At 36.6% G+C, this 72,089-nt stretch overlaps 2 protein-coding genes and 1 non-coding gene across 5 annotated transcripts; 1 reads left to right on the forward strand and 2 right to left on the reverse strand.

Moving 5' to 3' along the window:
* Positions 1 to 10,531: 10,531 nt before the first annotated feature.
* Positions 10,532 to 10,638, reverse strand: LOC140869874 (small nucleolar RNA R71). Its single transcript, XR_012146865.1, has one exon. It is a non-coding gene; the product is annotated as a small nucleolar RNA R71 (small nucleolar RNA).
* A 2,375-nt stretch (positions 10,639 to 13,013) lies between these two features.
* On the forward strand, positions 13,014 to 52,086 carry LOC140894656 (DNA-directed RNA polymerase III subunit 1). 3 transcript variants are annotated; one of them, XR_012153883.1, is made up of 30 exons: positions 13,014 to 13,206; positions 13,305 to 13,372; positions 13,877 to 13,953; positions 14,771 to 14,900; positions 16,243 to 16,395; positions 17,502 to 17,679; positions 22,139 to 22,314; positions 22,476 to 22,588; positions 28,944 to 29,043; positions 29,630 to 29,842; positions 29,922 to 30,070; positions 30,145 to 30,286; positions 30,369 to 30,509; positions 36,525 to 36,713; positions 42,066 to 42,261; positions 42,839 to 42,932; positions 43,861 to 44,095; positions 44,655 to 44,846; positions 45,400 to 45,498; positions 46,548 to 46,751; positions 46,874 to 47,179; positions 48,220 to 48,367; positions 48,452 to 48,603; positions 49,207 to 49,362; positions 49,442 to 49,555; positions 49,624 to 49,703; positions 49,869 to 50,073; positions 50,945 to 51,147; positions 51,367 to 51,591; positions 51,674 to 52,086. XR_012153883.1 is itself a non-coding variant. In XM_073303222.1 (29 exons), exons 2-29 carry the CDS (start codon positions 13,361 to 13,363, stop codon positions 51,413 to 51,415), a joined length of 4,206 nt encoding a protein of 1,401 aa, XP_073159323.1. In that variant the 5' UTR covers positions 13,014 to 13,206; positions 13,305 to 13,360; the 3' UTR covers positions 51,416 to 52,086. The 3 variants fall into 3 exon arrangements, 1 of the variants encoding a protein (XP_073159323.1); XR_012153884.1 differs by having other exon boundaries at positions 51,367 to 51,585; XM_073303222.1 differs by having other exon boundaries at positions 51,367 to 52,086.
* Positions 52,087 to 53,018: 932 nt separating this feature from the next.
* LOC140861649 (cyclase-like protein 2) lies at positions 53,019 to 56,845 on the reverse strand. Its single transcript, XM_073264672.1, has 5 exons — positions 56,509 to 56,845; positions 55,688 to 55,732; positions 55,070 to 55,142; positions 54,161 to 54,262; positions 53,019 to 53,082 (listed from the first exon to the last, which is right to left on the reverse strand). The coding sequence occupies exons 1-5, from the start codon at positions 56,843 to 56,845 to the stop codon at positions 53,019 to 53,021; spliced, it is 621 nt and encodes a 206-aa protein (XP_073120773.1).
* Positions 56,846 to 72,089: the final 15,244 nt, after the last annotated feature.

A 72,089-nucleotide genomic window follows, 5' to 3' on the forward strand; every position in this document is an offset into this window, starting at 1 on the left:
TCGTCCGACTTCATGGAGTGCCTGTGAGCATTGTCAGCGATCGGGACCCCAGGTTTACTTCTAGGTTCTGGGGGAGTGTTCAGCGTGCGATGGGTACTACTCTCAGTTTGAGTACAGCCTATCATCCGGAGACTGATGGTCAGTCAGAGCGCACTATTCGTACGTTAGAAGATATGCTTAGAGCGTGCGTCTTGGATTTTGGTTCAGCCTGGCAGGATCATTTGCCGTTGATCGAGTTCGCTTACAACAACAGCTATCACACTAGTATTGGGATGGCACCTTTTGAGGCGTTGTATGGGCGACGTTGTCGTACTCCACTCTTCTGGGAAGAAGTGGGGGAGAGACAGGCTGAAGGACCGGAGTTTATCCAGCAGGCGATAGATATTGTTGATCAAATCAAGAAACGGATTAAGACTGCCCAGGATCGTCAGGCCAGTTATGCTAATATCAAGCGTAGGCCCTTGCAGTTCGAGGTCGGGGAGAAAGTGTTTCTGAGAGTGTCACCTTTTTGCAAGATTCTCATATTTGGCCTTAAGGGCAAGTTGTCTCCCAGATTTATCGGTCCGTTTGAGATCTTAGAGAGCATTGGCGATTTGGCTTATCGACTAGCTTTGCCACCGCATCTATCCAGTATTCACGACGTGTTCCACGTATCTCTGTTGCGACGGTATGTGGCGGATGAGTCCCACATTCTGCAGCGGTCTGATGTTCAGGTGGATAAGGATTTGACTTATGTTGAGAAACCTCTTCGTATCCTGGATTATAAGGATAAGGTTTTACGGAACAAAGTCATTCCTTTGGTTTTAGTTCAGTGGCAGCGCCGAGGCACTGAGGAAGCTACTTGGGAGCTTGAGGACAGGATGCGTAAAGACCATCCTGAGTTGTTTTGATTTCATTCTTTAAGTTGTATTCAGTTGCAAACTCTGTAAACGTTTGATTGAATAAAGAATGTTTCTGATTTCTGTATTTTCATTCGGTACTTAAGATCTGATTTTGAGGACGAAATATCTTAAGTGGGGGAGAATGTAGTAGCCCGTGCCCTAATTGAGTAATTAAAGGATTAATGCTAATTAAATAAATTGGGGATTGGACGGATCGGAAGCTCCGAAGGGACGATCGGAAGCTCCGATCGGGATCGGAAGCTCTGATGAGGATCGGAGGCACCGATGATATTACGTCATCCATGACGTGTGGCTGGATCGGAAGCTCCGATCAGGACCGGAGGCTCCGATCACCCCTATCCGGAGTTAACAAGTGATATTTTGACACGTGGCAGATCAGGATCTTCGGAAGCTTCGATGGCAGGATCGGACGTTCCGATCCAGGTTCGGACGTTCCGATCGAGGATCGGAGGCTCCGATCGTTGTCTATAAATAGAAGGCCGAGACTTCATTTCTCCTTGCCAATTCCGGATTTCCTCTCTATTTCTAGTCATATTCGAGTTGTTCTAGCCTTCCTAGGCTTGAACCGGGAGTCGTCTAGACGTTCGGTAGTCGTAGCGGATTTGTGCCCAAGTTCTGGAGGCATCGACATCAAAGGGCTAACGACGAACGAAGGTATAGCTTTTGCTTCCTATAAATATTTAGGAGTATGCAATAGCTTAGTAAAGGCTTTTAGAGCACTTTAATGATAGTAGTATCATTTGGCAGTGTAGAGCAGACTATAGGCGTGGACCTAGAGTTGGTAGAGCTTGCATTGTATTGAGGTACGAAAGTACTGTTCGAGATATCCTGACTGAGTATGCATGTATTATATGACTGCATGATTTATATGCCATGATATTATGCTGCATTCATTTGCATCTTGCTGTATCTCCTTCGAGATGTCTGTAGTAGGGTTGTACCATATCCTGTTAGTCGATGGACTTCCATCGATTTGGGTCCGGCGTATCCACAGTTATCTCGGTATGGGAGCCACCTCCTGAAGCGACGGCACAGCGTGCTACATACCAGGGCCCGGTCTGTCTCTGTTATCTGATCCTTGACCTCGAGTCTATAGGGAGTTCACTTTGCATGCATGTATACTCATACTCTCGCACTGAGCGTTTTATGCTCACGTCTCGTACTCTGTATTTTCTGGACACCCTATTCCATGGGGCAGGTTTGCGATTGGACGAGGAGGGTGGATCCAGGAGGGGCTAGTCAGTGGTTGGCCAGCTGGAGCTTCGTCTAGGTTTTATTACTGTTGTTTGGGTTTATACAGCTATTCGATTTGGTTGTATAATATTGGATAATTACAGATTCCTTTATTTGGGATTGTATAATGTTATTGGTTTCCGCAGTTTTATTCTGATATCTATTTTATTAAGTTAATTGCATGCCTAAGTTCTGTTTAGTAGGTGATCCGGGTAAGGGTCACTACAGGGCCGAACAAATTTATGTAGAAAACTTGGATGTTTGTTTGGGATTTTTTAGAGTTGAATTGAGTTTATTGATTATCAGATTTATCTTTGCCTTACAAATTTCTTGGCCAGTTATTTGTTTGCTTGTTAATCGATTCCAATTTGTACAGAGGAGGTTTCGATTTTGATCACTCTGATAATTAACATATTGTAAAACCGACTAGAAATAGAATTCGGTTTCAGTGTGCGGTTTAGGTGTAAACTAAATTTTCACAAATATTTAATGCATTCAAATTTGATTAGAATTACGAAAGATTAGTTCATCAATATTTGAATAGGTTTGATTGTTCTAGAAATAGACCTTTGAACAAATTAGGAAAATTCCCGTGAATTAAAATTAAATCTGAGTCCTGAATCGACTACATGTTACGTGATTTGTTCGGTACCTACGTGTGTCTTGGTTGTCTTTGTCTTGATTATTTTTATCTTCAGTTATTTTTATTCTTATTTCTTAATCAGTTTTTATTTTATATTCTTATTTTATTTAATTCAAAATCCTTCTATTATTTTGTCTAGATTAAGTAAAATAATTAATTCTTGAGAATTGACTGCAGTCTCTGTGGGATCGATACTTGGACTCTCAGTTCACTTTACTATTACTTGACCTGGTGCGCTTGCCAGTAGATTTTTATCAAACCGATTTAGCCGGTCAAGTTTTTGGCGCCGTTGCCGGGGACTGTTTAGTTGATATTAGGATAGATTGTTTGCTTGAGGCTAGACATTTTTTTTTATTTCTATCTTTTCGTTCTTTCGTTTTTTTTTTTTAATTTTAATTTTGATTTTTTTTTCTTTTCTTTTGCTTGTGAGGTACTTGGAGATGGATCATCATCAGGTGTTCACAAGATTTGGCCAGCAATACTTGGAGTCATTCTATGCTGTTTGGGGGAGATTCAATGATTTGGCGAACAGATTTCGATGCCATAAATTTTCGAGCTATACCCTCACTCAATTTTTTTATGGTGGTTTGGATGAGATTACAAGAAGTTGGGTGGATTATGGAGCGTTGGCCACTGGCAGTCAATTCTTTAGAAGAGATGAAGACAGTGCGATGCACTTGTTAAATGATATGGCAGATTTTGACTACCATTGGCATTGTGATCCTTCATTGCAGGGTTGGAGTCACCAATATCCTCCAGATATCAACTCTAAAAATTTTGCGAACCAGCCACCGGAGCATCAAGAAGAGTGCATAGGGCGTTCTGAAGATTATGTGGCTCAGTTGAAAAATCTTGTGCGACAGCAGACAGAGTCAAATCAATTTTTAGAAAGCCGCATAAGTCTTTTGGATGAACAGATTGCGCTTATTAGAGAACCAATTTTGGATATCTGCCAATTGAGTGAAGTAACTGAGCCAGAGCATGAAGAAATCATTTATGAGGAATCTTCTTGTGAGGATGAGCCAAACATGATAGTGGAGGAGGAATAACCATACAAGGAGAGAGATTTTACCTCGTCAGTGGTCGTTTTATGTACACCGTTAGAAGATATTTTTTTGCCATTGACGCCACCTCCACAGTATTACATCCTCTTTGAGCTTCAGCCTAGAATCAGAGTCTCTTTCTAAAGGAAAAATTTCATGCCAAGTACTGTTGGACCGACAAGCTTAAACTGCAAATATCACGCCAAGCTTGAGGGCGAAGAAATTCAAAACCCATACGTAGAATCGTATGATTCTTACTATGGGCGGCAGCCGCTCTTTGATGGTGGCTTCTGCATAGTCGGGCTATAGACTATAATTTTAGCGCTGACTGGGAGGCAACCCAGTGTTTTTGCTTTTGTTTTTATTTTGTTTTTATTTGATTTTGTTTTCTTTCCCATGCCAGTTGGTCATGCCTGCCGATATATCTAGACTGATGCTACTGTCCCAGCTGATGCCGTCAAGAAGGAAGAGAATGAAACGAAAACCAGGGGAGTGTTATTTCTATTTTCATTATGTTTTTGTTCGTTTTGAATTCTGTTCATTGTCTGAAGCATTGAGGGCAATGCTTTGGATAAGTATGGGGGGGTAGACTAGTTTATTTCATTATGTTTTGTGTTTGTGTTGCATAAAGTTCGTTTCATATCTGTTTGCATATAGTGTGTTTTTGTTGTTGTTTGTGTTGTCCTGCATGGGTAGGATAAGTCATGGTAGCCTATGATGATGAAGTTTGAAAAAAATGGATTTTTGAAAATTTTTTGCTCTTGACTGGACATGAGAAACTTTAGGTTGAACCGTGAATATTTTTAAGCACTAATGTTAGACCAGTGAATTGTAGCGAAAGATTTGATGAAGTTTCTGTCTGTTTGACCATTGCACGGCAATAGGTGGTTTGTGGATCTTGATTGTGTTCTATGAATTTTGATGAGGCTCTAGTTTATATTTATGATCTTGGGCGCACCTAGAAAAATTTATATACAATTCCATCCGGGCCTTGAAAGGATTAAAATCCTAAAAAAAAAAAAATCAAATTTAAGGCTAAGTATGCGGATTCAATGGGATTGATGCTCCATCCGGGCTATAGACGAGGGGATTAGAAAGAAAAAATAGAATGATTTTTCGTATCCTAGCCAGTTATAGCTAAGTCAGCGGGTAATTATTGGGGCTAATGCAATACCGGGTGCAAAATCCGGAGGTGTGTAATTCATTATCTCAAGGGAGGTGGGTTTAGTCTAGAGGTCGTTGGAAGGAATGAGCACTTGAAGAGTGAAACTTGCACTGATTTGTCATAGGTCGCTAAGCAGATTTGAGACGAATTCGGTCTAAGTTGTATGAAACTGGAATGACATTTCACACATACACGTTCACGTTCAACCGAAGGTGTATTATGAAAAGTTGAGAGCATGTCTGTGTTTTATGTTTTGTGATTAAACTTCTCGGAGGCTGTGCACTCTCATGAATCATCCTTACTTATGTTTTTGTTTGCATTTTGTTTTTTCATGTCTTGCTCGAGGGCGAGCAAGGTTTAAGTATGGGGGTGTTGATAAGTGCATTTTGTATGCATTATTTCATGTTATTTTTATGTTTATTTTGTGTGCATTCATATTATTTTTATGTGTTTTTATGTGTTTTAGTGCATGTGTGTGTATTTCACTCCTTGGGTTAATTTTGTAGGAAAATGGAATTTTGAAGAGTGAATTACGGAGCAGCATTTATCGAAAAATCATATTTAATTATAGAGACATTGTAATCCAATCTCTACCATTCAGATTAAAGTTAAAGATGTTTTGAAGCTGCTGTCCAAATTTCAGCTCAATCCGACGGCTAGATCTCGAGATATGAATTTTTGAAAATTATCGCTCGGCGCAGATTTTTTGTACTGCGCGCGCGCGAGAATCAAGCTCGCGCGCGCGCGAGTCCGACGTACAGGCCTCTGTTTTTATGTGCTGCGCGCGCGCGTGTTCGGGGGTCATATGTGTTCCGAAAAATCCTTGTTTTGGGAGGAAAATAACTGATAGGCGTTCCGGACCATATATATACAAGATATAACATATTTTTGAGGGTTTCGGAAACTCCAGAGCGCAGACAACGCAAGAGGAGGCGGCTACAAGGCTTGGGAGAGAAGATTTCTTCTTTCTTTTCTTCTTTTTATTTTTATTTTTGAATTATTATTTTTAATTATTGAGTAGTTTATTTTCAACCAAGACGGCGTGATTGGGCCGAACAAATTTATGTAGAAAACTTGGATGTTTGTTTGGGATTTTTTAGAGTTGAATTGAGTTTATTGATTATCAGATTTATCTTTGCCTTACAAATTTCTTGGCCAGTTATTTGTTTGCTTGTTAATCGATTCCAATTTGTACAGAGGAGGTTTCGATTTTGATCACTCTGATAATTAACATATTGTAAAACCGACTAGAAATAGAATTCGGTTTCAGTGTGCGGTTTAGGTGTAAACTAAATTTTCACAAATATTTAATGCATTCAAATTTGATTAGAATTACGAAAGATTAGTTCATCAATATTTGAATAGGTTTGATTGTTCTAGAAATAGACCTTTGAACAAATTAGAAAAATTTCCGTGAATTAAAATTAAATCTGAGTCCTGAATCGACTACATGTTACGTGATTTGTTCGGTACCTACGTGTGTCTTGGTTGTCTTTGTCTTGATTATTTTTATCTTCAGTTATTTTTATTCTTATTTCTTAATCAGTTTTTATTTTATATTCTTATTTTATTTAATTCAAAATCCTTCTATTATTTTGTCTAGATTAAGTAAAATAATTAATTCTTGAGAATTGACTGCAGTCTCTGTGGGATCGATACTTGGACTCTCAGTCCACTTTACTATTACTTGACCTGGTGCGCTTGCCAGTAGATTTTTATCAAACCGATTTAGCCGGTCAAGTTTTTGGCGCCGTTGCCGGGGACTGTTTAGTTGATATTAGGATAGATTGTTTGCTTGAGGCTAGACATTTTTTTTTATTTCTATCTTTTCGTTCTTTCGTTTTTTTTATTTATTTATTTTAATTTTGATTTTTTTTTCTTTTCTTTTGCTTGTGAGGTACTTGGAGATGGATCATCATCAGGTGTTCACAAGATTTGGCCAGCAATACTTGGAGCCATTCTATGCTGTTTGGGGGAGATTCAATGATTTGGCGAACAGATTTCGATGCCATAAATTTTCGAGCTATACCCTCACTCAATTTTTTTATGGTGGTTTGGATGAGATTACAAGAAGTTGGGTGGATTATGGAGCGTTGGCCACTGGCAGTCAATTGTTTAGAAGAGATGAAGACAGTGCGATGCACTTGTTAAATGATATGGCAGATTTTGACTACCATTGGCATTGTGATCCTTCACTGCAGGGTTGGAGTCACCAATATCCTCCAGATATCAACTCTAAAAATTTTGCGAACCAGCCACCGGAGCATCAAGAAGAGTGCATAGGGCGTTCTGAAGATTATGTGGCTCAGTTGGAAAATCTTGTGCGACAGCAGACAGAGTCAAATCAATTTTTAGAAAGCTGCATAAGTCTTTTGGTTGAACAGATTGCGCTTATTAGAGAACCAATTTTGGATATCTGCCAATTGAGTGAAGTAACTGAGCCAGAGCATGAAGAAATCATTTATGAGGAATCTTCTTGTGAGGATGAGCCAAACATGATAGTGGAGGAGGAAGAACCATACAAGGAGAGAGATTTTACCTCGTCAGTGGTCGTTTTATGTACACCGTTAGAAGATATTTTTTTGTCATTGACGCCACCTCCACAGTATTACATCCTCTTTGAGCTTCAGCCTAGAATCAGAGTCTCTTTCCAAAGGAAAAATTTCATGCCAAGTACTGTTGGACCGACAAGCTTAAACTGCAAATATCACGCCAAGCTTGAGGGCGAAGAAATTCAAAACCCATACGTAGAATCGTATGATTCTTACTATGGGCGGCAGCCGCTCTTTGATGGTGGCTTCTGCATAGTCGGGCTATAGACTATAATTTTAGCGCTGACTGGGAGGCAACCCAGTGTTTTTGCTTTTGTTTTTATTTTGTTTTTATTTGATTTTGTTTTCTTTCCCATGCCAGTTGGTCATGCCTGCCGATATATCTAGACTGATGCTACTGTCCCAGCTGATGCCGTCAAGAAGGAAGAGAATGAAACGAAAACCAGGGGAGTGTTATTTCTGTTTTCATTGTGTTTTTGTTCGTTTTGAATTCTGTTCATTGTCTGAAGTATTGAGGGCAATGCTTTGGATAAGTATGGGGGGGTAGACTAGTTTATTTCATTATGTTTTGTGTTTGTGTTGCATAAAGTTCGTTTCATATCTGTTTGCATATAGTGTGTTTTTGTTGTTGTTTGTGTTGTCCTGCATGGGTAGGATAAGTCATGGTAGCCTATGATGATGAAGTTTGAAAAAAATGGATTTTTGAAAATTTTTTGCTCTTGACTGGACATGAGAAACTTTAGGTTGAACCGTGAATATTTTTAAGCACTAATGTTAGACCAGTGAATTGTAGCGAAAGATTTGATGAAGTTTCTGTCTGTTTGACCATTGCACGGCAATAGGTGGTTTGTGGATCTTGATTGTGTTCTATGAACTTTGATGAGGCTCTAGTTTATACTTATGATCTTGGGCGCACCTAGAAAAATTTATATACAATTCCATCCGGGCCTTGAAAGGATTAAAATCCTAAAAAAAAAAAAATCAAATTTAAGGCTAAGTATGCGGATTCAATGGGATTGATGCTCCATCCGGGCTATAGACGAGGGGATTAGAAAGAAAAAATAGAATGATTTTTCGTATCCTAGCCAGTTATAGCTAAGTCAGCGGGTAATTATTGGGACTAATGCAATACCGGGTGCAAAATTCGGAGGTGTGTAATTCATTATCTCAAGGGAGGTGGGTTTAGTCTAGAGGTCGTTGAAAGGAATGAGCACTTGAAGAGTGAAACTTGCACTGATTTGTCATAGGTCGCTAAGCAGATTTGAGACGAATTCGGTCTAAGTTGTATGAAACTGGAATGACATTTCACACACACACGTTCACGTTCAACCGAAGGTGTATTATGAAAAGTTGAGAGCATGTCTGTGTTTTATGTTTTGTGATTAAACTTCTCGGAGGTTGTGCACTCTCATGAATCATCCTTACTTATGTTTTTGTTTGCATTTTGTTTTTTCATGTCTTGCTCGAGGGCGAGCAAGGTTTAAGTATGGGGGTGTTGATAAGTACATTTTGTATGCATTATTTCATGTTATTTTTATGTTTATTTTGTGTGCATTCATATTATTTTTATGTGTTTTTATGTATTTTAGTGCATGTGTGTATTTCACTCCTTGGGTTAATTTTGTAGGAAAATGGAATTTTGAAGAGTGAATTACGGAGCAGCCTTGATCGAAAAATCATATTTAATTTTAGAGACATTGAAATCCAATCTTCACCGTTCAGATTAAAGTTAAAGATGTTTTGAAGCTGTTGTCCAAATTTCAGCTCAATCCGACGGCTAGATCTTGAGATATGAATTTTTTAGAATTGTCGCTTGGCGCAGATTTTTTGTACTGCGCGCGCGCGAGAATCAAGCTCGCGCGCGCGCGAGTCCGACGTACAGGCCTCTGTTTTTATGTGTTGCGCGCGCGCGAGGCCTATGCCGCGCGCGCGCGCGTGTTCGGGGGTCATATGTGTTCCGAAAAATCCTTGTTTTGGGAGGAAATTAACTGATAGGCGTTTCGGACCATATATATACAAGATATAACATATTTTTGAGGGTTTCGGAAACTCCAGAGCGCAGACAACGCAAGAGGAGGCGGCTACAAGGCTTGGGAGAGAAGATTTCTTCTTTCTTTTCTTCTTTTTATTTTTATTTTTGAATTATTGTTTTTAATTATTGAGTAGTTTATTTTCAACCAAGACGGCGTGATTGGGCCGAACAAATTTATGTAGAAAACTTGGATGTTTGTTTGGGATTTTTTAGAGTTGAATTGAGTTTATTGATTATCAGATTTATCTTTGCCTTACAAATTTCTTGGCCAGTTATTTGTTTGCTTGTTAATCGATTCCAATTTGTACAGAGGAGGTTTCGATTTTGATCACTCTGATAATTAACATATTGTAAAACCGACTAGAAATAGAATTCGGTTTCAGTGTGCGGTTTAGGTGTAAACTAAATTTTCACAAATATTTAATGCATTCAAATTTGATTAGAATTACGAAAGATTAATTCATCAATATTTGAATAGGTTTGATTGTTCTAGAAATAGACCTTTGAACAAATTAGGAAAATTCCCGTGAATTAAAATTAAATCTGAGTCCTGAATCGACTACATGTTACGTGATTTGTTCGGTACCTACGTGTGTCTTGGTTGTCTTTGTCTTGATTATTTTTATCTTCAGTTATTTTTATTCTTATTTCTTAATCAGTTTTTATTTTATATTCTTATTTTATTTAATTCAAAATCCTTCTATTATTTTGTCTAGATTAAGTAAAATAATTAATTCTTGAGAATTGACTGCAGTCTCTGTGGGATCGATACTTGGACTCTCAGTCCACTTTACTATTACTTGACCTGGTGCGCTTGCCAGTAGATTTTTATCAAACCGATTTAGCCGGTCAGTGGTAAAGCTAAAGTTTGGTTTAATTCAATGCATGAAGGGTCAATAACAACCTGTGAGATGATGACAAAAGCTTTTCTATCCAAATTTTTCCTCCTTCTAAGACTACAAAAATGCGAAACGATATTACCAACTTTGTGCAAAATTATACTGAGACTTGATATGAGGCATGAGAGCGTTTCAAGGATTTGTTGATTACATGCCCACACAATGGCTTGTCTATCTGGATTCAAGTACATACATTTTATGATGGTTTTTTTTTGCTACTCGTTCAACAACTGATGCAGCTGCAGGAGGTACTATCACGAGAAAAACATCGGAAGAGGCATATGAATTACTGGAATATATAGCATCACACACCTATCAGTGGCAGTTAGATAGGAATATTCCAAGAAATGAGCTGGAGTTATTCAAATCGATGAGTTCATGGCTATAACTGCACAACTAAAAGCTCTGGACAAGAAAATAGATAGTATGAGTGTGAAAACAATGCAGGCTCAGAAGATCACATGCAATGTGTGTGGGGGGAATCATCATAGCATTGAGTGTCAAGTTTGGAATCCTTTTCAGCCAGCTGAGAATGCAAATTATGTTTGAAATAGGCCAACAGACAACCCTTACTACCTATAATCCGGGATGGAAGAATCTCACCCAAATAAAAGGAATGAAGCACACTGTCTATCGCTTTGTCTCTAAGTACCTTGTGTGTCAACAAGTCAATGCAGAGTATCTATGACCCATAAGTTTAGTTTATAGTTTGGAGATTCCTGAATGGAAATGGGAATACATGAAGATGTATTTTTTCACCCACTTTTCGATGTATTCCAGGAACAATGACGCGATATGGGTTGTGGTGGACTGGTTGTCCAAGTATGCTCATTTCTTTCCATATAATCGATACTTCATCTGACACAGGGTACAGTGATGCTTCTGTTTCGTTCAGCGGTGTCAGTATTGCACGAAAAACTTTGTCCATTCGTTGTGGTAGACCGATGACTTCAGTTGCAGCTTTGGTTCAACTAATCAGTTTTCCTAACTGATTAGTTTAGGTAGTTGTCCAGTCTTAATACTTCAGTTATGCTCTGTACGACTGAATTTAGTTATTTTTGCTAGTCCAATCGTGATTTTATCTCTGATACTGGTTAGATATCTTTAGTTGACTTGTCCATATGATATCTTCAATTTCAGTCATGAACAAAGTTAGTTGCCTGATGATTTTGCTATGTGGTTTGTCAGCACCGAAACTATGAATGTTCCAACACTAGAGGAGACAGTGGAACAATATTGGAGAGTAGAATCTGATCTACTCAGATTCCTTGGATTCAGATGCAATTGTGATCAGTTTCCTTTTGGTGTGCTTAGTTCTCACAAACTCAGTCTGTTTTTGCTAAACAGGTGGTTTCTTGATCGGTCTGGTCTACTTAGACTGATCCGCTTCTTCTGTGCAGGTCTCATTCGTGGTAGAGATTAGTTGTTTGGTCAGGGATGCAACAATGGACCTTTCATTCAAAGTCTTGTGCACATGCAATGCAGATGATTGCCCCAGACTGATGTTAAGCTCGTTGATCAGATAACTTATTTGGACCATGTAACCTTGAGACTGAATTGAGGGAATAGTAATCATAGAAGTGAATATCTTGAAAAGCACCGCCAACCAGTTTTTTTTTTTAAAAAAATTAATTAAGAGGTGCAATTAACAACTACTCATTTTCAATATGCAACATAATTGCAAAGTTGTCAGCTGGGAAATCAATGACATTTGCGGTCTTTAGTTCAATGTTTTATTTTTATTTTTAGAGTACAATTACAATTTGGAATAAGAGTCCAACGAAAATAAGGAAACTGCGCGCACAACTGATGAAACTTGAGCATGAACTTGAGACTTTCTTATCTCGAACAAAGTAATTACAAATAAACTACTAAATCTACCTAAATAAATTAACAAATCTACCCGCAAGCCAACCAGTTGATCCCTTGCAATGTTCGTGTTAATTATATTTTATTTGGCATTAATTAGTGATAGTTATTTTAAATTGAGAAATTTAAAAATAATTAAGCCAAATAGTTTAATCATGTGTTTAAAAATATGTATTACAAAATATCGGACTTATGACGATATTAAAATACATATTTGAATTTAACATCATATGAACGTTGAAAATAAATCAACACGGTCCAGTTTTAACCAAATACTGGAAAACGCTGGCAACTCCAACCACTCTATGAATCTGGATTTTCAAATGCTAGCTATGAATTTTCTATCCACCTGCTGCCTTTTAGTTTCTTGAATAACCACAATATCCGGTTTCTTTTTACGTATAATTGCTCGTATCAATCCACTTTGTCTGCTCGATCCCTCCTCTAAGATAGTATTTTTACAACTTTTAAAAATAAATAATTATAAAATTATTTATTATCATCATAATTTATTTTTAAAAATTACAAAGTTTCTCTTATATTACATGATATAATATTAATTGAACAACTCCATAGCCCGATAATGAGCCCATCTTGTTTTTCCTCTGAAAAAAAAAGAAGCCCATCTTGTCATGAGAATTATCATTTGTCAAACTAACGGATTTTCGGAAAGACCTAGGAGATGCTTTGCTAAACTCACTCTGCCCACCTTCAACCGAGAAACACAATCATTATTTAAAACCCAAACATAAGCCTTCAACATCTTCCCTCGGCGTCACCCTTATCATTCTTCCTAATCAAGGATTCCGGCTTATCATTCGTCATTGAGATAACTTCGTCTCTAACAGCCCCCAGTGATTAATATATTGTATGTATAGAGGATATTATAAAAATATAAATACTAAAAAAATATTAGTTTCCTTTTTTTTCCCTCTAATTATTCTCTGTTAATTGGGATTTATGTAGGGAATATTTCTTCTGCAATTCACCTCTTTTGGGGAAAATTCGATATTATTCGTGCTATGGGCTCAAAGGTACAGTCTTTAGCTTTTACTATACGTATATACACATATGTAGATGTTTTCAAGTGAGATGGAGATTCATTTACATGTTACCTTGGTTACCCTTTAGTTTCAAACTGATTCAGTTTTCACTTCTGATACGGTGGCAAATTATTGGTTGCGCTATTGCTGAATTATGGAGTTAGCTATTGGAATTGGATCATAACTTCACTTGCTTTTGTATGGACTTGAACCTTTGGAGTCTGTTGGTGCTGAAACTTTAGACTATGAGAAAGCTCAAGACAAGACATTTAACTTTCGGGGATAAAATTTTTCTTTGGAGATAACTTTCGGGATTTTTGTATCTTTGCTTTTAACTCTTGTAAAAAGAAAGGAAGGAAATGTGGACTAATTTATTTTTCATGCATGTACATACATATCAGAGTGTATTATTAATATTATTATTATATCACACGTGAATTTCTGTGTGTGTGTGTGGATTTTACATCACGTGCAACTGATTAATGTTGGTTACAGAAAGAGACGAGGAAGGAAGAAGTAACTATAAAATTCACCAAGCAGCCTTACATTGAAGATGTTGGCCCTCGAAGAATGTATGCACATTTATTTCTTGCATTTCATTAACTTTAAAACCAATTGAGCCTTTTATTGCTGCAAGTTATTTCCAAATTATTTGCTGTCGATAACCTATTGTACAGTGTTGTTGAATTAATGATCTCTTTCCCAATCTTGTGGAAGTGTGGGTATTCTTGCCATGTCAAATTTAGTTTTAGTGAGGATGTTTTCTTCAACAATTGGGAGTCCATGGAGGAACCCCCTTCCCTAGTTCCCTTTATTTAAAAAATGATGTAGAAAGTGTTGAGATGCTTGCTATTTGATAATTGACACATACCCTGTGAGGGTAGACAATTCTCGGTGCTTGAGTTGTCCTATAAATAAATTCTTAGTATGATTAATGTGTGAAATTCCTAGATTGCCATAAACCAATGACTTTTAACTCCCCATGCCTTCAACTCTCGAGCAAACATACCACTGAAAACATGTATGTCCAAGTGCATGCGTGCTCAATATTTGAGAACGTGGGGATCCGCGTGCTCAAAATTTAAAAAACACGAGGGGTTCATGAATTATTTTTTTGCATGGGGGTTAGCAATCTCGGGATATATCAGGGTAATCTATGCTATTAACCCCCCTTAGTAACTGAATTTGAAGCATTGATGTAATGACGTGGTTTAATGTGGGCCAGAAATCATGTACTTCTTTCTCTTAAGAACAATCTGTGGAAAATGAACTAGTTATGTATTTATGACTTGAATGACAATCTTATCTTACAGCAAGACATCTGAAATTTATTCGAGTTTGTGATTGTTCAGTTACTTAAGCTGTAGTTGTCATTCTTATTTCTTCCAGAGAAAGCATTCAGTTTTCTACGTTCTCTGGTACTGAAATCTTAAAAGCTGCTGAAGTTGAAGTTTCTCTTGGCGTCTATTATGACCCTACTCGGAAGCCTATTGCCAGTGGCTTGTTAGATCCTCGCATGGTAATTACCCAATCCTTTTCTTGTTAAACTGTTCGGTTGTTTTGTTATTTATGTTTCAAGTTTATTTCCTTTTTGCCTATTTGCCAAATCTAAATATTTGCTCAAAATGAAAATATGAAGTTTAGGTGGTTGATCTATGTTCCGTTTGGACATGTACTTTTAAAACGTTTTTAGTGTTTTATAAGTGAAAAAAAAACTTAAAATATGTGTTTGGACAAGATTTTTATAAAATGTTTTGGAAAATATTTTGTACAAAGTGTTCTTCAAGTATAGTTTTTATAGATCAATTGAGACGTGATTTTAGATGTTTTTAGAATGGACTATGGAAGACAACGATGAATAAGATTACTTTTGATATGTTAAAATACTTTTATAGAATAGTTGTCCAAAAACATACTTATTCTTAATACAACTTTTAAAACATTTTGTAAATTTTTTTTAAAAACACTTGTATATAAATGTTTTGTAACTACTTGTCCAAACAGAGCCTTACTTTCTTTATATTATGACCAAAATGGCGTTTGAAATTCAGATTTTTTTTATTTTATTTTTTGAAACTTGTTTCTGAATGTTGAATTTCACGCACTTTGGTTGAACCTCTTATGCTATTTCCTTTCTTGTTGGTACCTGGGCAGTGTTTGGTTTCCAATCTTTCAATTGCTGACTTTTTGTTCTACTCCTTCCTTAATGTTCCATTGTGGTCCTATGATAGTTGTTTGCTTTCCTTTATTTTTATTTTTTTAAAATTTACTTTGGATGTATTCCACAATATGATCGGAATTTTACATCAAATAAAGTAGTTACTTTATCATATAGAAAATGCTCTTATTATGAAAGAGAGTTGCATTTCATCATCTGATCGACAATGTTCTGTGATTGATGTCGTTTCTTATGAAATAATCTGTGGCATATGTTACTCTGTTCCCAATGAGGATGAAAAAATGTATAAAAGAATCACTTTCCTATCCGTACAGAATATGAATGAACAGTTCATTGTACTTCTTCAAAACTTTGATAACTGAAACTGGAAAGAAAGACATAATTTTAACTTTGACAATGATTGGATAATTGAACTTTTGACTTGGCCGTACTCAGTTTTATATGCTGTATATGAATGTCAAGGTGATGGCAACTAGCTTACGTGTTAATTTAAGTTATACTACATGAGTTTTAATGTTTACTGAAAATTCAAGTGTAGCCTTTTCTTTTGAAAATAAAAAAGATCCGTAACCCTTCACAACCTAAAAACTAAGAAGTTAGTGCTTATTTTAACATGATAATTGGGTTGATAACGGTGTGACAATGTTTGTTTCGTTTTACTTAGCACCATTTTGTGTTTCAGGGGCCTGCAAACAAGGGTAATGGCGACTGTGTAACTTGCAATGGGAAATTTGAGAATTGTCCTGGGCACTGTGGGTACCTGGCTTTAGCACTTCCTGTGTATAATGTTGGATATTTGAGTACAATAGTAGATATCCTGAAGTGTATCTGCAAGGTACCAAACTCATACTGTTTTTCCTTGTTTACTAAATTTAGATTTGGAATGACAATTTTATCTTCAATTTTATGCTTATGAAATCTGGGTAAGTAGAGAATTGTGACATAACGAAACACACGCAAAAACTTAAACTTGTATTGAGAACACTGCAATTTCTTTTGACAAGCTTACAAAGTTTCTCCTTGGCATAGCAATTGAAGTCCCTCAAAAGGTTATGCAAATGTTACAAGTAACATTACATTTGTTAAAGGAAAATCATATTTATGTTCTGGTTCAGTTACTTGACCACACTTGGGTCAGATCTATAAGTCCTGGAAACACTCTTGTTAGGCATATGAGGACACAGTTGAACATCTCCATTACAAGATTCTTATTTTTGGATGTGTCATGTGGTATGTTACCAACTCATCAGACAAGTGAATGTGGGCTTCTGGCACCCATATATAATTTCAAATTCAAGTTAAAGGGACTTCGGACTGTAATGTGTAGTATTGTGTTCCAAAACAACGAAGATAGGACAGTTTAGAATGACGAGGAGAAAAAGGGAAATGAACAGAGTTATTATCTAAAGATTAATTAAGTTTCAAAACAACGGAATAGGAAAAAGTTAAGAATGATGAGGAGAAAAAGGAAAATGGACGGAGTTATTTTCGGAGATTTGGTACCATAGGATGAGATTCTTTACATTATGTGCTTAGTGAATTATATCCAGTATAGTTTCTATTGTATTCTACATTTTAATTGCATAGTAACTTATGCTTGTAGCACACTTGGCCATTCTCAAAACAGTTCCACGTCTGTATACTTAATTTTGTTAACCTTTAACATTTTTTTTTGAAGGATGTTAACCTTTAACGTTGTGTCTGGATTTTTGTATCTTTCACAAATAACCTCAAAATACTTCAATGTTTTTACTTTGATGTTGGACTCTGAAATTTTGATTTGATGATAGATTTGTTTTTACAATATTGTTATGTTTTGTCGACTCTCTTTCCCCTACACCATTTTTATCAGTATTTTTTTAAACCTAGGATTAATTTGTGTCCAAGGTACTCATTGACTGTTGAGAGTTATCATCTTGTTCACATCTTCTCTATTAACAGAAATGTTCCAGAATACTTCTTGAGGAAAGAGGTCGTCAAGAATTTCTGAGGAAAATGAGAAATCCGAAGTTTGATCTGTTGAAAAAGAATGAGGTACTGAAACAAGTAGTAAAGAAATGCAACGCTCTGGCAGGGAGTAAGAAGGCTCATAAGTGCTCCAGATGTGGACATATAAATGGTTAGGCACCTTATCAATGGCAAAATATTTCTGAATTCATAAATTGGATGATATTTGTCTATGCCTTTGAATATGTATGTGGTAAATGACTTTTTCTTTTGATAAGTAACAAAATTTATTCATTAAGAAATAAAAGGTAATAATAATCACAAAAAAGTGAACGAGAGGCCCACAGAAATAAGGTTAAAACCTGAGTAAACTTAGCATGATATAACACTCGAATCCCTATGCAAATCTGAAACTGAAAAGTCTGTGAACTCCATCGTCTTTGAAATCCAAAATGGAACAGTGAATTTTATCTTATCCCAGCATCCACCAACCGGTTCTTCTCCAGTATCGAAAATTCTCTTGTTTCTCTCCAACCAAACCATCCAACAAATACAATGAACTAACCCGATCCAAAATATTCTACCCCTCCTTCCCAGATTTCCACCAAGATTTGCCTAAAATAAATCCCTAACTGATCTTGGGGATACCCATACCAAGCCCAACTCCTCCAAAGCTCTGAACTCTAGAATACTTGTAAAAGGGCAACGAATGAGCAAATGATCCCGAGTCTCCACCTCTCGCCTACACAACACACACTAACTCAGGCCGAGGCTCAGTGAACCAGAGGGGTACCTCTTTTGCATCAGCTTACAACTTGGGAATTTTCCACGCACAACAGTCCACGAGAAAACTTGCACCTTAGACGGGATTGACGATTTCAAATAATAGGATGAAGAGAAAAATACGGAAAAGTACTGTCCAGAAATAAGGATGGTAAAAAAGATTTTACCGAGAAAAGTCCTGAAGAATTATCCACACCCTCAATCAACCTAATTCTGTGTAAAAACTCCAACAACGCACTCAACTCCAACAACTCAACATCCCTCAAATCCTGCCGAAAGTACAATTTCCAAGAATGGTTTGAGAGTTGTGAGATGGGCTTGACTGAAAAACGTAAGATCGACTGATTATGAACCAAATAAATCTGGAATAAGGATAGTTAAGTGGTGAATGACTAAATGCTTAGAGATCCAGGGAAACTAAATAATGCCGGGAACAAGAGAATGGTGTAAAAACTGTATTATTATTTGGTACAGCAGGGTAGTGAGGGTTAGGGAGTTAATGGAGTGGAGTGGGGACCTATTGGTGTGGAGTCAAATGCAGAGCTTGAGAAGCCCTTTACTGAGGAGGAGATTAAGAGGCTGTTTTTTGAGAGCGAGGGAGATAAAATCTCCGGGTCCAAACCGCTTCACATTGGTAGTTTATCAAGAATGTTGGGATATTATGAAAGGGGATTTGATGAAGGTTTTCCGAGAATTCTTTCAGGGGGCATTATCAATGGTATAACCAACGAAACTTACATTGCTTGATTCCTCAATAGCATGAGTCTTTTATTAAGGATTTCTGGCCTATCAGCTTGGTCACTAGTCTTTACAAGATAGTAGCCAAAGTCTTGGCTTTGAGATTGAAGAAGGTGATTTTATGGACAATTGCAGACACAGAGTGTTTTTATTGAAGGTAAACAGATTTCAGACTGTTGTCTCATTGCTAATTAATCGGTGGAAGAGTATAGGCTGAAGAAGAAAAGAGGTTGGGTGTTCAAAGTGGACTTGGAGAAGGCTTATGATCATATAGACTAGAGGTTCTTGGATTATGTGTTGATGAAGAAGGGCCTTGGTGAACGTTGGAGAAGATGGATCATGGGTTGTGATTCGTGGGTGGGCAAGGATAGGGTTGAGATTTCCCACATTCAATTTGCGAATGACACGTTTTTTTTATTCTGGTGAAGGAGGTTGGGCATGATTCTCTTGGATGTGAATACTTTTTGTGCTATCATGATTGAAAATTAACTTGTGTAAGAGTGCTTTGCTCGGATTGAATTGTATAGAAGAGGAGGTGGAGGGATTAGCAAGGATGATTAGGTGTGTTGGCGACTTGTTGCCCAGTAGATACTTGAGGGTTTCTTTGGGAGGTAATCATCTTTTAATCTCTTTTTGGGAACCAGTACTATCTAATATTTCTAAGAAATTATCTAGCTGGAAAAAAGCAGTTCTGTCAAAAGGAAGGAGATTTACTTTGATCTCAGCGGTGTTGAATGCCTTGCCTTTGTATTTCTTTTCTTTATTCAGGATACCATCTGGCATAGCGGACGCCATGGAAAAAACAATGAGGGATTTTTTGCGGGATGGAGCTGATGGGGAGCATCATTGTCATCAGGTTGCTTGGGACCAAGTTTGTAGATCCAAAGAATAAGGTAGATTGGGCACTAGTAGTATTTGTTTGAGAATAAAGCTTTTTTTGGTAAGTGGTAGTGGAGGTTTTTCTAAGGAAAGCGACTCGTTATGGTGTAAGATTATCGTAAGCAAATACGACTTGCAAGATAATGGGTGGGATGCCGGTTTAGCTAAAAATATCACGTTCAAGAGCCCTTGGAATTCATATCTAGGATATATCCGGTTTTTCCACAGTCTGTAAGGGATGTGGTTAGAGGGGCAATAGCTAGGATTAGATTCTGGAAGGATCGTTGGTGGGGTTTGGGGGATGCTTCTTTTCAGGACTTGTTCCCTTCTTTGCATCAGATTTCGGTAGTTCATAATCTTTTTTTTTTATAAGATAAGAAATGAGAACATAATATATATATATTAAAGATCATATAATAATTACAAAAAACGGGTAAGAAGTCCGCAAATGGAACCCTTACTACCCACTAAATATCAATATCAATATCAATAAAATTTAACACTTCAATCTTACTACCACTCCTGCCAAGTTTGCGCCCTAGACCTCCCGCAAATAAATCCTTTGTTGACCTCGGAGCTACCCACAAGAAACCCAACTCCGCCAGAGCCCTATTCCAAAGGCCACTGGTGAAAGGACAATGAATGAATATGTGGTCCCGAGTCTCCAACTCCCGCCGACAAAGCACACACCAATTCGGTGGGTCATAATCAGCCTATCTCTTTCGCTTCTTCACCTTTGTCTTTCTTGGCACTTGCATTTGTGTAGGGTTCTTAGGGATGAAGATGTTAACGAGTTGTCTATGTTGGTAGTTTTCTTGAAAAGAGTTTCTCTGGTTTAGGGGGTTGATGATTATCGATCTTGGGTGTTGGATTCTGTGGGCTCCTTCTCAGTTAAATCCTTTTTTGATTCTTTCTTCCTAGCTTCGTCATTTCCTTATTTTCCGCTTTTTCATGTCATTCTTGGTAAATTACCACTCCGGGGGTGATGTAGAGAAGGAATCCCTCGAGTTTTCTAGGTCCCAGCCGGCGTGTTTTATGCAAATAGGATTTGGAGACTTTTAGGATCATCTGCTTTTACATTGTCCTTTTGTCCACTTGCTTTGGAGTAACACCGTGGTTGATTTGAATATGGTCTGGGATGTGTCAAAATATATTTGGGATTTGTTTGAGTTGGACCTAGGACGTGTTTTGGAAGGAAAGGGTGGACTTTCTGAATACGGTAGCTCATCGCAGCTGTTGGTCCGCGTGGTTGGAGAGAAACAAGAGGATTTTTGAAGATATAGAAGACTCGGCTGTTGACTCTTAGGATACGATTAAGTTTAGGGTTCCTTGGTGGCTTCAATTGTCTGCGGACATAAAATCCTTTTGGGTGTCACACGTGTATAGGGATTGGAGCAGTATTTTGAGATAACTTTTTGATTTGTTAGCTTTTCGTAGTGTGTTGACCTCTGGTTCACACTTTTAACACAAACACACACACACACACACACATATATATATAACATTCAAGCTTCCTATCCACAAAAAGAATAACCTCGAACATTCAAAATGCTCCATTCTTGCTGTTGGCTGTTAGTACTGGTTGTCATATCCTATGCATAGGAATAGAGCCGACCTCCTTTCTTGGAACCATGGACAAAACTAAAATTGTTTTTCAAAACGGAAACAAAAAGTGAGGATTACAGTTGGGTTCTAATTCCTAGAAATAATGTAATGGAACCATGTGGAACCATCAAACCTGTAAATCGTTCTTAAATTTTAAGGTTTTAGCATCTTAACCTATATAATTAAACTACTTTATATAAATTTAATTTAATTTTTAACTCCCTACTATTATTTGTTTTAAAAAATTAAATTTGCATAATATTTTGTGATGTAATTGTTAAATAAATAACTTTACTTAGTTTGATTACCCCACAAATTTTATCGTTATTATTTTTTTCTAATGTTAAAATTTAGAAGAATAAATATCGGTTCAAATTTGTACAGAACGGGAATTAAAACTGTATCCAAGCTGTTTGTCTCTATCCCTCATTTTATTCGGAACCAAAACTGTTTTTTTTAGAATCATGGTCAGGCGTACAAAGGATACGGTGCCTTCTCTATTTCTTGTTTGCTGTTATTTGCACATGTAGAATGAGGATGCCCTCAGTTTGTCTTATATTTGCTGCCGGGCTTGGGATTACCACTTACAACTTGATGGTGAAATTTCAACAATTTCTATGCTGTAGGCATGGTAAAAAGGGCACCCATGAGAATCCAACTAGAGCGTGTGAAAGTTGACAGTCACATGGATGAATGTCAATCTGCCCTTTCCCACACCAAGGATTTCAAGGGAATTATCAATCTCTCTTCTACACTTGATCCTAGAATAGTCCACCACCTACTGAAAAATATGCTAGACGAGGTACTCTTTCATTATCTTAATTTGAAGAAACACTGAAATAAGCTTTAAGAACTTTTTGCTTTTCTCTATTCGACATCATCATAAATTTAAAGTCTTAAACTTGATTTATTTTCTCTTTCAGTTTCCTGTAGTTCATGTTTGTCTTTTGGTTTTGTTTTCAGGATTGTGAATTGCTTTATCTAAATGATAGGCCAGAGAAACTTATGTTCACCAATATTCTTGTGCCACCAATTGCCATACGCCCTTCCGTCTTTGTAGACGGTGGAAGACAGAGGTCAACTTTTGCGTTGCTTGACATATTTCTCTTTATACTTGTTAGTTTTATGCTTGAGGGAGTTGAAACTGCAGCTATTGTTGTGAGCTTGTTTGAAACTTGAAGATCGATCGCAACTCGAGCTTAAAAAATGCACTGGTTGTTGGATAATAATGTACATAAAATATATGTTTGTCTTGCTCTCTAGAACCAACCAATGTTTTTTTTTAATTTATAATAATAAAAACATCGCCATGATTGTGGGTCGCTGAGCTTGTTAGAAACTTGAATATTGATAGCAACTCGAGCTTATTAAATGCACTGCTTGTCGAGTAATAATGTACACAAAATATATGTTTGTCTTGCTCTCTAGAACCAACCAATGCTTTTTTTTTTTTATGTTTTGGTGGGGGGAGAGGGGTCGTGTTTGGCTGCCAAAAATTGGCACATACCCTATCCAAGGTTATACACAAAATATAAACAATCTATTCAGATATGTGCTTCCCCTGCAAGTTCGTCTGCAGATTGATATCTTTCTTGATAAATATGCGCTATAAAACAAGGATGAGAATGATATAAGTGGTGATATCCATTCACTTTTAGAAGTCCTTGGAAGTTTCTCTTTAGAATCTACTCGGCATTTCTCCCTCTCCCGTCAGTGGGGGGCAGTGGTCAAAAGGGTAACCTAATCAGGTTTTGGGAGGATAGGTGGTGGGGGATTCGGGGATTCTTCTTGCAGGGATCATTATCCTTTTTTATTCCAGATATCTTCGGTTCATAACAAACCTATTTCTTTCGTCCAATCGGACAACTCTTCCAGCTCTTTGGTTATTTCTCGGGACTTGCATTTCCGCCGGGGTTTGAGGGACGAGGAAGTGAATGAGTTGAGCTGTTTGTTAGGGTCTCTAGATAGGGTAAGGCTGGTCGGAGGGGCGTCAGATTTTAGAGCGTGGGTTGGGGATCCTTTGGGGATTTTCTAGGTCAAATCTTTCTATGAGTCCTTTTTTTTAGAAAGTGATGGTTTTTCTTATCCTCTTCTTCATGTCATCTGAAAAATGCCTATCCCATCGAAGGTATAGGTTTTTTCGTGGATTGTGGTGCAAGGAAAGCTGTCAACTTGTGAGACGACGCAAAAGCGTTGACCTACTTGCTGCCCATGTTTGAGTTGCTGCGTATTGTGTCGGCAAGAGGTGGAGTCCAAGAACCACATCTTTATTCACTGACCCTTTACGACATGTCTATGGCACAGAGCTTTAGGAGAGCTGGGTCTGGTTTTGGGTAGCTCCGAGATCTACGAAGGGATTGTTTGCTGCTAATCTTGGTCGTGTCATGACATTGGTAGGAGGGGTAGAATTTCTGGACAGTGGTGGTACACTCTATTTGTCGGTCGGTTTGGTTTGAAAGGGATAGAAGAATTTTTTATGATATAGAAGAGTCGGTGAGGAGTTGTTGGGAAAAGATCAAGATTCGGGCATATACATGGAATGGATAAGGAAGCATAAGGAGTTACCACATTCTCACTCTCAGATTTAGTTAGGGATTGGAGAGTTATATATTGTTAATATGTCCGAGTTTTAGTGCCTCGTGCACGGATATCTTGTCCGCATTTTGCAATCAATAGCTTGTATTATATAATTTAATCTCGTTTCCTGTCAAAAAAGGATTCCCTGCTACAAAGCGTGCTTTAATATTAGTACCCTCTCCGATCAATTTTCTCAATGCTAGGAGGAGTTTTCCAGGCGAATCACTAACCCCTCTACCAATTGCAGGTTACCTTGATTCCCCTAGCACTACCATCAACAGTCAATTTCGTAGAAAAATAGTTTGTGTATATCTTCCGTATGATATAATATAATACAACAGATACCCTTCAATCAGGGGATAATAAAATGATAGCACACCCAGAAATAAATGATATTCAAATGTACAAGATTGGCATGAAACATTCACAATTATCAATTTATCACAAATATTATCTAAATCTACACAGCTCCTGAAGCTTAGCCATAGATGTTGATGAGTCCAAGCTTGGCTACTAGATATCCATGCGAGTGTTCCAATAGTCCTTTTGTTTGCACATCAGCTAGTTGATGAGTCGTAGGTACATATTCCAACTTAATCATGCCTTTCTCTAGTTTTTCTTGATAAAATGTATATCCACTTCGACGTGCTTGGTTCTACCACGGTGAATAGGTTTATAAACAATGCTAATGGTTTATTTATTGTCACAATAGAGTAGCACTGCCCCTAAAACCTCCATGTTACACTCCGCATCCATATGAGTTCACACACTTCATGAGCTATTGCTCGATACTCAGCTTCAATGCTGCTACTTGCTACAACAAATTGTTTCTTACTGCGTCAAGACACTAAGTTTCCCCATACAGAGGTACAATATCCAAAGGTCGATGTTAAGTCTAATATGCATAAATGAAGGCTTTTACTCCACAATCACCAGTTTTCTTAAAAAACAAGCTTTTATCTGGAGTTTTTTTCGAGTATTTCAGAATTCTGTATACAGTATCAAGGTGACTTTGACATGGTGAATATATGTATTGACTCACTAGACATGTTGGAAAAGCAATATCTTTGTGAGTGTGTGACAGGTAGATAAATCTTCCCACTAGACACTGATAGCTTCCTTTATCCACTAGTTCTCTCTGACAGTTTTTTCTTTGTTTCCGAGTTCAATGGGTGTTTTGTTTGGTTTGCAACCACGCATAACATGTAAAATTGGTTAGGCTCGCCAGGTTGATCTGTCCTGCCACCTAAAAAGGTGGGTTGGTCTCTGTTTTTTAAACCCAACAAAAAGGCGGGCGGAGCTAATAAATGGTTGCGTTGGGTTGTGGGTCGACTTGGCCCGCCCCATTAGCCTTGACACCTCCACGAGTAAAAGATGAACTTTGATAGAGAATGTCGGTAAGTATGGTTTAGCAAGATTCAAATAAAGATCTTATTGAAAAAGCCCTGATGGCTCCCAAACCCATTCCTAACATTGTCAGCTCCTTCAATCAAACTTACCCTGTTCAGGGACCCCAGCAAAACACTCGCTTCGTTCACCTAATCATCTCTCAAATGTCGGCGAAAGTGCAAATTCCATGAACGATTGGAAAGGTTGGATAGGCTGATTATGAACCAAAGAAATATGTAGTAAAAATGGAAAAAGTTCCTGAAAGAACGAATCTCCCACCACATTTCTTCTCAAAACCTGATCTTGTTTCCCCCTCTTATTACTTATCCCTCATTTCCTCTTTATCATACTATTTGGGAAGCACCGATTCTGTCAATGGTTCAAGTGTTTTCATGGACTGTTGTGCTTGGCAAACTACTGACTTGCAAGATGCTGCGAAAGTGGTTTCCCACTTGTTCACTCTGCCCAAGTTGTTGTGTGTTATGTAAGCAAGATGTGAAGACCCAGGTCCATTTGCTCCTTCATTGTCCTTTCACGAGTTTTTTTTGGTTCAAAGCTTTAGCAGAATTGCGCATGTTTGTGTATCTCCGTGATTAACTAGGGATTTATTCGTAACAGTTCTTGGTTGTGAACTAGGTAGGAGGGGTGGAATTTTTGGGTGGTGGTTGTCCATTGCATATGTTGGTTGGAGAGAAATAGGAGGATTTTTGACCATGAACACGACTCGGTTGATGATTGCTGGGACAAGACAAAATTCAGGGTTCTGTGCTGGATTTCGAAAAATGTGGAGTTGAAAATGTTTCCGTTACAGATTTGTATAGGGATTGAAGTCTTATTTTATGCTAAGATGTCTCTGGTTTTTACTTAATCTTGTGTGGACCTCTGGTCCATTTTTTCTAATTATTATATTATACTCTCTCGTTTCCTATCAATTTTTTTTTAAAAATAAAAGCTTAGGTTATATTATGATGATTTGATAGAATTAAATTTGTAGCATAGGATTATGATATGATTTGTATTTTCTAATTTGTTGGGATTTTTTCCATCTTTTCCTATTTAATTGAGCACCTTAACCACGAATTATCATCAGAAGATATTAAGAAAAGTAGGCCTTTTTTCTTCCCTCTCTTGATCGATAGTTCATCCACAGAACTCGTTCAAATGTAACCTTAACTTGTTAATGTTTTGAGTCCATTTCCTGTAGACCATAAAAATCAAAGTATGATTGAAGGCATGGATTCATGGAAGCCGAAAGAAAGTGCCTATTGTATCCCTCTTTTCCAAGTAACAAAACACATGGATATATCATTTGTGTTCATAGTTGTCAAAGGTGCGTGCTAAGGATCGCATGGGAAACTTTATTCAGGCCCAGACAACTTTTTTTTTTCCTTTTTATTTATTCATAAATTTTGGCTTATCAAGGACGCCGGAGCGAAGACAGCCTTTTTTTTTTTCTTCGTTATTATTATTTTAAATTTTGCCCTAGTGTGAGTGAAGGTGTTATGGTCCCAGGTTTGGATCATGTTATGGGATGATCAATGTATTTTGGATAGGGTTTCGAGGCTCGCTTTGAGAGAACCTCGCGATCTCACATTCACAAGAAATCTGACGTAATCCCCCTATTAATGGCTAGAATGCATGCATTATTAAATAAAGAAACTAAATAAAACTCTTTTAACCAATTCATTATTTTGAATCTTCCACCATATCATCCTTGATATCAGTAGTTTGTCCTTAATTCTTGCCCGTTACATCTGCCTCCCCTTGGAAATCGTGCTTGTCCTCAAGCATGAAAATATTCCAGGTTCTTCCAAATTGTTGATGCTCTTTTTTTATTCTGAAAAATTCTGTACCACTTCAAGAACAAATGTTGTTGTAGGAGTATTTCAAGGATTAAGCGCAAATGGCGGTAATTCTTAAATTCTTCCCTCTTCAACTCTGGACGATCTCGTTCGCATTTGAGGAACCATGGTTCACGATCACACTCAAAGTGGAAAGAGGCCTATCCTTTGTTGTCTTTCTCCAGTCCATGTTGGTGTCGAAAAGACTTTTCTCAATGAGTAAGATCTCTCATCAGGTCTGATTGGCTATTGCATCGGGGAAAATTTAGCTTCAAATTTTGAGGTACTTTTGATGAGACATCCTCACTTTCTTGATGTCCTTCAGAATGCTGGTCGGTAGGACCCTGTTGAATGCTGATGTATTTGCCCTGATCTTCCGATCGCATGGTTGACAAGAATTTGGATATCTCCTCCAATTGATCAAAAAGAGCTTGCTGCCTTTTTTTATTGGCTGTCATACCCTCTTGATACAGCTTCAAGAAAGCTTCAAATTGTGGCTGTAGTTCTTGAAATCACCCCATGATGACTGGCTTTAGTTCAACTTGTTATGGTCCCAGGTTTGGATCATGTTATGGGATGACCAATGTATTTTGGATAAGGTTTTGAGGCTTGTTTTGAGAGAACCTCGCTATCTCACATTCACTATATGATTTAGGATTCTTGACGATTTTTCCTTCAACAATTAATGTCCCTAGCAAGAAATCTGATGTAATCTCCCTGTTATTGGCTAGAATGCATGCATTATTAAATAAGGAAACTAAGTAAAACCCTTTTAATCAATTCCTTGTTTTTGAATCTTCCACCATATCATCCTTGATATCAATAGTTTGTCCTTAATTCTTGCCCATTACAGAAGCCTGCTCAGCTTCTCTGTTTTTTTTTGACAAAGATGTGTTGCAAAGCCGAGAGCCAAAAAGCTGATTAATAAAGACAAAGCCCAAACCATAAACCTAAGAAGGAAGAAGCAGGGCAACAAATACGAAAACCAGCAGCCAGTGCTCGCGAAACCTATTGATGAACTAAACATTAAAAAAAAGCTACGAATGACTGGTGAAGAATGAAAATGCAAAATCATAAGGTTCAACTTTCTTTCGAGAATGCAGGACAATTTAGTCTTGAGTTGATCACCTGTTAACATATTTTGTTCAATCGTTTGCCACGTAAGCATTATCATGCTTATATGGACAATCTGCTACTGCTTGTGTTATAAATTTCAGCTCTTTTCTTTCCATCTATTGGATTTTTGATGAATGAACAAACTGTAATACACCAAGTTCTGGGAAACATTTCTTGATACTTTCTTGGTTATCCACTGGTATTTGGGAGAGCTATGGGACAAGATAAAGTTAAGAGTACCTACTTGGATTTATAAGATTACTAATTTTCAATCTTTTGCGGTTTCAGATTCGTATAGGGATTGGACTTTAGTCTTGGGTTAGCTTATTGGTGGTTCTCTTCTAGAATCGTTTTGTGGACCACTGGTTCGCAAGTTGTAAATTTCACTCTTTTTATTTATATAATAATATTATCGTTTCCTATCCAAAAAAAAAAAATGTCTATACCCTCCCCTTGAGAGAGAGAGATCATCCTGAAGGCTTTTCTAATTCTTCGATGGTTGGTGCAGCAATGAGAATGACATTACAGAGAGACTAAAACGCATCATCCAAGCCAATGCTAGTCTTCGGCAAGAAATTGAGGAAACAAGCCTTTATAGCAAAAACATGGTATACTTCACTTAAATCACTTCTCTTTGATGAATCTTCTGTTTAAAACCTAGTACAGGAGTTGTGGTGGCTATATTCTGGTATTTGCATGCTTTTGTTTTGTTTATATAACCTGGCTATTTGTGGTCTTCAAATTTGCTTCAGGCACGAGGGATAAAAGGGGAATATATTGGTAAAATTTAGGAATATGCCTACGGTTTATGTTCTGAGTTCTCAGAACTTTCTTGTATAACGCAGAACAAATGTGTTGTGGCAAAATTTAAAGTTTTTCTTAGTTCTTAGATAAGATAGGACCTGTGGTTTAACCAAGTACCTGGATACTCGAGGCATTTTTTCATGAAACAGAACTAATAGTGCTGAGTTGATTTCTCAGAATTTTCTTAGTCACTAAGGAGAAGACCTGGAAGTGTTGATTACAGAAACATGCAAAGGGGTCTTTTTGTTAAAATTCCAGTTTAGAATAATTTTATTTGTCGACCAACTGTTGTATGGAAGCATGATGCAGTTAAGTATTTTCTGCCTCACTAACTACCAAAAACATAACACTGTAATCTTAACTTTGTTGTTTAAAAAAATGTGGTGCTAGGCTAGCTGGGATGATCTGCAAGTGGAGGTAGCACAGTATATTAATAGTGAAGTCCGTGGAGTGCCATCATTCACGACTGCCAAGCCATTGAGTGGTTTTGTTCAGCGCGTTAAAGGAAAACAAGGAAGGTTCCGTGGGAATTTGTCTGGGAAGCGTGTAGAATATACTGGAAGGACTGTTATTTCTCCTGACCCAAACCTCAAAATCAACGAGGTCTGGCTTTCTACCTTTAATTGAATTAATTAATAAATTCAGGCTCCTTCACTAGTACTTGACTTGCATTTGTGAACAGGTTGCTGTTCCTATCTTAATGGCCCAAATTCTAACTTATCCTGAGCGCGTTTCACACCATAACATAGAGAAATTGAGACAGTGTGTTCGTAATGGACTGAATAAATACCCAGGTGCAAAGTATATTATGCGGCCTAATGGTGTCGAGATGTAAGTGCTTGCCTTTTGTTGCCATTCATTAGGGGTGGAAGGAATTCTCAATGAACATATTTGTTGTCTTGCAGATCCTTACTACAGGATTCTAGGAAGCGTCATGCAGATGAGTTGCAGTATGGTTATGTTGTCCATCGCCATCTCGAAGATGGAGATATTATTCTATTTAACAGGCAACCAAGTTTGCATCGAATGTCAATAATGTGCCACAGGGTACCTACTGTTATTCAACTTTAATGTTGAAATCCACAATTAGATGTCTTCAGTCGCATTGTTTGATTTTTTTCGTCTGTAGGCAAAGATAATGCCTTGGCGCACCCTGAGGTTCAATGAGTCAGTTTGTAACCCTTACAATGCTGATTTCGATGGTGATGAGATGAATATGCATGTACCACAAACAGAAGAAGCCCGGACTGAGGCTCTCACGCTGATGGGGGTAAATGCTCATTGATTTTACATTTAGCTTAGCTTTGCTTGGTGAATACCAGTTTGGACATGTAATGCTAAAATGGGACATTGTAATTATGTGTCTAGTTGGTATCTTGTCAATTTTCCAATCTTGCTCATAAACAATCACATCAGAGATTTTGTCTTGGATTACATTAGCAATATTTATAATGTGGAAGCATCTTTAAATCATTGTTTGCTGTTTCCACAACATGTCATGTAATCATGAAGTTAAAGATGAAAGAACGTAGTAGAAAGTTTCTCTTTTATTTTCACGTTATCTATCATAGATGCTGGATACAGATTTATAAATAACCTAGGAGTCTTATCACATCAAAATATTCTACTAACAACTTATCAGATAACTCTTTTAAATACAAACACAATTATCCTAATCAATAACTAACTAGATAATATTTAATATCCAACACTCCCCCTCAAGCTGGGTCATATATGTTGATCATGCCCAGCTTGGAACTCATGTCATCAAAGTTCGGCCGGTGAAGGGCTTTAGTCAGGATGTCCGCAATTTGTAAGTGAGAGGGGATGTAGTTGAGATCAATGATATTCTTCTCAATCTTCTCACTTATAAAGTGGCGGTCTACTTCAATATGCTTCGTTCGATCGTGGTGAACAGGATTCTTGGCAATACTTATGGCTGCTTGATTATCACACATCATTTTAAAAGGTTGACCATCTTCAAGCTTCAATTCAGTGAGTAGTCTTTTCAGCCACATTCCCTCACAAATGCCTTGTGCTAAGGCTCTGTATTCAGCTTCTGCACTGCTACGTGCCACTACAGACTGCTTTTTGCTCCTCCAAGTTACTAAGTTTCCCCACACAAATGTGCAATATCCCGACGTTGATCGCCTATCAGTAAGTGATCCAGCCCAATCAGCATCACTGTACACTTCGATGTTTCTGATTGACGACTTCTTGAAGCATAGTCCTTTTCCTGGATTCTTTTTCAGATATCTCAATATTCGGTACACTGCATTCATGTGGTCCTCTGTCGGGTGATTCATGAATTGGCTAACAACACTCACAGCAAACCCAATATTTGGACGTGTGTGTGAGAGATAGATCAATTTGCCAACTAATCTTTGATATCTTTCTTTGTCAACTGGTGGACTGTTATTTCTAGCTGAAAGTTTACCATTAGCATCCATAGGAGTGTCAACTGGCTTGCTCCCCAACATTCCAGTTTCTTTCAAGAGATCTAGCACATACTTTCTTTGAGAAATTGAAATCCCATGAGATGATCTAGCCACTTCCATTCCTAGAAAATATTTGAGATTTCCAAGATTCTTCATTTCATATTCCTTCGAGAGTAAGGATTTTACACGTATCATCTCCTCAGCATCATTCCCTGTCAATACAATATCATCAACATAAACTATTAGTGCTGTGATCTTTCCTTCCTCTATGTGTTTGATAAACTAGGTGTGATCAGATTGACCCTGGATGTAACCATTATTTTTCAGAACATTTGAAAAACGATGAAACCAAGCCCGGGGAGATTGCTTCAAGCCGTACAGTGATTTCTTCAATTTGCATACTTTATTTGTAGTTGACTCAGATACAAATTCAGGTGGGATATCCATATAGATTTCCTCCTCCAGATCTCCATTCAGGAATGCATTTTTCACGTCCAGCTGAAACAGAGGCCAGTCCAGGTTTGCAGCAAGTGATAGAAGAACTCGGATGGTATTGAGTCTAGCAACTGGGGAAAATGTTTCTTGGTAATCGATACCATATGATTGTGTGTATCCCTTTGCTACCAGACGAGATTTAAACCTTTCTATGCTGCCATCGGCTTTGTATTTCACTGAGAAAATCCACTTACATCCAACTGTCCGTTTCCCTGGGGGAAGTTGAGTGATGACCCAGGTATTGTTGTTCTCAAGGGCCTGTATTTCTTCAAATGCGGCCACCTTCCATTTTGGATCTTGGAGAATTTCTATAGATGGAGGAATCTGAACCTGGTTCAATCTGGTCACAAAAGCTTGATATGCAGATGATAAATGTTCAAGTGAAACAAAATGAGATATAGGATGCTGTGTACATGACCGAGTCCCTTTCCTTAATGCAACAGGCCTATCATCAATATCATCATGTGATGTATCACAGTTAGGATCAGTCTTACCTTGTGTATTTTCAATGGAAGTTGGCTCCAAGAACGTGTCAAGGCTTTGCTGATTTTGATCTGGGTGCAGTATGGTTTTGTGATGGTGTAGTTTTCTTCGAGAGTACACTTGTAAGGGCTGATTTGGTGGACTGTCAGTAGTTGTTGGAGCATGGGTTGAATTCTCAAGAGGTTCTAATTGAGGAAAGGCAGGTGTGTGAAGTTCCCAATTGTGAGATTCGCTTGGTTCCATCTCCCCCTGAATCGAAGATTTGGGAAAGAAAGGTTCATGCTCAGAAAATGTGACATCCATGGAGGTGTAAAATCTTTTCGTAACCGGGGAGTAACATTTGTACCCTTTTTGATTTGGGGAGTACCCAAGGAAGATACATTTTATTGCTCGAGGATCGAGTTTTCCACCATCATGTAAGTGCACAAAAGTGGAGCAACCAAAAATTTTTAAGGGAATATTATGAATTAGGTGTGTGGAAGGAAAGGAAGCCTGAAGGGTCTGGATGGGTGTTTTGTAATGGAGGACACGAGATGGCATTCGGTTGATAAGATAAGCTGCAGTTAGGATAGCATCTCCCCAAAAATGCTTAGGAACACTATGGGTAAAGAGTAAAGATCTGGCTACTTCAAGTAAGTGGCGATTCTTTCGCTCAGAAACCCCATTTTGTTGGGGGTGTAGACACAAGAGCTTTGGTGGATTATCCCTTCGTTTGGAGGTAAGTGCCTAGGGCAGAGTTGAAGTAATCTCGGGCTCTATCAGTTTTCAAAACCGTAATGCGGGTCGAGAATTGATTTTGGATCATGACATTGAAGCGTTTGAACAACTCTGATGTCTCAGATTTGTCCTTCATTAAAAATACCCAAGAGACACGAGTATGATCATCAACAAAAAGTAAGAACCAGCGAGAGCCCGTGACATTTTTAACATTCGAAGGACCCCATATATTTCTATGGATGAGTGAAAATGGTTGTGATGGCTTGTATGGTTGTGGAGTGAAAGTAGCATGAGTATGTTTCGACAACTGACACACATCACAATGAAAAAACTTGGAATTTTTGTTACGAAATAAAGAAGGAAACAACTTCTCAAGATATACAAAGTTGGGATGTCCTAATCGAAAATGCCATAACAAAATATCATTATTTTCAGTTGGAAAAGCTGCAGAATCAGAAAACAAAGCTCGGTTACTGTTCCAATTTAGAGGGGAAGAAACTGGCGACAACTTGAGAAGGTACAGCCCGTCACAATATTCAGCATTGCCAATCCTCTTTCCCGATGCCAAGTCCTGAAACACACAAGAATCATGCGTGAATTGAGTGGTACACTTAAGATCCCGTGTTAAGCAGCTGACAGATAACAAATTACAATCAAGGTCGGGGACAAACAAAACCGATTTTAAAGAACAATTTCGTGATATCGGAACTGTCCCTGAGCCCAGCACTTTAGAACACGACCCATTTGCAATTTTTATTGAGGAAGAGGTCGAGTACGGGCGGTACTCTTGGAAGAATTTCAGATTCCCCGTCATATGCGCTGATGCACCTGAATCAATGATCCAAAAATCGGACAACATGTGCTGCGATAACAAGGCAGTAGAAATGATACCTTTATGTGCTAAACTTCCAGCACCAATAATGGAGGGAATAGAATTTGGTGCACCAACTGAAACTGTTTGATTAAAGAGTTTGTGCAGCATCTCAAGCTGTTCTTTGGAGAATGGTTGGTGGTCATTTGAAGTACTTTCCACAGTGGCAGAATTGGCACGCCTTTCCCGGGCTGGCTTCCAGTTAGCAGGCTTGCCGTGGATCCTCCAACAAGTATCTAAAGTGTGATTTGGTTTCTTGCATTTGTCACACCAAGGTCTACCATTCCGCATATTGTTGTTGGAGGCACTGGATTGGGAAGTAGACCCAAGAGATTGGGTGGAATAATCAGCAGCGGAGGAAGCATGTGAAGAGATGCGATGAGAAGCCAGGGCTGATCCCTCTACCACGGAAGCATTTGGTGGTGACCCCAACATGAGTTTCCTTCTGCTCTCTTCATGGCGCACTTCAGAGAAGGCTGCACGCAAGCTGGGCATGGGCTTTGTCGCGAGAATTCTACCACGAACGTCATCCAGTTGTGAGTTGAGGCCCATTAAAAATTTAAACACCCGCTTCTTCTCAACAATGGCCTTGTACGTTTTTTCATCATCCGGGCATTTCCACTCAAGCACTTCAAACAGATCCAATTGCTGCCATGAGCGAGTGAGAGTAGTGAAGTATTGGGTGACCGGTGCATCCCCTTGTTTTAAATCGTGAAGGGTGCTTTCAATTTCAAATAACTCAGCGGTATTGTCCTTGCATGAGTAGGTGTCTCGGGCAGCCTCCCAGATATCCTTTGCCGTGGGATAAAGAAGGAAGTTTTCTCCAATATCAGGTGTCATGGAATTGATTAGCCAGGACATCACCATGCTGTTGTCGGCCTTCCAGCTTTTAAAACCAGTATCATCCTTGGCATCTTTTGCAGGGCAGCGTCTCGCACCTTATAATATATCGTCCTTGCCTTTCCCACATATAAACAGCATCACAGATTGGGACCACTGGAGATAATTTTGGCCATTCAATTTATGGTTGGTGATTGGAATGATTGTATTATCAGAGATACCCATCGTGTGGTTTGGGGAGGAGGAATTGTCGGATGCGGATGCCATACGGCCGTACTTTGTCATGGACCTTTCAAGGTCTCTGATACCATGAAGTTAAAGATGAAAGAACGCAGTAGAAAGTTTCTCTTTTATTTTCACGTTATCTATCATAGATGCTGGATACAGATTTATAAATAACCTAGGAGTCTTATCACATCAAAATATTCTACTAACAACTTATCAGATAACTCTTTTAAATACAAACACAATTATCCTAATCAATAACTAACTAGATAATATTTAATATCCAACAAATCATATTGGACAAAATTACAATTCCAATTTTGGCCAATGGAAGCTATTTTTCTAAGGCCATCAAGTAGAATCTTACTGGTTTAAAATTCCACACTTTTGACATTTATCATCAGTAGCCCTATTGGTTAATGTTTGAAAGCGTAATCGGTGTTAGTCGCAGTTACATTTCTACTGTGCTGGTGGAATCTTTTCTGTCTTGATAGAAAAGCTTAGAGTGCATTTGGATTGATGGATTTGGAGTTAAGGATTTCAAATCCATAAAAGTAAATCCATTGGTTTGTTTGGGTAATTTCATCTTGCAATAGATTTTAAATCCTGAACTAGTATGTTTTTGAATCATTGTAGTGGATTTCAAATCCATCTCAATATAGAGGTATTTCAAAATTTTTCTATAAATACCTCCATCAAATCAAATCCTTCGATCCAAATGCAACCTTAGACCACCAGTGGTGGAATGACTTAAGGATGAAGAATGGGAGCTCAACTTTGACTGATGGCGCTTAATGTTGATCTCAAATGTGGTTTGGTTAAAAAATGATATAAGCATCGATATAGATGTTCACACAAAAGTAATGACCTCTGTTTTTTTTTCCGGCATTGCCTAAAGAATACTACATGCTTTCAACTTTTGTCACTTCAGTAATTTTGTCATTTCTTAGTGCTGGTGTGTCAAAACAATGATCTACTCGACTTCTGTGATGTCTTGGTTATAGCTGTTGGTTTGAATGAAAATTGACATAGTGCACCTTGATAAAGCTCTGTTGCAACCTTGGAACCTTTGCACGATGTTTTTCGTTTGTTTGTTTTTTTTTCCAATTGATTACTGCTTTTCAAATTGGTGCACAACTTTGATTGATTGTAGTTTGACCAGGAATGTTTTTTCCACCTTTCCTTTTATGTCCATATTTTTTTGTTCATGTTGCAGGTGCAAAATAATTTATGCACTCCAAAGAATGGGGAAATATTGGTAGCTTCAACACAGGATTTTTTAACATCATCGTATCTTATAACTAGGAAAGACACATTTTATGATCGTGCTTCCTTTTCACTTATGTGTTCGTATATGGGTGACGCCATGGATCCTATTGATTTGCCAACTCCAGCTATAGTTAAGGTTTGTCTGTGTAGCTCGCTCACAATTATGCTTCTATTAAGTAAATTATTATTCCTGACTCTTCTGTATATGGGAATTTGTTTTCCATTTTTTACTGTCCTTTTATTTGATTTTCCCGATCCTTTAACATTCTCTCACTTTTCATTATTCATTAGCCTTGACACGATTTTGTGTAACATTATTATCGTGTTCGATTTTCATTTTGTGAGTTATGGTCTTAAAACAGTTTGTGGATTCTCATTGCTTGTCTTCATCCATGGGATTTGTGGGGTTTGTATAATGCTACACTTTTTATTTTATCTATGCCGGTGATTATGTTTGCATTTTCTTCAATATTGGCTAGTCTTTTTTTTTCCTGGTGAGAAATACGCAGGAGAGTCTTCTGAAGATATTTTTTTGTGATTCGAAATTCGATATAGGTTATTTGATAATGCTATAAGAATGTTTGTCATGTGGAGTAACTAGGGTTCCTCAACACCACCAGTTACATTGAGTGTGAAAACAAGTAAAGATTTGCTTAAATTGAGGATCGTGTTCTTTTGGCTTGACATGGAATGCTTGAAAAAGTTTTGCTTGCGTTCGAACTTAGAATAAAACTAGACCACTAATAATGTGATCTTATAAAGCAGCCTCTAAACTAGGAAATTAACACTACCCTTATTCCTAGACTCTCTGTGTACTAGAAATAGATAGAAATACATTCCTAATAAGCATATAAAATTATGTAAGATATATGGTTTCTACAAAACAAAACATATCTTTTAACACTCATCCTCATGCTGGCTAGTGAATTACTTCAATCCCTAGCTCACTCATTAATCTATGACACAAAACACTAGGAGGTCCCTTTTGGAGTATGTTTCCTAGGTATGTTTCCTTGTTGATTATTAGGGATAGGAATGGGAAACATATCAATCCTTTATGAAGTTTCTTTGGCAACCTCAACACGCTTTGCACTATCATGATTTACAGGATTACTAGTGACATTGATCACCAGTTTATGATCTCAACTGAGTCTTTTAGGGTTCCTTCACTTGACCTGTAGGTCCTCCAAAATTATCTTGAGCTAGAGTGGACTCACATGTTACGAGGTGATAATCTAAATTTGGCTTATGCTTTTGCTCATGAACATTTATTTTTTGCTTCGTGAAGCCACGAGTAAAAAAAAAGGAATAACTTTTTGTATAGGGATTGGAGTTTAGCTTTGAGTAGAATTACTTGAACCTCTTTTGAGGATTAGTGGATCACTGGTCCACATTTGTAATTTAACTATTTTTACTATTAATAATATTTTTGTTTCTGATCAAAAAAAAAAGTTTGATAATCTTTGGAGTACAGCCTCTTTTAACACTTTCAAAATACAAATCAAAATCCCATGATTTTTGGTATAAGGATCAATCTATATCAATATACAAAAATAATCTATATATATTACTATCCTACCAAAATATAAAAAGATTCTATGAAGAAATAAAAAGATTTGATCTGATCCAAATCTAAATATTTTTTCACTCCCCCTCAAGCTGGACTATAGATGTTAATGAGGCCAAGCTTGTGAGCAAGAAATTCAAGAGTTAGTTCTGTCAGTCCTTTGGTGAGTAGATCTGCTGGTTGTTGAGAAGTAGGAACATATTCGATGTCAACTATGCCTTCCTCTAGTTTTTCATTGATAAAGTGTCGATCTACTTCAGCATGTTTAGTACGATCATGATGAACTGGATTGCGAGCTATCATGATACTGGACTTGTTATCACAGTAGAGTTCATAGGATTTCAAACCCTATCTTTAACTCTCCCATTACTCTCTTAATCCAAATAAGTTCGCATATTCCATGAGACATGTCCCTGTATTCCGCTTCTGGCACTGCCCCTAGCCACAACAGACTGCTTCTTGCTCCGCCATGTCACCAAGTTTCCCCATAGCACCGTACAATACCCAGATCTTGATTTTCGGTCATCAATTGAACCAGCCCAATCTGCATCTGTAAATCCTTTTAGACTCTGTCATTAGTCTTAGCAAAGAACAGTCCCTTACCTGGTGCGTGCTTGCTTCAAGTATTTCAAAATGTGGTACACAACATTAAGATGTCCTTGACATGGAGAATGCATGTATTGGCTGACCAAGCTGATTGCAAATGCGATATCTGACCTTGTATGTGGAAGGTAGATGAGTCTTCCAACAAGGCGTTGATAATTCCCCTTATCAACCGATTCTCCTTCAAGCATCTTTTCATTGTTTCCAAGTTCAATTGGAGTTTTGCTTGGTTTACATCCCAACATCCCTGTATCTTTCAAGAGATCCAACATGTATTTTCTTTGAGAAACTGAAATTCCCTTTTTACTTCTAGCAATCTCCATTCCTAAGAAATATTTCAATGCTCCGAGGTCCTTGACTCAAATTCTTTTGCCATCATTGATTTGATTTTTTTTCATTTCTTCGCTGTCATTTCTAGTGATGATAATGTCATCGACATAAAGTATGACAATGGTGTTTTTCCGAACTTCAGAGTGTTTCACAAACAATGTATGGTCCGTCTATCCATGTTTGTAACCAAACTCTTGTTAGCCTTTGATAACCTATCAAATCACGCTCGAGGAGATTGTGTTAAGCCATAAAGAGATTTGTTAAGCTTACAAACAGTTTCGCCTCCTATTTCAAATCCAGGAGGTTGACACATATAAGCTTCTTCCTCACCTCCCCATTCAAAAAGACATTTTTAATATCAAATTGATGTAAAGGCCAATCAAGATTGACAACCAAAGAGAGAAGAATTCGAACCGCATTGAGTTTCGCAATAGGAGCAAACGTCTCATTGTAGTCAATCCCAAACGTTTGTGTGAATCGTTTTGCCACTAAGCGAGCTTTATATCTTTCCATTGAACCATCCGCCCTGTATTTAACAGTGAAAACCCATTTACACCCCACTGTGCTTTCACCTTGAGGTATATCTTTCGGCGTGTTTTACTTAGACTCTATCTCTATAATAAAAATAAGTTTGTGGGGCGAAAACTGGCCCATGTGGCTAAAATAAAATAATTTAAAAGTCTTTCCCATGCTTACACTTTTAAAATAAAATACCACCCTTATTTTATAAAAACTACACGCATAAACGTATCTCACTATAAAAATTTATAAACCTTGGTCATTGGCTAGGCTCGATTCGCTTCATCACCGGAATTATACTCATACCTGAATATAATCAAAATTAAAGTTTTGCTAAAATTTATGCTTTAAACATTTAAACTCATAGATTTTCATATTAGACAATTAAAACCTAAAATATTTAAAACCATATGACATATAATAAAATTTAATAATAAAATCATGAAAGGTGTTCATTAATTTTTTTCGGGCATTACAATATAAAATTCCTTAAAAGAAGAATCCTCTAACCACCTATCCTCCCAAAATCTGGTTTTAGTTTACCCTCTTACCACCACCTTCACTCATGGAGAAAGCCAATTATGTCTTCGAAAATTATTACCAAGGACTCCTAAACGTGACATTCCTCGCCAATCCCACATCCCACCCATTCTCTTGTAAACCATATTTGCCAATCACAATCTTCTTCCACAATGACTCCCTCTCACTACAGAATCTCATCTACGATTTCCCAAGTAGGGCCTCATTCCTCAAACATATATTACCTATTCCCAAACTCCTTTTCTCCTTTGGTTGGTTTGTAGACTTGATACCACGCGACTAAGTGGCAATGTTTCTCCCCATCGAGACCATCCCACAAGAAATACCTCATAATTTTCCCTGTCTTCCGCTATCCACCGAGGGATCTAAAATAACGACAAAAAAATACAATGATAGGGCATTCAACACTGCTGAAATAAGAGTTAGTTTACCTCCTTTTGATAGAAATGCTTTTGTCCAACTCGCTAGCTTCTCAGACAGCTTCACCATAACTGCTCCCAAAAAGAAGATCTTAAATGATTTTCACCTAAAGGAACCCCATATATATAATGGGCCAAGTCCCTATCTCACAACCAATATCCCTCGCTAATCCTTCCACTTCCTCTACCTCTTGATTGACCCGCAACAAAACTCTTTTACTCAAATGTATCTTTAATCCTGACATCTCGCAAAAAGAATGCAGGATCTCCACTAGAGAATTTAAGTGATAATCAATTTTTACAAAGAACAGTGAACCATTCACGAACTGAACGTGTGAAATTTCAAGCCTATCTCTACCTACTACCCAACCATGAATTAGCTCCAACGCCTTCGCCTTATCGACCATCCTTCCCATCACTACCACAAGCAAATCGAACAAAATGGGAGAGAGTGGATCTCCCTGTCTAAGTCCTTTCTCCCCTTGAAATTACCCCTCTATGCTTCTCTTCTTTTGAAATAATAAACCTTTCCGTGGAGCACTCTCTAGATATCTCTGAATCCAATCCAATGTTGTAAATGGCGGGAGGCGGTGGCGTGGCGGTCAGCGACCGCCTCAGCCGCCTAGGCAGTGCCAAGGCGGTTGAATTTTTTTAGCAATTTTTTATGGTTACCTATATATAATCATGCAATGTAATTACAAATAGTCATTATTTTTTATGTAATATATGTAATTAAATAATGTTTCTGCATAAAACATACAATATAATACAATCTAAGCAAGTGCAAATAAATACATAAATGCAAACTAACAAAATAATTAATCTGGTGGCCGATGGTGACAACGGCTGGAGGTGGTTTGAGACAGGTGTTGGCTGATGGTGGAGGACACTTGAAACCAAAAGTAAATACGAAAGAGCGTGAGTGGTGCTTTTATTATATCTAGGGTTTTTTAAAATGGATTGATTATGGCTTGTTTTTAAAATTATTTGAATGCATCTCTTTTTCCATTGTTTTAACTCAAATTCATCTCTTTCACCTATATGCAATAAAAAAACTATGTTTAGGAACTATAAATATTAATTTAGCAATTAAAGTCACTTAACTACCATAAATTAATTCAAATAACTATATTGAATTATAAACAATCAAAGTTATCCAATTCCATTGTTTAGTTTGCATTGATAATTCTCCTTCTTCAACGACCTACTTACACTTCTCAGCTTGGTTGGCCGCAAGCTCAGTTGGTTTGGAACTGAAAACTCTGGTAACTTAACTTTTTTAATATTTATTAATGCTCAACTTTATTTTGTCATTCTTAGAGAAATGTAGTCGTTGATGACCAAAATTTTCTTTGGTGAGAATGCTGCTTGTGCAGTTATGTAGCTTTCCTGCTGATATTTTTCTTGTATGTGAGAAAGCTACTTGTGCAGCTAATATAGCTTCTTGCTGATGCTTAAAGTTTTTTATTTTCTATTGGATAAGTCATTTAAGTAGTACTTTCTATTTCAGCCATTGGAGCTTTGGACTGGCAAACAATTATTCAGTATACTGCTGCGTCCACATGCAAAAATGAGAGTGTATGTAAATTTTACTGTTGCAGAAAAGAATTGCCAAAAATCCGCTGAGACAATGTGCCCAAAGGATGGGTTTGTTTGCATTCGTAACAGTGAGCTAATCAGTGGCCAACTTGGAAAAGTTACACTGGGTAAGCGTCCTCTCTCTGACTTCTTTTCCCAGTCTTGACTGGTTGTATGTCTTTAATCTAAGCTTTTATAAAATATCTTGTCTAAAAAATTCCAATTTGAACGCCAAAAAAAAAAATCTAAGTTGATTTTGTATACATGTTATATACTAGTTTTAGGTTTTCAAACTCATTAATTTCATTTTAAAATAAATAGGATTTTATAAATATACAACGATGTTGTAAAAAAAAAAAATTACTTATCCAATAATAGAAACATGCTGTTATTTATCAAAAGAAAAAAAAGAAACATGATGTTAAAATAATCCACCAGTTTTTCAAAATTATAATTAAATGAAGTTAATCATTGGAGGTAATCTGGTCAAAAATCAAGAAATTTAAAATTTGGGTTTCTTGGTGCGGGGAATTGAAGAATGGTTTGGAAGCCAGATAAAATTACTTGGATTTTTGGATTTGAAATCTTTTTAATCGGCCATTTGGTAATTTTTCCCGAATTAGTCGATCTTTCGAGAACCTTTCCATTTTTTTGGCTTGTGAATATAAAGATAACTTTCTAATTTTTTTTGATGTATGAGATCAGGCAATGGGAATAAGGATGGTCTTTATTCTGTTCTTCTTAGGGATTATGAAGCACATGCTGCTGCTGCTTGCATGAATCGCTTGGCAAAGTTAAGGTGTGACCAAGTAGCTGTAATTAACGGATTTTCTAATCAATCGTGTATAGGTTTTCTCCATACAATTTTTTTTAAGATGTTGGTCTTATGCTTATAGGTTTTGATAATATACCGTTTTTCTTGTATGTCACAGTGCCCTAAGTTACTTTTAATTAATTATTCTGAATCTTGTTTTAGTTTGTTGATAGTTTTTATGCATGGATATCAGCCTTTCATACAAATCCTCTAAGTTACTACTTTAGCAAATTTGTATACTGAGGTGGGGGCATGCGTCGATATCAAATTCAACTCCTCTTATTCTCCTAAAATGGCTTGAAAACCATGAGTTGGGAATGCTTTACGCCATTTGAGTTCCCTTTCATCTTTATTTTATGCTTAACCACAAGACATGAGTAGGGATAGCTTTGTATTAGGAAAATATTATGTTAATTCTTTAGGTGCTTCAAATTTCATAGCCTTTTCAGAACTAATTTGTTCAGCGGATGGCATGGAGAATTTTTTACAAGCCTTTTCAAATTAAAAATACAAAGTGAGAGGAAACTCTCTCTGTCGATAGTGGAATCATTTATAAAATAATGTTATCCTACAACTTTTTGAATGTGTTCATAATCTGTTTGATGTCATTTCGGTATGTATGTGTATGGGTTCTAAACTACCTGTGGAAACTCTAGGTCCTTTGTTGTCGCAAACAAATAAAAAAATCTAGAGCCTAGATGGAAAATGGCAAACCGTGTGTACTTCCAGTATTTGACAGATGAAGATCTTTTTAACAGCCTTTTTTTGTGTTGAAATAAGCATTTTGATCCTGATGCTAATGATTTATGTGATGGCAGTCCAAAATTCTGTAATTTTTATTTCTTTTAGTCTCGTTAACTCGAAATATTAAAGAAGTTGCTTAAGTTTAAACTCTGACTGTCTTGCTTTACAGTGCTCGATGGATAGGAAATCATGGATTTTCGATAGGTATTAATGATGTCCAACCTGAGGACGTATTGAACAAGAAAAAGAAGGATACGATTCATGAGCAGTATGGCAAGTGTACAGAGTATATCGATACTTATAAATCTGGAAAACTTGTCCCGCTACCTGGCTGTAATAAAGCTCAGACACTTGAAGCCAATATAACTGCAGTCCTAAATAGCATCCGGGAATCTACTGCAAAGGTAAGTGGTTCTATCTTTTTTTAGTTTTATAACTGTTGGTTTTAAACTATATTTACAGTTTCTAAAAATTTGAATAATGGTTACACAAGTACTTTTAACATTGGCCTTTGGCTAGTGCCCATCAGATCACCCCATCTTTTCATTATTTTTCTCTAAAGTATTCCATCAGGGGCGTAGCTTGATAGCCAGCTTCTCCACGATGGAATTGCTGGATGTGTTCTGTACTTTTTGTCATTTTTGGAACTCCGTATGCAATGAACAATTGAGCTTTAAATGAAATGAATTTCTCTAACAAGAACTCGGTATTCATCCCATTTTTCAAACCAGTTCACTCAAACTTTATAGAAGTTTGTTGCGTTTGATTCGTATTGCACTTGATTCTTTTTGTCCAAAATAGGAGCTGCAGTTTCTCGGGATGCTGTTATTTCTACTTGATATTTGATAAAATGTGTATTTACAACGTCTATAGCAATTTCTTTATTCCTTCTAAGTTTCACCTTCTTTATTACATTTTAGACTAATACACTTATTGAACTTGGTAATTACTTGTTTTTGGTAGGTTTGCATGGATAATCTGAATTGGAGGAACAGCCCCTTAATCATGTCACAGTGTGGTTCCAAAGGATCTCCTATTAATATTTGCCAGATGATTGCATGTGTTGGTCAACAATCTGTTGGTGGTCGCCGAGCTCCAAATGGATTCATTGATCGAACGCTGCCTCATTTTGAAAGAGAAGCAAAGGACCCAGATGTATACCGTCTCTGCATTCGATAATTATTCTTTTATTTTTTGGTTGTGAGATACTAGATTACCTTTGATTTTATTTTTATAATTCTTTTAAAATTACTGGTTGAGTGCCTGCAATTAGTTTGTGAGTGGAAGGCAGACATATTTTGAGGCCATATGACTTGACCACCGTTATAATAAAAAACCAAGGAAAATCCTAAATGATGAATTGCCTAGGGAATTTCAGGGCATTTAACTTGACCACCGTTATAATTAAAAACCAGAGAAATCCTAAAAGATGAATTTCCTAAGGAAATTTCAAGCAGTGGTATAAGCCTGATGATGCTTCAAGATAACATGGATCTATGTATATCCATTTTTTCCCTAGTTGCTTAATCCTTCAAATAGGAAAAAAAAGTGTATCATCATTATTATATATGCCTCCCAGTGAGCCAAGGTTTACAAATTACAAGTGATTGATATCAGTAAATAAGTTATCACCCATTTCATTAGCGTCAATCAAAGTGGAAAAAGAATGTCTGCAAGACCTAACATCGTTTTTGTGTTTTGAATGCAGGCTAAAGGCTTTGTTCAGAATTCATTTTATACTGGATTAACTGCAACAGAATTTTTTTTCCACACCATGGGAGGGAGAGAAGGTCTCGTAGATACTGCGGTATGGATATATTTTATTATTTTCTAATTGTGCAAATGAAAGATCGCAGATTGAAATATGTTGCTCTACAATTGTTCCCAATCGTCTCTGCAAGCTTTTAGAATATCATCAAGGATAAATGTTAAAATGCAGTTAACTTATTTGATACTTCTATTTTCTGCATCTTTTTTTAAAGCTGACCATAACCCAGCTGCATTGTTAATTTATTTGCACTCTGAACAATTGGTTAATCTGTCGGTCTCCAGTTCACAAAAAGTGTAATATATTGGGATTGAGATGCTAGCGTTTGATAACTCTTTTTTTGCTTTTTAAATTTTATTGACCACAAGCATACTACAAGTCGACAATATTGTGTGTAAACTTGGTCTGTGTGTTTTACTTGGCAATTTTGTTTCTTTCCTAAATCCTGCCATCCATGTTATTTTCCTAAGGTGATCTTGGTATGTTTGGTCGTCGAGACCACAGGAGGTGAGAAACTTGACAAAGGGCACTTACCTCACTTTCTGTTGGTTGGAAACTTAGATAGTCAGATGGATAAATGAAGTGAGGTGGTATTTCCTTAAGTTTGAGTTGTAGTAGTGAAATAAAGATATGATGAAACGTTATATAAAATTTATGTGGTTTGGCTATAAAGGTCTATATTCACGACAAAATACCTAGAGAGCTAGAACTCTGTTAAATTATCTTATTTTAGATTGTCGTCATCATCTCTTAATAAGCGGGAAATATATTGTAATAAATATGGTGGGAACTATTCGTTTAACTATTCACAGTCTAATTATACATCGTAAGCTTAATAATACTAAATATGGTTCCCGGATGTATTCTTTGATTTCTGGCACCTCCTTAATTTGAATTTAACTTTTAATTTAAACAATGAAGTCCAGAAGAAAAACTTGCATGATGTTGTGTTCTAGAATATAAGAGAAATAGAGGAAGGCCGACATACATATTATGTGAAGAGAAACATACCTTTTTCATGCTTGCGTGATGTTATCTTTCTATGAGGCTGTTGTTTATCAGCACAAAATCTATTTTTATTCTTGCAGGTTAAAACTGCTGAAACAGGGTACTTGTCGCGTAGACTAATGAAATCTTTGGAGGACCTATCTGTTCACTATGACAATTCGGTTAGAAATTCAAGTGCTTGCATTGTTCAGTTTATATATGGAGGTGATGGTATGGATCCTGCACAGATGGAAGGGAAAAGTGGACTTCCATTGAACTTTGAAAGATTATTCATGAAAGTGAAGGTTTTGGAACCTGCCGTTTTCTCCTTATCTATTGAGGATATCTTTAGTCACCAACAATCAACAATGTCCTCTATACTATTTATTCATCCTTTTTCATTATTATTATATTATTATTTTGACAGGCAACCTGTCCTGCGTTAGGGCAGCAGATTTTATCTACTCAAGATATTAAGAATATTTTAGAGGAAATAACTGATGAAAGACTTCCAAAATTCAATGTCACTAAAGGGGGGTATTCACTGGATTTGCCAACTCAAAACGGATGCTTGGAGACTTTTTCTGAGTCGTTATCGAAGTTTATCCAGGAGAATTCAGGAAAATCAACTCTCTCCCTGAAACTGAATGGAGGACAAGATTCGGGAGAGTATCAAGTCCATTTAGAAACTGTTGCTGCAAACACTGTAGGGATCACTAGGCAGCAACTGCAGGTAATTTTATTTTCTGCTTCTGGACTCTTTCAGCAAGAAGTCAGAATTTTGAATTTTCCAAACTGCTTTTGAATTATGTTGGAAACTTTGTTGAAACACAGTAGGGCATTATTTACACTTTCAAACTAACATGTGTATATGGCTAATTATTATTTTTATAATAGTTTCGGTCAATGCACCAAATAATTAAGCTTTGCGAGGGAGATGAGATTTGTAGATTTGATGTGACTGTTTATGTACAATCTTTTGGTTTATGGTTGGACCAGACATGGAAGTGCTTAATAAATTGTTGATATTTCTTGGGTTTTAGGGGCTCTGTGTGCGGATATCTTATCCGCATTTTATAATTATTACATGATTATATATATATAATTATGTATATATATAGAGAGAGTTTTGATACCACGTACCCTAGTGTGCAAGATTTTGGTGAGTGATCATTAAAACCCTTTAGTGTTTCATTATTTTTTTTTCCAAACCTGGTGGGTTTTAGTGGTCGTTTATGAAAATCCTGCACACTAGGTATATATATATATAATATATGCATGTATATATAGTTTTGATCACATGCACCCTAATGTGAAGTATTTTCGTGAGCAACCACTAAAACACACTAGTGGGTTTTAGTGACACGCACTCTAGTGTGTAGGATTTTCGTGAGTGACCACTAAAACAACTAGTGGATTTTAGCGATTTCTTAAAAAAAACAAACAAATAAACACTAAAACCCACTAGTGTGTTTTAGTGGTCGCTCACGAAAATCCTCACGCTAGGATGCGTGGTATCAAAACTCTCTCTTTATATACGTATGTCAATATTTAATTAAAAATCTGCACCTAATTTCCTGATGTGAATAAGTAAAAAAGCCTCAATCGTGCAGCATAACCCCTTTATTTTTGTGGCATTCTTTGGGTTCTAGTTAATGAAGTATAGGACCAATGGCTGATTATTCCATGTCTGTGCATTTATTTACCTATACCGATCTAAGTTACTACTCCATGCATGGGTCTTAATGTAGTAATTTTTCCATAAATTTTTAGGTATTCTTAGAAACCTGCATCTCTCGTTACCATTCGAAGAAAATTGAACCGGGGACTGCAATTGGTGCAATTGGAGCGCAGAGTATAGGAGAGCCGGGGACGCAGATGACATTGAAAACCTTCCACTTTGCTGGAGTTGCCAGCATGAGTATCCTTCTCTGATAAAATGCTCCACTAACATTATCTTCCTTTATATTGTTTTTTAAGCTGGTTAATCTTAATTTCGCAATAGATGTTACCCTTGGAGTTCCTCGGATATTGGAAATAACTAATGCTACTAAAACAATCAGCACTCCAATTATATCTGCAAGACTTGAGTATGTGGACAACGAGATCAGTGCAAGAATAGTAAAAGGTCGTGTTGAGAAAACCCTTTTAGAGCAGGTAATCTTCATCCATATTTATTGAGGATTATGAAGTGACATATAATGGAGATCCTTCAGCACAATTTAGAGGAAAATGCATGAGTAATTTATTGTAACAGTACAAATTGGGACATGGCATTTGAATTGTTTTCTTTAGCCGGTGATTTTGTTATGTCTGCATTATGTTGCCATTGTCCTGATAACTTCAATTAGTATCAGACTTTACGCGCATGCATTTGGAGTTTTTGTCTCCTATAATGATTATAGTTGGCTTAATATTTGTGCACTGCCACCTATGTATAGGGATTGGAGTTTGGTTTTCAAATAGTACTTTCCTAGATCTTGTATAGTGAATATAGTGGACCACTGGTCCACATTCCTATGTAACTATTACTAAGTTTTAATATTATATATGTTTCTTATCAAAAAAAAATATTTGTGCACTGCCAGTTTGCTACCATCAAGCATCAAATGCTCTTTTTGAGTAGTCAAGTTTTTCTTCTTACTTCAGCATTCATTGAAATTCGGTTTACGCAACTCGAAAATTTTTCCTTGCTGTGGTTTTATGTGATTGCAAAGTATTGAGTTGGTCCATTGACGAAGTTATATCCGTACTCCATAGGTAGCTAGAAGTATTAAGACGTCTCAAGCATCAAGGCAGGCATCTGTTGTTATAACACTGGATGTGAAAAGATTACAAGATTCACAACTATCCATTGATGCATATACAGTAAAAGAATCAATTCTACGTACCCCAAAAATGAAATTGAAGGAGCAGGTATGAATGTGCCTCACTAATCCATCCTTTTGTTTGAGTTTGTATAGAAGCTTCACTATTACTGATACTAATGCTGCAGCAAGTTAAAGTATCGAATCCCAAGAAACTGGAAGTGGTTCTGCAGGCTGATAGACGTACACTTCAATTCGAACTCAGGGGGCTTCTGAAAAAGCTCTCGAAAGTGGTTGTTAAGGTGAGACTTTGAATTTTCATTGTGAATAATCCTCCAAATTGCTAATGTGTTTTGCTGTTCTATGGCAGGGAATCAATTCGGTTGAACGTGCTATAATTAAGAAAACAGTGGAAAATGGAAAGGAAATTTTTGATTTGCTAGTAGAAGGGTATGTTTCTTGACTTTTCATTTGTTTTTTTCCTTTTATAGGCTCAAAAATTATGGTGAAAATATATTTATATTCTGTTTGGATGCTTTCATTATTCAGCTTACATTCTATACTCCACTAGAGTTATTTAGATTATGTTGGTGAGTTGTTTTGCTATTGTTGCAGGACTGGACTGCTATCTGTCATGGGCATTCAAGGAGTTAATGGGTGTAAAACTACGAGTAATCACATTATGGAAGTATGGAAAACACTTGGAATTGAAGCTGCGAGAAAGTCAATTATTGATGAGATACAATTAACCATGTCAAGTCATGGAATGACCATAGATATACGTCACATGATGCTTTTGGCTGATTTAATGACATTCAAGGTAATTTCATTTTTCAGAATTTGATATTTGCTGGTTTACGGTCTTTGAGACTGCAGTTGTCCAACTCTGAAACGTACTGCATGGCACCAATGCAGACAACCACTACCTAGTTGACCATCATTTGGCAACTAAAATTTCTATGCAATAAGTTTCAGATTTCTTTCAATTATGTGCTCGTATTGGGCGAAGCTAACTTGTATACAATTGTATGATACGTTTTATTATGATGCAAGTTTATCTTATTATGAAATTTATTTGTATGTCCTTGGACGCATGTGAGGAGAAAAGCTAGAGTTTGACCAATGGGATAGAGTATGAAAATTGTCATATCACATAATCAATGAGCACTGGGACTGAATCTAAATTGTCTGTTTTTTCAAGTCTTTTCATGTTATGCCAATGCCAACCATGAAATATGGCAACCTTAAGTAAATTGCTTAGGCTATGAGTCAGCATGTTATGAGCTCAAGCATATTGTGCCTAGAAAAAATAGCTGGCTGAAAAAGACACGATCCTACTTCAAGTAGGAATTGGAGCAGGGAAAATAGAAGGGTGAGAGTGGGTTGGGGGAGATTCGTTCAAGCACATTTTCAGATATTGGCTAGGGGTTTCTAGGGCAAGAAAATATGTATTTTTTTTTAATTTCCTTGGCTGCGTATATTCAGATAGTTGAATCCATTTGTTATCTTCATTTGCCATTAATGTATACTGTGATTTTGAGTTAGTCTGGAAAATTAGGTTGTAGCGCAGGCCCTTTACTAGGTCTGGAGGTCTCATTGACAACAAAGAAGATTCTGACTGATATCTCTGTAACTTATGATGTTTAAACTTCGTATATCGCTTGATCAATCATGCATGATTATCTTTTCAGGGTGAAGTCTTGGGAATAACAAGACATGGGGTGCAGAAAATGAAAGACAGTATACTAATGCTGGCTTCATTTGAAAGAACTGATGATCTCCTTTTTAATGCTTCTGTCAATGGGAGGGTGGATAGGATTGAAGGAGTTAGTGAATGCATCATTATGGGAATACCGGCACAAGTTGGCACAGGAATGTTCAAAGTTAGGCAAAGGTTTGCCTTCCAATGCTTTTGATAGTCATATGATGAACTAATTATCGATGCATCAAACATATGAGTGACACCTATGTTGATTGACTTTTGCCTGACATAAAACGTGAAACAATATCAATCTTGTTTGGCTCAAGTTGTTGAACTCATTAATGTCGATCAATCTATTCATTTGTGGTGGACAAGCATATGATATTATTTCATTCTTATTTCCCTATGCAGTGTGCAGCCTGTTGAGCTCAGTTATGGTTCTGATCCTATTATTCGCTGAAATCATCGAGGAGACTTCTTACAATGAGTTTATGACAATGTATGGTTCTATGAAGTGATGCATTATGATAGTGCTTTATGAGAGGCACCGTGTATTTTGGTTACATGTTTATTGAAATTCAGCGGGCAACATTTCTCACTGACTGTAGCCAAGCCCTTGCCACCTCATCGGTTCGTGTAGGACACACACCCTTCAGGTTTGTCATTTTTGTACAGAGTCTGCCACCTAACATTGACGCATCTTAGCCTTGTTTTGAAGATCTGAAGAGAGTTCAGCATGCATCATCGCGGCGTGTAGGTAGGAGGGCTGATGTACATTTTCAACAAGATCAATCATATTTTCTAATCGATGCCGCAGTTTTTAAAGTACCAGTTTCGTCTCTCGCATTGATGTGACTGGTTTGAGAAGCGCCACATAAAATGGGATACTTGAAGAAGCTAGTACGTTCTATTAAAAGCTAGCAAGACGTTGCATTCTTGTATCATAAGATTCACTATTCATTAAATTTTGGATGTTTTATTTTTTGCCATATATCGCTTTGTTTTTAATATAGTTTGGGCAATAGATCAGGAAAATTATTCTAGACATGACAAACTCGAGATCAAAACGCCCCAAGAATTTCACATGTTAGCATATGTTTGTTTGCTACATCATTAATTTGTTAAAGACATTTTGATTACAGTTATCACTCGAGAAGGACGCATCTCGTTGGGGCTCCGTCGGCCCCGGGTATCTTCGTAGGTAAACATTGCAGTCCGTATTTTCCAGCTGCGATTTCTTTCAAATCCAGTCCCTCCAGAGGGATTACATCCTAAAACCCAATAAATATGTGTTAAGGATCAAATATTATATATATGTACGTTTTATAAAAAAACAAAAACAAAAAGAAAGTGACATTAGGTGGTATATTTTTAAACCTTCCAAGTAATGTTTTTAAAATCTGATCGGTGGGTTCAACCAGTTTCGGCTCGGAATAATTTCAAAAACCGTTTTTTCAGTTAAATCATTAGGAATCAGTCAAACTCGGTAAAAAATTGGTCGGATTGGTCTCGAATCGATGGACCGGTTAAAAATCAGTTCACCTATTTTTTTTTAAAATAAAATTTTTACTAATGTAATGATATCTTATGTACCATAAAAAATATTTTCTATATTTAAAATTTAAAATTTTTATTTTTCGTTATATATAAATGATTATTTGGGTTTTTAAACTTTTTAAAATAATATTTTAGTAGTATTTGATCTTAATTTTGATTTATTTATTTTCTATAAAATATATAATATTAAAATTTAAACTTTGGTAGGTATATATGTACATATCTAATGTTTTTAAAATTTAAATTTAAAATATATCAATTATTGTATTATATTATATTATTATTTTATACAATATAAAAATATTCTAATATGATCGGTTGAGCCGGTTTTAAGGGTTTATCGGTTCAATTACCGATCAAGTTATGAAAACCTTGGTTTTTAAGGGTTTTGAAAACTTTTTACCGTGTTTAAGTCGTCATATGATTCGTAAGAGAATGAAAATCTTCACAGAAGACCAAATTTAAGTCATAAAATATATATTCAAAAAAAAAAAGTTACCCCTTTATTAAGCAAAATCTTGTGCACTTCCACTGTTTTGCTCGAGGCGGCCACTGATAAGTAATCCAATCCTACAATTAACGATTTATGTTTATTAAATTCAACATTTAAATCTTCTCGCTTTTAAATGAAAGCAATGGCCTCGATGCATCATGAAGAGTATGGGGGATATTGATGTCAAAATTCTGTTTATAAATTATTTAAAAACAAAGTTGGGTTAGTATCACTTATTTTTTTAAGATGTTATTTTAATATTTGAAAATAAGAAATTATCGTGACAAATTTTATTACTTCCAAATATACTCAGTTTAAAGTTCGGGACGCATATGTTTATTTGCAAAATCATTCATATTATCAAGTCTCCTTTTCTGTACTTATGTTAATAAAAATATATTATAATACCAATCATATATATATACATATTTAAAAAGCTCTAATATTTTCTTTTATCCAACATTTTGTCTAAGCACTTTATTTTTAAAACAAGAGGCTGCGACTTATATATTCCTGATTCCTGAAACAACTTATCAGGCGTGAAAGAAAACTGTTCTAGAAAAGCTCTTTTATTTTCTTTTACCCAGATATTTTATATAAAAAAATTTATTTTTACTATATTTTATAATAAGATACTATTACTTAATGCTCATAAAACAGCTTATGAAACTACTTAAAAAAAAAATTTAAGCAGACACCCTATAATTATGTTATACACATATGATCAGTTCCGTTTGGACAAATATTTATAAATATTTTCATAAAAGTGTTTTTTTTTACAAAATTTTTATAAATTTTTTTAAAAGTTGCATGAAGAAAATACATATGCTTGGACAACTATATTCTAATATATATTTTTTAAAAAGTAATATGTATTTGATTTTCATACTTTAAATTCTGAAAACATTATCAAAATATCTTTAAATTATTTTTTAAAAACTCTACTTCGCGAACACTTTTTAAAAAATATTTTTCAGAAACTTTTTACAAATTAATATTTTGTCCAAACACATGCTTTAATTATTTTTTATTTATAAAACAATAAAAATGTTTTTAAAATATTTGTCCAAATGAAACTATAGTTTTTAAAACTGGTATACTAATAATCATATCCCTAATAAAAACATAAATGTAGAGTACAAATATGTATTTTACTTGCCAATGAGTTTGATTTTTGTATGTTCAATGAGCCATTTTGCTCCATCGGGCTCCAATCCAACATACCCCAACTCAAATTCCTTCCTTCGCATAAGACTCCTATGTGCAAAAAGGAATTAAGGGAAAAAAGAAAGTTAAAAAGGACAATTTTAAGCGCTGATAATTATTGGACACGTTGATATATAAGTAAGAGTAATACTCCTGTGAGACGGTCTCATCCGTGAGACGGATAAGTAATACTTTTGGTATAAAATATATTATTTTTTAATGGATAACCCATATAAGACATCCGTCTCAAAAAAATGATCATTGAGACCGTTTCATAGGTGTTTTTGTCTATAATTAATATTAAAGAATTATACAGTTGGAAAACATATTTGAGAGAGGACAAAAACTCTTATGAGACGGGTCTCTTATATGGATTATCCATTAAAAAATATTACATTTTATGCCAAAAGTATTATTTATTATTATAAATATAGGTAGGATTGACCCGTCTCACGGATGAGACCGTATCACAAGAGTGTTACTCAAAATAGAAAGTACATCCTTGTAAAACAGGGGTAAACAACATTTAACAACCGACTGATTTTTTTTTAATTTTAAAAAAATTCAAATAATGCCCTTTATAAAACTATTATGATATTTTAAAACCACTTGTTTTTAAAAATTGGACTTAAAACCCTTGGATATGGAGTAAATGTGCCAGGCCTTTAAAACCCTAAGGCGTTTAGTTTTACAGGGCTGGTAAATCCATTTTATCTTGTAAAACATAATAGTAGCATGCTTTATTTTGATTTAAAATTTATTTTATTTAATCTCAAAACAAGAAAAAAAGGGTATATTTAATTTTTAAACTTACGAATTTTCTAATGGTTAAAATATCGTATTTGTATCGATGCATACCTACGAGTGTTATCTGTCCTCAAAATTACGCGTTTCAGCCCTTTGGGAAGCGTCAACGACCTCAAAACAGCACCTGAATTCACATGATCAAAGATGAAACCAAAATAGTAATTCTAATGATTTTAATTAATATATGAACATTATGATGGGCTGCAATAATTGTCCTTGACGCTTGGGCTGCTGTACAATTTAAAATATTTGAGTTGAAACATTGCCACCGGCTATAGCTTTTGGTAAAGCTACAAGCGCTAGGTCCTATATTAACATGTTTTTATGGGGGAAATGATCATTGAGCATGCATGATAATAATGTTTTATTTCCATTATTTTCTATGTACAAATAAACACCATAATATAAATTCAAAATTGTAATTTATAAATAACAAAAATCATGTGAGACGGTCGAACGAGTCAATTTCGTGAGACTAATATTCTATTTTGGGTCACCCATAAAAATTTAGCCAAAAGTATTACTTTTTATTATAAACATGAGTATCGTTGACCCGTCTCATGGATAAAGATCCGTGAAACCCTCTCACAAGAGACATATTATATATATATATATATATATATATATATATATATATATATATATATATATATATATATATAAACGTACTTGTTATGTTCTTCTTTCCAGGAACATCAACTACCAAGACTGGACCTGTCAATAAATAGGATAATATACTGTTATTATGTAAGATACACATATGAAAACATTCAATCAATTAGGAATTTAATTATTTGATATTATATAGACACACACACAACATTACCATAGTTTGGGTCCCCCACTTCGTCCCTAAAGTTCTGAAATTTTGCCTATTCATTCTAATCCCCGCGGGTACACTTTTCCCGTTATCAAAAGATTGAATTTCGAAAGGTAGAGGGCATCTGAGACATTAATTAATACACCTTTATCATCCATCGATATAACGTAAAATAAACAAACTTGGATGAAAATTAAGAGAGTTTGGAAAATCTCTTATTTCATTTCTTACAATAAATTGAATCTCGGATCATATTTGGAAAATTGCCAAAATAATTATATAAGTTGAGTTATTTTAGATTTTTGTGTGGTTTTTTGATTTGGTTCGAGCTGATCAATAAGTTCCCCTTTTGTTTTTCAACATTGTTTTCAGATCGTCAGAGTGCTGAGAGGATGCAATTATTGATAATGTTTTAAAAATACATCTAAGTGTTGTTTATAAAGAGCAGTCTATGCTACCCTACCCGGGCAGTGCCCGAGTGGGGTAGCAACGGTCCGGATCACCAGGGAGATCACATGATATATGATCTCCCAGCCCCTTAAAACATATTTTACTAATACCAAAATTTGACTATTTAAAGAATAAAATTAAAATTAACGAAAAGAAGTCAACTTAAAAGATGATTTTGGTAAATTCCCCCGTACATAAGAGTCTATTATTATCCGCATACCATTGAGAGTGTGAAGATCGAGTGTGGCAGCATCATGCCCCTTGAACATCTTGTGGTATGCATGAGCAGGAGAATCGACGTGGGTTCCCATGTGAGTGCTCATTTTCACTATTTTTGAGGTTTCATTAAGGTAAATTCCCTTCAGACCGTTGCTAAGGCCCCATGTTGGCTGCCCCGCACGTATCGGGGAACTTATGTCGTGAATGCTCCTGTAATTGTAGTACACCGCCCCGTCCGATGAGGAGCCGAGGAGGAGAAGGACGAGGAGGAATGAGGGCCACGAAAACGGCCTCCATGAGGGGCGGTGGCGGGTGTAAGTCAAATGGTTTTGTCCCATTTTTTTTTAGTGTTGTTGAATGCATGAATGATCAGAAGAATTATAGGTTGATGAAATCAAGCTAGGATTTGGAAACATAACTGTGATAACGTTTCTTTTCTCTATTAATTAAGTGTGGAATTAATGACATTATTAAATTTATTCAGGCTTTGTTTATGTCTACCATATACATCTAAACGATCGATTTTGGCAAATAGATTTTTTTTAAAAAAAATAAAGACGTTATATATTTTGATTTATTTTTATATTTGAATGACAGATTCTTCTTATTCATCTCCGATCTATCTAGTAATCTAGTCTCCAGCAGAATACTTGGAAAAATAAACAAATAAAAACGGGGACTTAATCTCCATCAGTTATGGTCTATACAAGGATTTTAATATAGCTTTAAATTAGTATGTTACACTACTATAACACAATTAGTGAAGACCCAATTGCAATTAAATATATTAATGTGAAATTAACATTTTTTGAAGACTAGTAATAGGCACGTGCGTTGCACGTGAAAACATATATAAAGTAAATTAATAAATGAGAATGAGAAAATAAAAATAAAAATAAAAATTATTATTATTATTATAATATATAAGATTCTGAATTTAATTTGAAAGTCACGTCATACTACGAATGACAAACAACGTAAATATTCATTTTTTTCTTTCTTCACCCTAACGACTTTGACATCTGATCCATTCCTTTGTGTTGTAACACATCTTTTTTTTTTTTTGAGTAAATGCTGACAGTTTCTCGTCATCTTCAATATCAATGAATTCAGTCATTACTTGTTTTGGTGGTTGCACTTCTTTTATCTTGTTTGTAGATTTTGGTGAATTTTTCTTCTTCTTCTTTTTTTTTTTCCCTCTTTGGTGTCCTTTGTTCTTTCTGTGTTTCAGCTTCGAATCTTTTTTTGCAATGATTTTTGGAACGCTTCCACCACAATAGAAAGGGCTTTTTTTTTCTTTTTAAGAAGTTGCTTATCCATCTTGAAAACAAATGTATATGTTCTTCCTTGATTGGGAGGTCAAGAGTATTTGTGATTTGTGCTTCTCCTTTATCTTGTTATCATATATTTTCAATGTGTTTTATATCATGTAACCCGAAAATATGAAAACTTGAGAATTATAATTTGCAATCATGTTCACCTTGTTGAGCAACTCAATGTATCGTCCGTTCACGGAACAACCTATATACTCTAAAGCCGCATCTTCAAATAATGTAACTCTTGCAGATGTGTCGTTGTCTTTCACCGTCATTGTTAATCGAAATCTATTGAGTTTCAATTGGCATCAAAATGTAAGTAGACATTTTAATATAAATACAATAATTAAATAGGATTACTTCGGTGCAAATTCAATTTTATCATCAATTCCACAACTGAGAAAATGATTACTTTGGCATGCATGATTTGAGCATCATGTATTTTTCAATTGATACAACTGATTACCTCCGTTGTCTTTACGATTGATTTGAGACAAATTGGTACATGCTTCATATCACGGCTTTGCTTTATTTTCAATCTCATGACATATAGATGCTTTAAAGCAGTAATAATGTTCCTATGAAAATAATTAACTTTCTAACATTAATGTGTATGACATTAACATGTTTATGTGAACGTACATAAATATATCATATAAACCTATTTATAGGCAATATATATAATTTAAATATATTTCAGAAAACCGACATTGTTTTTGTACCTGCTTCAAAGAAGAATCGTTGTGGGGACCCGGGTTGCTAATCTGAACTTGGGGCAATGTATGAGTAAACATCCTCAATTCATAACACATTGTGAATCAACTTACAAATCCAATTTTATTTTAAAAAACCATGTCTCGCGCGGGCGCGAGGCAATATTCCAGCAACATCGCTTTTTGCCCGCGCTTGCGCGAGACGAGCTCTCGCCCGCGCGCAGGGCAACAAACCAGCGACCTTAGCTGAAATCCTCTGATGCTTTTTGTTGTGTACTAAACCATAAAATAGAAATCATGAATAGCTCATATCATCTTGTCAAACTACAAAAGCAGACACATATATATATATATATATATATATATATATATATATATATTCATACATAAACATTGTGTTCTAGAATACACAATATGTACCAAGCTAAAAAGATAACGAATCTCAAACATATACACTAATATCTAGTTAACATGTTTGGTACAAGATCTAATACATCAACTGCTAAAACCGAATCACCACATGATACTACTCTCTCTCTCGCTATTCCTGTCGCTTCTGACCATCTCCTGCCCCACCTATTGCCATGCACACATACAAAACAAAGCAATAGCCGGATAACTCCGGTGAAAATAAAATCCCAGTATAAATAACAAAACATAAGATATAATTCACATGAATGCAATGCATGTGTCAATGGTAGGCTATCAAGTCTGATAAGAATAGAGTTTCGGTTCTTGGGATTCCGGGGAATAAAATCTCAACCAATCACCAACTCATCAATCGAGGAGACGTCAAGTATCTCATTTCCCTTGACTTTGGTGCAACTATAGTGAGTTATCTAGCTCTGAAAGTAAATCTACATTCCGTGCCACTCAACTATAGCCCTCCAAACGTCATATGCACTCTAGGCCTTTCAACCCTCTGTGCTTTTTAAGCTGGAGTTCAAGATGAATGCAACATATGCTGTATGCATAAAAGACTATAAAACATCTTGAATATAAGCAATCAAAACAATACATGTATCAAAATCACATAAAGATTTATACGCAACCAAGTATGTGATTGACAAGGGAAAACTCAAAAATCATAGCTATTTCGAGTATTCTATCCCATCTGGATTAGCTATCATTTATACATTTCAATGTCGAGTCTGAAAGCACTTCAATTCTGAAAACATAAGATCAAGAACATATCTTAAAATCTGCTCAACTGTCCAATTCAAACTTCAAATGCAAAAATGCTTCAAACTTTCTTGAACTCTTTGCCGATTCAAGTCTGGAGTCCCGAATTCGAATAATTCAAAAAAAGGCTGAAAATGAAGTGATAATAAGCTATCAAATCAACTAACAACTCCATCTAGACATAGCTACTTCAATAGGCTTGAAAGTGTAGCAATTCCGAATTCGACGGCGTAACGACTAAAAACCGGCAACCGAATCAATATCAGAATCAATATATCAATCACTTATCAACATAATTCTCAACATATCATCACACATAACTCGAAAATCAGCATGGTCAGAAATGATAGGGTTTGACTTTTGCTTTCTAAAATCATATAAAATCTGAATAACAGTCTTTTTCCGAATCGTCTGCGAATACGTAACCGGTACTAGCTCAAGCACATAGATAATCAAAAATAATAACAACCCATCTGCAACATAAAAATAAAGTACGAAATAACTCAATAAAAGTTGTACCAAAACGAAGGTCTCGGAGCGATGATCGCAGATATACATTTATCTTGAATTTCTGACGGCCGGATCACGCAAAATCGAAGCTTTAAAATCTTGAAAATGGCGTGAAGATGAGAAATCTGATCCCTTTGCCTTTGTGTCGTGTAAGCTGATGGAATAAGGATCAAAATTAAATAATCCCGGACCTTACATTTCTTCCCCTCTAAGACATGAGTTCGTCCTCGAAATCATAAGCAGTCTGTATAAGCAGTCTGTATACACATAAGATATGAAAAGATAGAAAAACAGAATAAGAACTCACATCAATGGAACAACTATGGAAATCTCTGTCTCATATTTGACTCAGTTTCCCAAGTCGCTTCTTCAGTGCCATGTCGTCTCCATTGAAATTTAACTAACTGAATTATCTTGTTTCTAATCTGTCTGTCTTTGCAATCAAGAATCTGAATAGGTTGCTCAAAATAGCTAAGAGTTGAAAGAGTGGGTGCCCGGTTAGCCAACTTGTGGCTAAGGGCTTTTGTGACTCTATGTATAAACAATCTTTTGTTTAATATAATTTACACTTTTATAATGGCATTGACTTTATCTTTCTTCATAATGTTATATTATGATATACTATTGTTGTTTTGATAAAGACCTTGAATATACTATAGTGTATGTAAGATGTGGTAGCACATGGGGATGACTATCATGAAACACTTTTTATAGTCACTGTATATTCTAAACAGTTCCTAGTCAATTGAGCCGTCCGCAAATAAAGATAAGGATCGCTCGAGATTGAGACTAGAATTTACGATGCCGAGTACCACGTTTCATTGGTATGGAACATAGAGATGTTCAAAGCATGCAAATGGATATTCATATGATGAATGATCGAACTACCCTATTCGGACTTTCCAAGTGGTTATCACTTATCGAGTGGATAAAGTCCGCGGTTTTGGTTGTACACCATTAGTCCTTATTACTTGAAACATCATTGAGACTCTATATGCTAGTACTGTACTTTGACTCGTTTACCGACTCTATTGGGGTCATCAGGTGTCGGGATTGGGTACAGTTACGACACATATAGGAGTCGATGCTTTGTTGTCAAGGATTCACCACATACTCGCGAGTGTGGATATCCTATGCGATCTGAGGAGATATTAGTGTGACGAATCTCTGGCCAGAGTACATGATGTTTTTTAGGTTACTTGGTGTTCTTAGTAACACATGCGATGTCACTAATAGATCTCCAAGATGTTATGCATAGTTATCGAATCTCGAATGACTCTCGATGCACCAATGGTTGTTGATTCGATCGGGATATTTGGTTGAAGGGACCGTACTGTACGCTAACCAAAATCTACTGGTTCTTGCAGGCACTATCAGTAATACCTAGGGAATCATGGGGCGATGTTGCTAGGTGCTCTTACCATGATTCGATGGGTAAGTCGGAAATTGTTGTTCCAAGTCACAAGGAGTTGTGAGCCCACGGCTAGCTGTATTCCTGAACCATTGAGGGTTACACAAGTAATGGATTACTAAAACCCCGTAGAGATAGTTATATTTAAAGAGTTAAATTTAATGAAAGAGAAGTTGGACTTCTTAATTAAAAGGGAGTGGGATTTCCTAAAATGACATAAGGATGGGCATTTTTGGAAATCACTGAATTCGGATTCAGAAAAATTATCTTGACTTTAAAAGATGCAGAAATGGTTTCTGTGCACATTGGTGAAATCAGTTTATCAATCGGAGTCACGATGAATTTTATATTAATTTCTAGAACAACGGGCTTGGCTTGTTGAGCTTAAGTTATGGATTGTGGGCCCTAAGGAGTTAGAGTCCTAATGCAATTATAACTTAATCTAGTCTAGAAATTATCTATAAATATATGTACTGTGTTCGAAAATTACACGAGATTTCAGTCTAGCAATTTTCGAAAATCAGTCTATATTATTCAAGAGGTTTTTCGAAAATTCCTCTGTCCCTTTTGGAGAAAATTCGACTTGTGATTTTTGTGAAAAATTACAAATCGAATTAACAGATCATATCTGTTTATTCTTTACGTAAAACTTCTGATTGATTTCTAGTGCAGTCAATCAGAGGGTTTCGGTTTTTCATTCGTGGACCTAATTCCAGAGTTAGATCGTGACTGTCATCGGTTCCCGGGATTTACAAAAGAGCAGATTAAATTCTGTTGGAGTCCACAATCAAGCCTTTGCTTGACGAGGTAAAAATTTAACTGTGTTTTATTTTTACTTGAACAAATTTAATCGTAAAAATTTTGATACCCATATATGGAATCGTTCCATATAATAAAATAAAATTTTTAAACTTCTGCTGCACCGGGTATCAATTCTTAATTGATCTGAACACGTTTTCCAACAGTGGTATCAGAGCTAGGTTGCTCAGATCAAACGATTAAATTAATCGATTGTACAAAATTTTTAAGCCTCGATTTTTGAAACAAAACGAAAATTTTAAAATTGAATTTTAATGGGCAAATCGGGCAGCGAGCGTCGCTGCCCCGGGCTGCCCGGGATTGTCCCGGGCAGCTCGGAAAAATTATTTTTAATTTTTAATTAAAATTTTAATTTTTTTTTGAAATTCTAGTTTTTGATCCGATCAAAAATTGTTTTTGATTGGTTCACGAGGCATCGGATCGAATTGTTCGAGTTCGAAAATTTTAAAATTGATTTTTGGATAAATTTGAATTTTTGGAAAATTTATAAATTTTATCCGTTAAATTAAATTTTATAAAATTAATTATTTTGGTACAATTGATGATAAGATATGATCTTATGGTTGGATAAGATAAAATATGATTTTATCTTTTAAATTATGATGCCTTTGCATGTTTATCCAATTATTTAATTATTGAATTAATTATTGGATAAAGGATGATCGATTGCCATGACCAATGTTTTAGGTGTATGTTAGATAATTTACATTTGTCTTATTGTTATTGGATTTTATTAATGGGCTTGGTTTATAGCTCAATATGATTGTCATATGTAATAAAAGTGGGCCTGGTTTATGGCCCGTTCCCACCCCTAAAAATGTATCACATATTTGTCATCGAAATTTATTGTAAATTTATTAGACTTAGTGGGAGACAAAGATTTGAAGAAATGGTGGGCCCAGCAGACAATGAAGACCGAAGAAATGTAAATTGGAAGCTCAATGTAATAGGATTGCATTGCATACTTGCATATCACCTAGGATTGGACTTAGACTCGTGATTGGAAACCACGGGTCGATTAGTTAATGGGATCGATCATCCTTAAATAATATATGATATTATTGATGTATGCATGTTTAGACTAAATTGTATGAATCCCGCAAGCATACATAAATTGCATGATGAGACAAATTTTCAAAATTAAAAATCCCTCATTTTAAATATGATTTAAAATTGATATCAAGATTAATAAAAATAGAATTTAAATATTGTTTAAATATTCCTACCTTCCATCAATGATCAATGTATGAGATGCTACCCGCGGATACGGTCCGGCTCATATTATTGGGGGGCCCGTTCATCGGAAAGCTGTACATTGGATCGACACATGTTGTAAGTTGGGTGGAACTCCCATGGGATTGGCTCATATTATTGGGGATCCACATGGCGACTGTCCATCACAACTTAATATTGATGGGTTATCTTGACATGTCACAATAAACGGCGTCATATTATTGGGCCCTTATTGGACATGAGGTAAAAACATGGGGGTTACTTTGGAAGTAATTGGGCTCTACCTTTTGAAAATTATGGTTGGCTGATATTATTCGGGATCATGATTTGTCAATTGGACTCCATGTTCTCACTAAGGAAAACAGTTTCCCATTTTCACTAGAGGGTAGTGAAATCGTTAAAATAGTGGGAGTGTAATTCATAAAATTAAAATTCGCCATATTTTATGTCTTAGTAAATTAATTAAACAAATCACTGATTATTGTCTGTTTCCTTTTCAGTATTTCATTACGATGAATTCGCGAAATCCACTATACTCAATTCTCGAACAAAACAAATTGACTGGCGCAAACTATACGGAATGGTTCCGTAAGTTGAAAATTATTCTTACTTTGGAAAAAGCTATCTACGTGTTAGAGAAGCCGCCTCCGAAGGAAGCCCCGGCTAATACAAGTCCGGAAGAGTTGGCCAAACTTGATTTAAGGTGGGACCATGATATCAAGGCCAAATGCTACATGCAGGCTTCGATGTCTGATGAGCTTCAAAGGAGATTCGAGGATGCCGTGAATGCTGCTGACATTCACAAGAACCTCAAGGAACTCTTTGGAGCTCAGTCAAGGTAGGAGAGGTATGCCACCATCAGAGAGCTCATGACGAGCCGCATGCGAGATGGGACTTCGGTCCGTGAGCATGGGGTGCGCATGATTGGGCTCATTGAAAAGTTGGTAACACTCGACTTGACTTTGGAGCATGAACTTAGCGCGGACTTGTTTCTTCTATCACTTCCTTCATCGTTTGACGGTTTTGTGATGAACTTCAATATGAACAAGATAGAGGCCACCCTTGAAGAGATGGTCAATATGCTTGTCACATATGAAGCCACACTAAAGAAGGATAAACCGGTACTCTTGGTTGGCTCCTCTTCTAACTCTAAGAAAGGACCAAGTGGAAAGGGTAAGAAACGTTCTGCCCCGCCCAAGAAGATTGTACCAAATAAGAAGGGAAAAGCCAAGGCTTCAATTGGGATAAAAGATGAAAACATTTGCCATTATTGCAAGAAACCCGGTCATTGGAAACGTAACTGCAAGGAATACCTCGAATAGTTGCGAATTGCAAAGGGTATGTTTTACATTGAAATAAATGTTTCGCTTAATACTTCTTCTTGGGTATTGGATACCGGATGTGGATCTCATATTTGCAATGATTTGCAGGTGATGGCAAGAAGTTGTAAGCTAAGGATGGGTGAGAACCAGCTAAGGCTCGGGAATGGTTCTAGAGTCGAAGCCAAAGCTATAGGAGACATTTATTTAGTTTTGCAAAAAATTTTAAGTTATTTTTGAGAGATGTTTTATATGTTCCGGATTTGGTCAAAAACATTATATCTATTTCTATGCTTGATAGAGATGGTTTTTTCTTGCAATTTTGTGAATGGGATTTGCAATATTTACAAGAATGAATGTTTGATTGGAAATGGACAACTTGAAAACGATCTATATAGCTTAAAATTAAAAGACGTTCCAATTAATTATGTTGATAAACCGGTAACAACAATTAAAAAGAAAAACGATAGTCAAAACCCGACAAACCTTTGGCATGCTAGGCTAGGTCATATTTCCTCAAGGAGGATGAACAAGCTAGTGGGAGAGGGCATGTTTGATATGTCTGATATTAACTCTCTACCTACTTGTGAGTCCTGCCTAAAGGGAAAAATAACTAAATCTCCTTTCAAAGAGAAACCTGACCGTAGTCAAAATCTGTTGGATTTGATCCATACAGATGTTTGCGGTCCATTTAGGATTGGTACTAAATGTGGCAACACCTACTTCATTACCTTTACTGATGATCATTCTAGGTATGAGTATTTATATTTAATGAAATATAAGTCTGAAGCATTTGAAAGGTTCAAAGAATTCAAGGCTGAAGTAGAAAACAAACTAGGTAAAAGTATTAAGGCACTTCGATCGGATCGAGGTGGAGAATACTTAAGTACCGAGTTTTTGGACTATCTAAAAGAGAATGGGATTCTCTCTCAGTGGACTCCTCCTATGACACCTCAGCTGAATGGTGTTTCGGAGCGTCGCAATCGAACTTTGTTGGACATGGTTCGATCCATGATGAGCTTGACTGAGCTCCCACCTTCATTTTGGGGCTACGCGCTTGAAACGGCGGTATTGTTGTTAAACAACGTCCACACTAAAGCAGTAGATAAAATACCATACGAGTTATGGAATGGCAAAGCTCCTAAGTATTCGTACTTGAGGATTTGGGGATGTCCTGCTTACGTGAAGCAGACAGTGGGAGATAAGTTGGATAGTCGATCCACCTTATGTTATTTTGTAGGGTATCCGAAGAATTCAATCGGATATTATTTCTATCATCCTGCTGAAACAAAAGTGTTTGTTTCAAGGAATGCCACCTTCTTGGAGAAGGAGTTCTTATTGGATAAGAAAGGCAAGATGATGGAACTCGAAGAAATTCGAGAAGAACCCGAGATACAAAATAGCGATCCTACACCTCAAGAATCATCACAAGACACGCCTATTACTAGGAGATCCGAGAGGACTTCTAGGCCTTCTATTAGATATGGTCTTCTTATTGAAGGGGATCAAAGTGAACCCGACATTGGATGTGATCCAAGAAACTTCAAGGAAGCAATTTCTGATGCGGATTCTAATTTATGGCTTGAAGCTATGCAATCGGAAATAGACTCGATGCATTCTAACCAAGTTTGGTCTTTAGTAGATCCTCCCGATGGAATTGTTCCAATTGGGTGCAAATGGATCTACAAGAGAAAGCCTGGGCCTGATGGAAAGGTATTGACCTACAAGGCACGATTGGTGGCAAAAGGTTATACTCAAAGACAAGGAGTTGACTATGATGGAACTTTTTCACCAGTCGCAATGTTCAAGCCCATAAGAATCCTTATTGCCATAGCAGCATGGTATGACTATGAGATATGGCAAATGGATGTAAAGACTGCATTTCTTAATGGAAACATTAAGGAAGAGATCTATATGATGCAGCCTGAGGGATACACATCCATGGGAAGCGAGCATAAGGTATGCAAGCTTCAGAGATCAATCTATGGTCTCAAACAAGCATCAAGAAGTTGAAACCAGAAATTTGATGAAACAATAAATGATTTTGGTTTTATCAAGAACCTGTAGGAACCATGCGTGTACAAGAAAGTAGTTAAGAATGCGGTAACATTCTTAGTACTTTATGTTGATGACATCCTACTCATGGGGAATGATGTAGGGATGTTGCAGTCAACAAAGATATGCTTATCAGGTAGATTCTCGATGAAGGATTTGGGTGAGACATCCTATATTCTAGGAATTCAGATCTATAGAGATAGATCTAAAAGAATGATAGGACTCACTCAATCAACCTACATCGACACCATATTGAAAAGGTTTTCAATGGATGGGTCCAAGAGAGGACATCTACCTATGTGTTATGGAGTTTCTATATCCAAGTTTATGTGTCCCAAGACTGACGAAGAGATAGAGAAGATGACACACGTGCCATATGCGTCAGCCATAGGTAGTATCATGTATGGGATGATATCTACCAGACCGGATGTGGCCTATGCTCTGAGCGTCACGAGTAGATACCAAGCCAATCCCGGTCAAATGCATTGGAAAGCCGTGAAGGATATTCTTAAGTACTTGCGAAGGACTAAGAATTTATTCATGGTTTATGGAGGGAGAGAATTGAAGTTGGAAGGCTATACCGACTCTAGCTTCCAATGTGACGTGGATGACTCGAAATCAACCTCTGGATTTGTATTCGTGCTCAATGGCGGTGCTGTCTCTTGGAAGAGTTCCAAGAAGGACACCACATCGGATTCCACCACTGAGGCAGAATACATTGCAGCATCAGCTGCTGCTAAAGAGGCGGTTTGGATAAGGAAATTCATCCAAGAGTTGGGTGTAATTCCTGAAGCTGTTGGTCCAGTCCCGGTGTACCGTGACAACACGAGTGCCGTTACTCAGGAAAATGAACCAAGGTCTCATCAGAAGTCCAAACATGTACTGAGGAAACACCACATCATCCGGGAGATCGTGGAAAGAGGAGACATCAGTGTCGAGAGAGTGGCCTCTACAGACAATATCGCTGATCCGCTTACTAAGCCCTTGCCAGGACCATTGTTTGACAAACATCGCGAAACAATGGGATTGCGTAGTGTGACTAGTTGGCTTTAGGGCAAGTGGGAGATTGAAAGAGTGGGTGCCCGGTTAGCCAACTTATGGCTAAGGGCTTTTGTGACTCTATGTATAAACAATCTTTTGTTTAATATAATTTACACTTTTATAATGGCATTGACTTTATCTTTCTTCATAATGTTATATTATGATATACTATTGTTGTTTTGATAAAGACCTTGAATATACTATAGTGTATGTAAGATGTGGTAGCACATGGGGATGGCTATCATGAAACACATCTTATAGTCACTGTATATTCTAAACAGTTCCTAGTCAATTGAGCCGTCCGCAAATAAGGATAAGGATCGCTCGAGATTGAGACTAGCATTTGCGATGCCGAGTACCACGTTTCATTGGTATGGAACATAGAGATGTTCAAAGCATGCAAATGGATATTCATATGATGAATGATCGAACTATCCTATTCGGACTTTCCAAGTGGTTATCACTTATCGAGTGGATAAAGTCCGCGGTTTTGGTTGTACACCATTAGTCCTTATTACTTGAAACATCATTGAGACTCTATATGCTAGTACTGTACTTTGACTCGTTTACCGACTCTATTGGGGTCATCAGGTGTCGGGATTGGGTACAGTTACGACACATATAGGAGTCGATGCTTTGTTGTCAAGGATTCACCACATACTCGCGAGTGTGGATATCCTATGCGATCTGAGGAGATATTAGTGTGACGAATCTCTTGCCAGAGTACATGATGTGTTTTAGGTTACTTGGTGTTCCTAGTAACACATGCAATGTTACTAATAGATCTCCAAGATGTTATGCATAGTTATCGAATCTCGAACGACTCTCGATGCACCAATGGTTGTTGATTCGATCGAGATATTTGGTTGAAGGGACCGTACTGTACACTAACCAAAATCTACTGGTTCTTGCAGGCACTATCAGTAATACCTAGGGAATCATGGGGCGATGTTGCTAGGCACTCTTACCATGATTCGATGGGTAAGTCGAAAATTGTTGTTCCGAGTCACAAGGAGTTGTGAGCCCACGGCTAGCTGTATTCCTGAACCATTGAGGGTTACACAAGTAATGGATTACTAAAACCCCGTAGAGATAGTTAAATTTAAAGAGTTAAATTTAATGAAAGAGAAGTTGGACTTCTTAATTAAAAGGGAGTGGGATTTCCTAAAATGACATACAGATGAGCATTTTTGGAAATCACTGAATTCGGATTCAGAAAAATTATCTTGACTTTAAAAGATGCAGAAATGGTTTCTGTGCACATTGGTGTAATCAGTTTATCAATCGGAGTCACGATGAATTTTATATTAATTTCTAGAACAACGGGCTTAGCTTGTTGGGCTTAAGTTATGGATTGTGGGCTCTAAGGAGTTAGAGTCCTAATGCAATTATAACTTAATCTAGTCTAGAAATTATCTATAAATATATGTACTGTGTTCGAAAATTACACGAGATTTCAGTCTAGAAATTTTTGAAAATCAGTCTATATTATTCAAGAGGTTTTTCGAAAATTTCTCTGTCCCTCTTGGAGAAAATTCGACTTGTGATTTTTGTGAAAAATTACAAATCGAATTAACAGATCATATCTGTTTATTCTCTACGTAAAACTTCTGATTGATTTCTAGTGCAGTCAATCAGAGGATTTCTGTTTTTCATTCGTGGACCTAATTCCGGAGTTAGATCGTGACTGTCATCGGTTCCCGGGATTTACAAGAAGAGCAGATTAAATTCTGTTGGAGTCCACAATCAAGCCTTTGCTTGACGAGGTAAAAATTTAACTGTGTTTTATTTTTACTTGAACAAATTTAATCGTAAAAGTTTTGATACCCATATATGGAATCGTTCCATATAATAAAATAAAATTTTTAAACTTCTGGTGCACCGGGTATCAATTCTTAATTGATCTGAACACGTTTTCCAACAAGAGTTTCGTCAAGTTCAGCTTCATCAGGCTGGAGAATATGTGAAGCATCAGGCTGATACTTTCGAAACATAGAGACATGGAATACGTCATGAATTCCAGATAAAGATGGAGGAAGAGCGAGTCGATAAGCAAGATCTCCTATCTTCTCGATAATATCATATGGACCGATAAAACGTGAAGATAACTTTCCTCTCTTGCCAAATTCTGACTGTGCCTCTGAATGGAGAAATGTTCAAGAAAACTTTATCTCCTTGATCAAAAGATAGAGGTCGTCATCTGATATTCGCATACTTTGCTTGTCTGTCCTGAGCTGTTTTCATTATTTTCTGTATAAGCTTCACCTTTTCAGTCATTTCTCGGATCATATTAGGTCCAACATCAGGTACCTTTGAGATATCATCCCAATATAACGGTGATCTACATTTCTTTCCATACAGTGCTTCAAAAGGAGCCATCTCAATGCTGGTCTGATAGCTATTATTATATGAAAATTCAGCAAGTGGTAATGAATCTTGCCAATTAGTACCAAAGTATAGTACTATAGCTCTCAACATATCCTCAAGTGTCTGGATAGTCCACTCTGACTGTCCGTCTGTTTGTGGGTGATAAGCTGTACTCAGATGAAATTGAGTATCAAGAGCTTGTTGCAAGCTATGCCAAAAGTGTGATGTAAATCTAGGGTCTCGATCTAAAACGATATATTTAGGCACACCATGTAATCTTACCACTTCTCTGACATAGATCTCAGCCATCTGATCATGTCTATACGTCATTCTGTACGGAATAAAGCATGCTGATTTCGTCAATCGATCAATTATCACCCAAATAGCATCGTAACCTCTGGATGAACGTGGTAATTGTGTAACAAAATCCATGGAAATGTGATCCCATTTCCATTCTGAAATGGACAAACTATGCAATAAACCACCTGGTCGTTTTATTTCAGCTTTCACCTGTTGGCAATTCAGAAATCTGGATACAAATTTAGTAACATCAGACTTCATCTATTTCCACCAATACTGTAGCTTCATATCATTGTACATTTTTCTGCCACCAGGGATGAATACCGAATCTGCTGCTGTGAGCCTCTTTCATAATTTTCTGTTTTAAATCAGAAATATCTGGAACAACAATTCTGTTATTCACATATAACACATTATCAGCACTGACCTGATATTCAGATTGATGCCCAGATCTGATCATATTAATCGATTTCTGAATATTCTGACCCATTTTCTGTGCTTCTTTGATTTGTATCAATAATTCTGGCTCAGCTCGAATAGCACAAACTCTAATAGGCTGCATATCTGTTTCAAATACTAATCCAAAAATACATCAATCTTCAACCAAGTGAGATACACCTATCGTAGATAAGGATAAAGAACATACCTTTCTACTTAAGGCATCTGCAACTGCATTAGATTTTCATGGATAGTATTTAATCTCGCAATCAAAATCTTTCAGTAAATCAAGCCATCTACGCTGCCTCATATTCAATTCTGACTGCGAAAATAGATATTTTAAACTTTTATGATCAGAATAAATTTCAAACTTCTCACCATACAGATAATGTCGCCATATCTTCAATGCAAAGACAATAACGGCAAGCTCCAAATCATGAATAGGATACCGAGTCTCGTGTGGCTTCAACTGTCTCGAGGCATAAGCGATAATATGACCTCGCTGCATAAGCACACAACCCAGATCCCTGTGAGAAGCATCACAATATAATACAAAATCACCCGTACCTGAAGGAATCGTCAAGACAGGTGCACTTGTAAGCCTTTTCTTCAACTCCAAGAAATTAGTTTCACAAGCTTCAGTCCAAACATACGGCTTATTCTTCTGAGTTAACTGCGTAATAGGCTTGGCAATACTGGAAAAATCTCGGATAAATCTGCGATAGTATCCGGCTAAGCCAATAAAACTTCATATTTCTGGCACTGATGTAGGTCTAGGCCAATTCAATACAACCTCTACCTTGTTTGGATCCACTGAAATGCCATCACCTGAAATGATATGCCCAAGAAACACAACTTTCTGCAACCGAAATTCACAT

Source organism: Henckelia pumila, chromosome 4, assembly GCF_033568475.1.
Source record: "Henckelia pumila isolate YLH828 chromosome 4, ASM3356847v2, whole genome shotgun sequence".
Classification (NCBI taxonomy): Eukaryota; Viridiplantae; Streptophyta; class Magnoliopsida; order Lamiales; family Gesneriaceae; genus Henckelia; species Henckelia pumila.

Coding starts and splice junctions, on each gene's coding strand:
- LOC140861649 (XM_073264672.1), bottom strand. CDS start 56,845: ATGGGACAAAACCATTTGACTTACACCCGCCACCGCCCCTCATGGAGG. Junction 55,143..55,687: donor TGGAAAGAAGAACATAACAA/GTACGTTTATAT, acceptor ATGTGAATTCAG/GTGCTGTTTTGAGGTCGTTG. Junction 54,263..55,069: donor AGGACAGATAACACTCGTAG/GTATGCATCGAT, acceptor TTTTGCACATAG/GAGTCTTATGCGAAGGAAGG.
- LOC140894656 (XM_073303222.1), top strand. Junction 30,071..30,144: donor CGGCCTAATGGTGTCGAGAT/GTAAGTGCTTGC, acceptor GTTGTCTTGCAG/ATCCTTACTACAGGATTCTA. Junction 47,180..48,219: donor TCACTAGGCAGCAACTGCAG/GTAATTTTATTT, acceptor ATAAATTTTTAG/GTATTCTTAGAAACCTGCAT.